Source organism: Bidens hawaiensis, unplaced genomic scaffold, assembly GCF_021521415.1.
Source record: "Bidens hawaiensis isolate Kalapana, Puna unplaced genomic scaffold, B.hawaiensis_p1.1 tig00035888_1, whole genome shotgun sequence".
Lineage (NCBI taxonomy): Eukaryota > Viridiplantae > Streptophyta > Magnoliopsida > Asterales > Asteraceae > Bidens > Bidens hawaiensis.
The window spans coordinates 1-72,089 of record NW_027496239.1 but is presented as its reverse complement, the minus strand read 5'-3'; the positions used below and the strand labels follow the sequence as shown (position 1 = coordinate 72,089).

Below are 72,089 nucleotides of genomic sequence, written 5' to 3'. Positions count from 1 at the left end.
TTATCTTTTTCATATGCTAACCATATTATATTCTATTACAGATGTATTTACAATTAAAGAACCATAATTTTGGTCCATCAACATCTTCCAATAAGAGGAGTAATTCAAATGGTTAGTCATTTTGATATTTTTTAGTTACCCTTTCAATGTTTTTCTAATAATGCATTTTTTCTGTAAGCGTGAAGTTTCAACGCCAAGAGAACCACTTACTAGCATTTTGAACGGTAACATTTTATTTTAAAAGCATTAATATAGTATATTGTGTTTAAATTTATTTTGTTATTAACTAAAATAAAGAGTGAACTGCGATTTTCGTCCCTGTGATTTGTTCAAATATGCGGTTTTAGTCAAATAGTTTCAAATTTGCGATTTTCGTCCCTATGGTTTCATTTCACTTGCAATTAAACCCAACCCCACTAACCTCGTTAAGTTTGGTTGTTAAACCCAATGTGTCCTTCACATGAGGAGCAGTTTTGTCCTTTTTTTCCCCAAATACACCCCAGCCCCTCACGTGAGGGGGCTTGCGAATTAGGGCTGGGTTTATTTGAGGTGAAAAGGTACAAAACTGTTCCTTACGAGAGGGGCGTGCTAACGAGTTTAACAACCAGACTTAACGGGGTTAGTGGGGTCAGGCTTAATTGCTAATGAAATGAAACCTTAGAGATGAAAATCGCAAATTTAAAACTATTAGACTGAAACCACATATTTGAATAAACCATAGGGATGAAAACCGCAGTTTACTCCTAAAATAAATTATATAAAATAAATACAAATTAGTTTGTTATTAACTAAAATTTAGGTACTTGTAACACGAAATTTTAAACGATTTTTAATATATTTATTGTGAACTACATTATATCTTTTTACCTTTTTGACAAGCAGACTTTTAATAATATTGAATTTTAATAATATTGAATGTATGTTTACACAATTTTTTTTGTATTTTTTTTTCTGAAATGATACGAAACATTATTTTCATCTATCCAATACTATTTTATTTTCCTAAAACCAATTAAAATACATGTTTTAATTAAGATGTATATTCGAATCAGTTTATGTTAATTAGAGCCACAAAGATATTTCTCCATAATTTTTTTACTTATATTCGGTTCACTTAATTTATGTTGTTTCCATACTTAGCAACAAAATTTACAAATTTAGATGAGGTCCATATAAAAAACCAAATTTTTGGCTTTTAAGTGGGATAATACAAATTACTTTTCTAATATTTAAGTTTGAATTAAAATTTTCATAATCACTTTATGCTAAATAAAATCAACAAGACCAAAAATACTTAGACTCATAGATTAGTATTAAGAATCGATGTGCCAATAATGTTACTAAGGAATAGTGATCAGAAGAACGGCTTGTGTAACGAACTAGATTGCGAGTAATTAATTTCGGTAGGCTTTCTATCAAAGTAAAAGTTATTTCAGGTACTAAGATTGGTTATTACACTATGTAACTCGTAGTGGTCTAACCCCTTCAAATAAGAAACTTCTATTTAAATTGAAGAGAATGTAGTTTGCAGTTGTAGTCTGTTTTGCAATGACAATTAACAAAAGTCAAGGCCAATCTTTAGCAAGAGTTGCATATTTATTAAAGAATCGGTGTTTACACATAGACAACTTTATGTAGCTTTATAAAGAGTGAAAAGTAAAGACCATGTTAAAATCATTATATTAGACAAGGAAGGCAAAGTTATAAATAAAACAAGAAATATGGTTTATAAGGAAGCCTTTAGTAGCTTATGAATTTTGCATTTTCAACTTTTGATTATGTTTCCAAAGATTGTAATATAAATGTTATTTGGGTTTATCTTTATATTTCACAACATTTGTTTTCATACAATATTACTTACAACTTAAAGTACGTTGTCCCCAATATAATATAAAAACTTATGTTGCCCTTTCAAATTACAAACGTTTGTTCGAAAATTTCAATATTTTCACTTGTGTCATGCACTAGTCAATAACCTAGTACTATATATTAAAGGATAGTGTCTAGCTACACGAAACTTTAGCCCTTCATATTTTTAGCCCTTTGTGTTTTAAGGAAATATATTTTGGCCCCTGGATCTTATATAAAAGAAGTATAGGAAAGTGACTTGCTACCAATGTTTTAAAACCGGTATTTAACTCCTACCGGATTCGACTAAAAGTGGTATAACCGGTTGAACCAAGAGATTCAACCGAGTTAATAGTTTACCATGTTATATTAACCCGAAAATAAACCCATGCGATTATTGAAGTTTAAATCCCAAGTCGGTTATATTCCATTAAAGCCCAAGTCAGTTATATTATTTCCTTGTTGAACAAGTTTGTAATTCTATAAATACCTATACTATACTAGTGATCCAGTCTCATCATCAACTCCCCCGAACACAAAAACACTACACACGATTTCGTTCAGGCTTCAGCAAAGCAAAGCAAAGCAGAGAAAGATGTCGTTGAGAAAGGTGGTGAATAAGTACTATCCACCCGATTTCGATTCCGCTGAAGTTCCTCGAAGGTCTAAGAAGAACAGCCAACAACAGATTAAAGTTCGAATGATGCTCCCTATGACAATTGAAGGGGTATGCACCCGCTTTAACATCGAGCGGGGCGGGTCAACCCACAAGATATAGACAAGAGGCTTGAAATCAGGAAACATCTGCGCATGGCGCATATCACATATGCGCAAGCGCAAGCGCAAGCGGGGCGGGTCAACCCACAAAGCCAAAACCTATGCGCAAGCGCATGAAACATCTGCGCGTGACGCATATCATATATGCACACAACACACACATTTAGTGTGAGAATAAAGAGAAGACCTTGCGCATCCCCGGGATAGGCGCATAAAGGCCGCGCGTAAGCGACACACAACAAATGAGACAAATCCAAATCAGGATAAGGACAACCATGATTGTACTCATCAGGCAACCTTCCAGAAGGTATCTTTTAAGGAATAAAGAATGTGCTGATGTTGACAGCTGCCAATGAAGGGTGGACAACTCAGCAAAGCCCATGTGCCACCACGTGATGGCACATGGGTCAGGTGAAATACCTTGGTCAGAGAATAATCAATGAAAAAGCACCAGGTGTCCTAAGTACACGTGGCGCGAAGCAATAGGAGGAGGCCAAAAAGGCCCTAATTGGGTCTGAGCCCAATCATTGGAAACCCTAATACTATAAATACCACACCACCTCAACAGTGGGAAGCAGGCAAGAAAATATATTCTAAGTCCTTTATCATTTTCGCATCCTGGTTATCCTCTCCTACAATATCTGATTCTCACACCGGAGGGTTACCCCAAAGAGGACCCCTCTGTCCCTTTCTGAGGGGTAAGCTCACGGTGCTGTTCGTTTTGTAGGTGGAAGAACTCGTATCTCAGAAAACCATCGGTGATATAGCATACTCGTACCCGAGGAACGTTGATCGTATACAAGTAAGTCGATACACGCTTCTTCATTGGCGCCATCACCTGTTACAACGGCAACAAAACCACTATTTCATCAATTTTCTCTCTGAAAATCTTCACCATGGTTTCCGGTGTTCGAAACAATGATCAAGTTCTGGAGGATAATGAGCCTGAGGATGTTAATGAGTGACATCAGGTTCTGAGGGCGCCGCGTGACACTGCGCGCACCACCAGTAACCATCCCTTCAACACAACACCTCATAGTCAAACTGAAACTCCCCCAGACGATCTCACGTTCCAAAATCTGACTGGTACAAAACAAAAAGGACCAATGGGCCCGGAAGTTGAAACCAATGACCCTAAAGAATGGCTCATAAACGAACAACGACGTTTAATGGACAAATACAATGAGTTGGTAAAACACAAAAAGTTAGCCGATTTAACACAAAGGCTCGCATTTGATAAACAAACCATTCAGGGAACAACAAAAAAGACGCGCGCGCTGGAAGACGGTCATTCTGTTCACACCGAACAAGCTGATATTAGTGATGAGGAAGAGGTGCACAGCATGAAGAAGACGCGAGATACTCATGCAGGAGGATCACAGCTTCGCGCACACATGCACATAGCACCTGGAGCCAAAGCTGATATGGATTTATACACACCATACAACCCACAAGCGAAAGGGCAAGTGGACGTAACCACACCATATAGGCCAGCCATCTTGGTAAAACATTCAAAATTCGCTGAGCGTATTGCGAAGGCTCCCATTCAACACAAAACCAAGATGCCAAGTGGTTTAGGCAAGTACGATGGTACAACATATCCAGATGATTTCTTACAAGGTTTTTATAACACTGGAAACTTAGAAAGCTGGACAATGCCAACATGGTGTCACATGTTTGCTCGCTGCCTCACGGGTGCAGCGCGTGTCTGGTTCGAAAGCTTGCCGACAGGACAAATCGATAGGTTCGAAGAGCTATTGGAAAAGTTCCAGGCTCACTTTGTACAGCAGCGCAGACACACGCGCGACCCCGATGACATCATGCACTGCGTACGCAGGAATGATGAAACCATTGAAGACTACATAACTCGTTTCAATCAGGAATCTCTTGCAATTGGAGGCATCACTGAACAACTCTTGCTCGTGGCCTTTATACAAGGTGCGCGCAGTGATCAACTCCGCAGAGCTCTCGTGAGCAGAGAAGGCATGCCAACCACTTGGGCTAAGCTTATGGAAGCATCGCGAGTCTTCGCGCGAAATGAAAAACAAATTGTCCAAGACAGAGCAAGAGATAAAGGGCATCAAACAGAAGCACCATGCAACAATGAAAAGAGGCGCAAACAAAACTCCGTATGGTCCAGGTTGCAACAAACCAATTATTCTCCTGCAGAAAAGCAAGCGCAACAAAGTTCACCCCAACCCCAAAAAGACATTCTTAATCGTGGAGAAGGTGACAAGAAGGAAGGCGGCAAAGATCCTAACAGACCTCTACCAAGAATATGGTTACTTTAAGCACAGAATTCAGGGACAAAGACGAAAGCTCTTAATCGGAATGTAAATGATAGGCAAAAGCTCTGAAAATGACAGTGGAGATGAAGAAAAAACCGTTCAAAAGGTTTGGTTTTATAGGCCCAGGGGAGAGAAAGAGAAACAAGTAATAATCAGATCTACGCTCACGCGCCCCCACTCGCAGGCATAGGCCAACATAAGCGCGACACGTGTTCCTGACACTGCATGAGGAGACGTGAAAGGCCACTATAGCACCTCGAGCACACGGAAGGTCTGACACATAACGTCTCCATCTTTGATGCATGTCAACACCAACCAACCACGTGCATTGACGATTCGTTTTAACCAAAGGGATAGAATTTCGCGCAACACGCGTACAAGAAAAGAAAAAGAAAAAACAAGCCCTATTGAAAAAGCAAACTATTAAGTCTAATATCTATCTTACCTCGCTCGCGCGAGACAAGACACACATTAGACTGGGGGGGCTTGAAGGGGTATGCACCCGCCTTAACATCGAGCGGGGCGGGTCAACCCACAAGATATAGACAAGAGGCTTGAAATCAGGAAACATCCGCACATGGCGCATATCACATATGCGCAAGCGCAAGCGCAAGCGGGGCGGGTCAACCCACAAAGCCAAAACCTATGCGCAAGAGCATGAAACATCTGCGCGTGACGCATATCACATATGCACACAACACACACATTTAGTGTGAGAATAAAGAGAAGACCTTGCGCATCCCCGGGATAGGCGCATAAAGGCCGCGCGTAAGCGACACACAACAAATGAGACAATAGTCTAATCCAAATCAGGATAAGGACAACCATGATTGTACTCATCAGGCAACCTTCCAGAAGGTATCTTTTAAGGAATAAAGAATGTGCTGATGTTGACAGCTGCCAATGAAGGGTGGACAACTCAGCAAAGCCCATGTGCCACCACGTGATGGCACATGGGTCAGGTGAAATACTTGGTCAGAGAATAATCAATGAAAAAGCACCAGGTGTCCTAAGTACACGTGGCGCGAAGCAATAGGAGGAGGCCAAAAAGGCCCTAATTGGGTCTGAGCCCAATCATTGGAAACCCTAATACTATAAATACCACACCACCTCAACAGTGGGAAGCAGACAAGAAAATATATTCTAAGTCCTTTACTCATTTTCGCATCCGGGTTATCCTCTCCTACAATATCTGATTCTCACACCGGAGGGTTACCCCAAAGAGGACCCCTCTGTCCCTTTCTGAGGGGTAAGCTCACGGTGCTGTTCGTTTTGTAGGTGGAAGAACTCGTATCTCGGAAAACCATCGGTGATATAGCATACTCGTACCCGAGGAACGTTGATCGTATACAAGTAAGTCGATACACGCTTCTTCAACAATCAGATGTGGCACTTGTGGCGCCTATATTTACAAAGGTACGAAATTCAATTCGCGCAAAGAAAACGTCACCGGTGAGAAGTATCTTGGAACTGTTCAAACTTTTAGATTTTATTTTAAGTGCACCAACGGTTGCGCTGAGATCGTTATCAAGACCGATCCTCAAAACTCTGATTACGTTGTTGAGGCTGGAGCTCGAAGAAATTTCGAGCCTCGAGAGGAGCCGCAAAGGAACAAAAAGCGTGCAAGGTACTGCTGGGAATAGAAGAAATAAAGAAACGTGATTTTATAAATATTGATGACTTGACTTGAATCGGTAGACAATGTTAATTTTTTTTTATAACTAGCTGTTGCATAAATATTATGTTTAGTTTAACTAGTATGATACAACAATCAAACATAAGTTATATAGGTTTTATATATTTGTTTAGTTTTCGTATCATTTATTAGCATGACTATAAATGTCATGATATTTTAATAGTACTTTTTATTAAAGGAATGCTCTTAGGCTAATCTGCTATGGTGAGCGGTATTGAAGCTCCTTCACAGCGTCACATCAGCGCCATGTGGGCACCGGGGGCTTCGAAACCCTTCTCCATAACGCCCCACTATGGTTAAAGCCCCCTTAGGCGCCCCATTATATACATAATTATATATGTATGTGTGTATGTGTGTGTATGAGAGAGAGAGAGAAGGCGTCAGTCGTCCAGAAGACGCCTCCCCCTCCGCGCCCGCCTCCTCCGCATCCCCGGCGGTGTTCCACCTCCATCGGCGCGCAAAGAAACACCTCCACGGCACCCATAGCGTGGATTCTTATAAGTCAAATCTGTATAGCATGTTTCTCCATAAATTGACATTCTCTTCTTTCCTTCTTGGTTATATACTTAGCATACAAAACAACTATCAGATATAAGCAGCAAAGCAAGAAAAAAGAAATTCCGAAAAGAACTTAAGAAACTAAGGGAAAAACCAATCAAAACAGTTTATTAAAGTTTGCGCATTATAGAGTAACTTAATTAAAGTTAAAGTGCAACAATGTAAGTTACTTAATTTTAGTTTTATAAAGGAAAAATACTATAAAATAGTAACCAAGTTTCAAGCTTGTTCTAATTAAGTCACTTATATTTTGTTTTATCCAAATCAGGTCACTCAAGTTTCAGTTTGTCTCAATTAGGTCACTTAAATTTCAATTTGTGTTATAAAACGAGAGGGACATCTATTATACTATCGTAAGCAATACATTTATTAATAAACAATAAAAAAGTGTTGGTTTTAATGACGTTAAAGTTATTTATAAATATATAATATGAAAGGAAAAAACATAGTATTAGAGAGCATTTATTGAAAGTTGAGTGACCTAATTAAGCTTAAATTGAAATTAGTTGAATGACCTAATTGGGACATATTGAAAGTTGAGTGACTTAATTGAGACAAAATTGAAAGTTTAGTGACCTAATTGAGACAAAATAAAATATGAGTGACCTAATTGAAACAAACTTGAAACTTGGTTACTATTCTACAAAATTGTCCCTTTAATAAAAAGAAAACATCATAACCGATGGAGCAAGGGTTTAGCCCCGTCCTATTTGTAATAGGGCAACCTTGCCAGTTGCCACCACACCAGTTTTGTTTCTCGTTTGAGCATCCTTGTTGCGTTATATATATACTAGACTAGTTTGAGATCTGTGTATTACACGGGGAATTAATGAAAATTACAATATTTAAACGTTAAACAAAATAAAATCAATAACACAATTATCATATATTGTTAGTGCAATTACAATTTTCATTAACATTACAGGAATTACAAAGCAAAACATTACGCAATGAGTCTATAAATAAGAAAAAATTTCCTTGTACACTACATTTGTGGTTGTATTGGTCAGATTACCTTGTTTATCAAAAATCAGAATCTTGAGCCCAAACCTACTTATAACTCTTGACAAGACAACGTATAGCTGTCCATGTGAGAACACGGATTCTTTCTAGTACAAACCAACCCTAGATAATGATTGACCTTGACTTTTGTTTATGGTCATCGCAATGAGACTCCAATTCCAAATCCAAACATGCCGGCAATCGTAGTCACTATTCCCATCCTCAGTCAGGATCTTCATCCAAATATCCGTCCAAATCCATTTCTCATTGACAGTAGTCTCATAGCCTAATAGACAATCATATTAATAAACACATTAGACTACTTTTATTCACAACCCAACCCAGATCAACTTTTTAATAAAAAATTAATTTCTCTCTCTCTTCCACATACACAACTCAACCCAGCCCAACTTTTCACTTTTATTCACAACCTAACCCAACCTAACCCAAACAAATTATTTTAATACATATATCTTATTAGTTTTTAATTTATTCTATAAAATTTAGTAAAATTAATAAAAATATTTATTTTTTAAACAATATTATTTTAAGTATAAAAATCATTAAAAAAGATAATATCATAATTCTATTAAAAAAAACCTTGAATTTTTTAAAAATATTAAAAAAACAAAATTTTATATATAATAATATTAAAAAATACATAATTTTAAAAGTGCTCCGTTTCTAATAAAATTGATATCGAAATATTCATAAAAATAAACTAAACAAGACTATGTTTTTAGATTTTTGAAATAAGTCAAATAATATAAATTATTAAATAAAACTCAAATTATATAAAAAAAACAAATTGTTTAAAAGAAAAAAATAAAATAATATTTAATTAAAAAGTGGGTGGCTACGAAAGAGAGGAACTAGAATTATGGTTTGATGAAAAGAAAGAAAGAATTAAAAAATGGATCCGGTTAGTATTATTGGGGCGGGTTGAACAGAATGAGATACCTTTTTTTGAAAATGGGTTAAATTTGTGAGAGTGGCTAAGAAGATGACAAGTGGCATATAGTAGTACTTATTTATTAGAATAGTAAGATTTTATCCCCCCATATTACTGGGGTTGTTTTACATTATTCGTTTTTAGTATTTATATATGTATATTTGGATTTTAATTTTATTTATTGTAAAAAGATAATAATTAATACACTTGAGGTTTGATGATGAATTGGTTTCATAAATAAATGATATGTTATAATCCGGTTTAAAAGCTATATAGGTCTGGTGATACCCATTACCCATTTATTTTCTTTATTATATAATTGTTTCTTAATTATAAATAATATCTTTTTTTAAATAAAATATGATATTAATTTTAGTATATCCTATTTTATAGGATTTTCTATCAAATATTTGATGAGATTATTTTTTAATATGATGAGATGTTATAACCCGTTTAAGAGCTATCTGGGTTTGGTGAGACCTTTACCCGTGAATTCTGGTCAAATGCGTGAAAGCCTTCATTTACAAATAAAGCAATCTGATGGCTTGAGAGAATTGTTGTTTTACATTTTTTGTTTTTTAATACTTATTTTTTGGATTTTAATTTTCTTTATTTTAAGAAAAATTAATAATACACTTAGGATTTGATATGAAAGGATTTTATAAATAAATGATATGTTATAACCCGTTTAAAAGCTATCTGGATTTGGTGACCCATGATCCGCTTATGTTTTTTTACTATAAAATTGTTTATTAATTATAAATAATATCTTTTTTTTAAATTGGATATTAATTTTAGTATATTCCCATTTTATAGGATTTTCATATCAAATAACTGGTAAGATTAATTTTTAATTTAATGAGATGTTATAACCCGTTTAAGAGATATCTGATTTTGGTAAGACCCATACCCATGAATTTGGGTTAAATCAATGAGAAACCTCCATTTAAAAATCAAGCAATCTGGTGGCTTCCATAAAAGGAGGAAGCGACCACATCGCGACGCGTAGGATTTTAGGGGTTTCGTTTATATATATTATAGATAGGAAAGTGAATACGGTGCTGTTAGCCGTCTAACCTTACACGCAAAACACACCCAAAACTAAGTAGTTTTGTTTAAAAACAATTAAAATTTAATTTATTATTTGTTTCCATCCACATATCCTTCAATTTCACAGAGGCAACAACCTGCAGTTTATTAACTGATCAATTTGCACTTTCATGAAACATATTCTATTTCTCGTCTCCTGTATTGAGTTTAAGATTCAATGTTTCTCCTTCAATAAACAAGTGTTTGATCAAGGATTTATTTTCTGTTATCCTCCACCGATTCTATTGTTCATCTATCAAATCTCAATACCTCAAATAATCCATACCTCAAGTCTCAATTAAAAATAAAATCGGCATTCCAAATATTATAAAAAGCACCAGAATATATAGTAAAAAAATCTATATTGAGATACCAAGTGATAATATAGCAAATTTAAAGGAGAGAGAGACTTGAGTGTTTTCTTTTTTTGGTACTGCACAAAGGTCTAAATTTTAGAGTTTTGAATTTAGGTTTGATGCCTTGTAACATCATATCATTGTCTCCATCTCTACATGGAATAGATGGATGATGTCATCAGGTTTGATTGACTTCTAAATTAGTCATGGAATAAAATATCAAAACTACTTAGTTTTGGGTGAGTTTTGCGTGTAAGATAGACGGCTAACAGCATCGTATTTACTAGTCCCATATCTAACTATAGTAATAAAAGAAAATAATGAAGATGATGTGTCAGTCCCATATTAATTCTTGGCTAATTTTTCCCGCTCAAATTCTTAATATCTTTTTATAGACAGTTTAGGAACTTTCCATATAAATAAAGATTATAATTCTAAAATTGGAAAATTCCTAATAAAACAAATAATGTTTATTGCAATTTAGATGAGAAAATATAAAACTAAAAATGGAATTGAAATATTTAATCAATTTCAATTTTAATTTATGATAAATAATAATTTCATGCATAATAATAATAAATGTATCAATAATAATAATAATAATAATATACGATTTCTTAGATTACGTTTTCATTTAAAAAATAAATCACTTTCCTTAATATCTTTAATTTTTCTAAATATCTTTATTTTGTAACATAACAACAAAAAACATACATACATATATATTATCTAATTAAAAAAATTCTTTTTATATGTGAAAATCATATTTAAATCACAAAAAAAAACATGAATTTAATAGGTTTGTGACATTAATAGCTGATCAACCCAACATTTATTTAATATAACAAAATTCGAATTGCTTTTATGAACTCTTCTCTAATAAGCCTTTATATAAAAATATACAATTTTAATTGAGAATATTATTTTTGCAATTGATCAATGTGTTCTGTATTATATCAAGGGTATTACACCATTATTTTAAGTTTTTATATCCAAGCCTTTTCTTTTGATTTATTATGCAATTTCATATCAAATATTCCAACAAAAATAAATGTTTCAGTGGACTCATAATCAACTTCTTTTGTTTTCAAACTTTTACAAACTTTAACGCCACAGTGACATTGGTCACAGGTGAGCTCTTTTATTTATAACTTTTTTACTAAATTGATAAAATGCATGCTTAACAATAAGCCCAATGCCAGAGAAAATGCATTTTGCGGTTGGATCATTGGTCTTTGGGGTGGCTTTTAACAAAAGGTTTACTTTTGAAAGATTAACTATATCTACAAAAAATACACTTTACATTCATGTTTATGACAATTTCTTGCAAGTAATCCTTTTTACCTTTCTTTCTTTTGTAAATTCTAAACTTCTTAGTACCTGTATAGTATATATATTTGAATATATATTTGTAATACATTTTTTACATGATTATGTTCTTATGTTTAATATTTAGCGATTTTTTTTATTTATTTCAAATAATTAATTGTATTAATTTGCACATTGACAAAACTCGTGTGTTACACAGGTTCTAAATCTAGTATATATATATACCAAAGACGAAAAAAAAGGTAAGTTAGCGGGGTTAGCTGCCCAACTCTACCAAATTTAGCCAAGTACTATTCATGGAGTTTTCACATTCTATAGTATATTAGCTTATATCACCGTGTGACGGTTGAAAAATTAGTTTTAAAATATATTAATAAATATAATCTATAAATCTTTAAAAATCAAATAAACATGTAACCAAATAACTTAAATATGACATAAAAGTAAAAATTATTTAACAACTTTTAGGTCTTCATCTTGTAACTCTTGATAATGCAACATATAATTAACCATTTGTAAAAAAACTGGTTTTAAATAGGTTTTTTATCTTTATTTATGTGCTTAATAATCACTTTGCTATATTGCAGCATAAATAAATATGAGGTCACCAATCTACCGCAACCAAGCTCGTGCCAAGTTTCAAGCTCAGACTTTCAAGGTAAAATCAAGCTTGAGCCTTACAACGTTTAAAGCCCACGACTCAATTACGCCCCTAGCCATCACATGATGTTTTGTTCCGGCCAGTGACTCGCATCCAACCATCACATGACGTTTTGTTTCGGCCAGTGACTCGCGTCCAGCCCCAACAACCATACTTCCAACACACTAGTTCAAAAGCAAAATGAATAAAAGCATGTATAGGCATGCTTACAAACATACTAAAAAGGTTCTTCTCCTGTAACTTTCAACCGAACCATTCCATATTACAAACTACCGAAAACTATTAAGTTTTAAAACTAAAAAAAAAAAAAAAACCGCAAGCCCACACCTTATTGTATCTCGTTAACGCATATATGTATACATCACTTAAAACCCGAAACGAAAACTTCTCTATATTTTCCACAGGGCAGGACTCAGAACCGCATATAATTGAGCTTAGGGGGCTTGGCGCCCAAAAACAGACCGAAATTTGCCAACAGAAACACAACAAGGACCGCAAGGGCAGCCAGAGCCAAATGTCCCGCTTGTTGCCACCGCCTCCTGTTTCGGTTTAACACTTGTGGAGGGACTGGGACCGGCTTCGGTTTCAACTGCCTAGAGAAGACATGAGCTGCCAGTTTTTTCCCTTTTTTCTTGTTAGCAGCAGTTTCAATCTCTTTAGCAGTAGCCTCGTTTTCGAAGCCCACTGCTTCTTCTCCATTTGAGCTCCCGTCTGTCTTCTTTTCCTTCTTTCTTAATCGCTTCTCTCTCTCCTGCACAAACTCACATAGTTGTTATTATAGTGTCACGTGATCTATAATCAAATGCGCATATTAAGTCAGTTCATTTAGTTGAGAGTGATCTGGGCTGTGTTCTATCTTTATACAACGAAACCCAACAAACTTTTTTTTTGGGGGGGGGGGGGGGAATAGCACAAAAGAAAACGGATCGAAAATTGTGGAGTTTTGTGACTCGTTTAGGCTGGCCCTATATTCGATTCTAAAAACATTAGCGTAAATGTACGGTTTATTTTTACAATTTAGCTACTAAAGTCCTTAAAGTGCACCTTTTCTAAATATATGTAGTCTTATAATTATAAGTTTCAAGGAGTATGTGCATCAAGTCACTACTAATTTTCATACCGGCACACGCCCCTAACACAAGTAAATAGATCATGATCTGACCAATGAGGCAGCTAATCAAATAGATGGATCACGACCATCATCAACCGATTTAGTTTTCTATTTTCCTACACCACTCGCACCCCCCCCCCCCCCGCCCAAAGATGAAAAACAAAAAAAAAACAACTCTTTTGTTTATTTTGTCTGTTTATTTATGGAAATTCCGTTTACAAGTAACAAGGTGTAATTTAATAAAAGACTGTTTCCAAAATACTCGACGAAATCTTGTTTTCAGAGATTTGTATTTTGTCGTCATATAATCACTCAAACAAACTCTGAAGACATTAATCCTTTAATGACACGGTAGATATTATTACACCTGACCTAAAAGTCATAAATGAGTGCATGACCAACTACTAAAATGCAATTTAGGTAAATCGAGTAAAATTGTAAATAAACAAAATCCCAATAGAAAGAAAACAAAAATAGTTAAAGCGTACCTTCTCTTTTTGCTCAGCTTCCTTGCGGGCACGCAGCTCAGCCCGAAGTTGGGCCTTTTCAGCATTTCGTTTCTTCCTCTCGAGTGCCTCAACTGCCTTGGCCTTTTCCTCCAGGCGGCATTGCTCTTTCAGTTTGGCAATCTCTTCTTTTTTCAACTCCTCTGCCTTTCGGGCCAACTCGATCTCCTCTTTTGTCGGGATATTCTCCGTCACCTCAGCTTCCTCTTTTGCCACATCAGCACTTCCCAAGTTCGTCGGTTTTGTGGCACTTTTGTTTTTCAATTCCTGCTTCTTTGGGCCCAATTTGGTCTCAACAGGCTTGCGGGTTTCATTATTATATGCATTCTCATTATTATATGTGTTCTTATTTTCGGTAGGTAAAACTGAAACATCCTTTTCTTGCTCAACAGGTAAGACAACCGCCACGTGTTTAACTTCAGGTGGAAGAGAAACCGGGCTCATATTAACATGTTCAATCGCATTACTGGGAAGCACGGGTGCCACCTCATCAGAAACAAGTGGGGCCCCATCCAATGCCTTTTGTTTCCTGCTAGCTATACAATTGCACCTCCTGATGTATTCCTGCCTGAACTCATCATTGTTGTTCCATTGTTCCATAAATGTCTCCACCTACAACAATTCACGTGTTAATCCAAATATTAAATATATGCTTACGTATGACAAAACAAAAGAATTTATTAAATAACCTGATTTGCGCATAAACGATGAAGCGCGTCTTGGTCTCCTTGTGACAAATAAGTCCTTGCTGTTGTTAAGTCTTCCTTGAACTGGCGGCAATTTGTGTTCTGCACGTGTAAATGGGCATAATTTAATATCATAATTATGCGCATTTAATAAGAATTTCAAAATGTATTGCACTCAAGGGTGATCACACGTGCTCATAATCATCATACAAGAAAGTCTATTATGGTTCATTAAATGTATAACGAGTAATCGTATTGTCGGTTGTGTGTGCATGTGAGCAGCATTCATACTTTTGTCACTTCTGATTGCAAGTTTTAAAAAATAAAAACATATAACAAACAAACAAACAGACAGACAGACAGACAGACAAACAAACAAATATACCCAGTAAAAAAACTAAAAAATGTATCATAATCATCATTTAAGAAAATCCACATTTGTGAACGGGAATAAGAATCGATTTCTAAATTCACCCCTTTTGACAACAGGTATTTATGGCATGAGGTACTCGTTTTAACGGTTTTTACAGGTCCATGCTACATAACTGACTTGCAACATCATCTAAGGTATAAGTGTAATCAAAATTTCTAAGGATATGCTCATTTCTAGATGAAAATTCAAGGAAAATCAATTAATAACTTCATGTCATTATAAATGTGAACCTATATAATAGTAATATACTTCATAAGGAACTATTAATCTTAAACAAGTAATATAACCAATGGCAAAAGAGATATTTCCTATAATAATATTAATTTTGCTTTTATGGTTCACAAATTTGAAATAGTAGGGTCAATACAAAGATAAAGTCCTCATTTCCATCGTTTAGATGATGAACCAAATTATTGCAATCACATACATGTATATCTTTATACTCTGTTTTCCTTTTATAGTGTCTAATTTTGGTGATCCTAACTGTTTATTTGTAAATTAAACAGTAATTAATAAAGATTATTCATAAATGCATATCATCTATGGATCGTTTATATGGTCAAAAATTAAATACATGTTAGCATAAGATAACATGCATTACTTTTATAATGTACGCCTATTTGATCATGTTTACTTATTTACCATATTAGAATGTCAAAGAATGTCAACTTATAGTAGCTATATTAATAAAACTCCAAAAAAATAAAACATTACAGAACTTTAAGGCACAGATAATGTGATTATTCAAAATGTAAAAACCAGGTACAGATAACCGCCATGAATGTCCCCACATGGCTACAAAGTCAAAACATGTTCTTGTTGACTACCGATTTATGTAGTATGAAAAGTCACAACAAACCTTGTCATACGATAGTTTCCTCAAACTATTCAAATGAGCATACGCTCTTTGGCGAAGTTCATCCGCAGCTTTGAACCGACATTGCAATTCCCTTTCCTCTCTACTTAACTCCTCATATTTTTTCACAATTTTTTGTAGAACCGCTACAACTTTTGAAACCTCGCCTTTTAAGTCCTCCAGTTCCTTTCTTAAAACCTGTGTATAATAATATTCATATCAATTGAAAATCTAACCCAAACAAAAGTGCGTATATAAATACTGATTATTGAACCTTCAAGCGCTTCTCGTTATAATCTTTCGTGTCAATAGCATGTCGAATTTCCTCTGGTGTTCCCATATTTGAGGCTAGTTGTTCTCTAAGAGACTTCAGCTGTCTGATCTCACGAATGAACTCTTTTTCATCTTTTAATTGAATTGTTTCATGTTGTATCATATACTCCACACCGTATATCTGCTTTAAGAACATACATTCAAAACTCTACTATATAAAAGGTAGCAATTTTTATGATCAAAAGAAGTGAATCATACCCTTGAATCAATATCTTCCACAGACATTGCATTCTTCCATCTGTTGATGACAGCCTGGACAGCTTCTATTTCCTGTCTCTTTGCTTTAACTACCCGTCTTGCTGCAATCTCCTTCTGTTTTGCAGCCTCGAATTCCTGGTTATAAACTTTTAGCCTTTCCTGTAGAAGAAAACATCAAGAAAATAGCATTCATCATACTTATGAATTACGATTTATAACAAAATGTGTAATAAATTACTTCAAGATATCTTTTCTCACCCTTTTTTCATGGCCCACAATTCGGATTGAATCGCGAAGGCGTGTCTTCTCCACAACTAGCGCGTGCGCACTTCTAATCTGCTCCCTTAAGTTTTCATCCTCAAACCTAGGAATCTTTACCAAGAAGTTATATTCTAAAACCTCAATTTCTTCATTTTGTGCATCAATTGCATCATTTACTACTTCACCCTCTATAGAAGAGCTGGGAATCTTATCACTTTGAATGTCATTCATGTTTTCCACTTCTTTGTTCTGTATACTAGGTTTTGACTCGTGACGTCCAATTGAGCCAAACTCAATCACAACTCCATGGTTAATAATTGTATCATAGAAAGTTAATGTGGAGTGATCTCCAACTGAAGCATCCTTAACTTCAGTTCCTTTTTCTTCATTATCAAATACGACAACATTTTCGACCAGTGTTCCACAATCTTTAACTTCAGTTTCGTTCTCATCATTATCATCAGAGGCATCAACATTTTCAATCCCAGATCCACAATCTGTACCTTCAGTGGATTTGATCTCCGTATCCGCATGAGACACAATTTCAACCTTCTGCTCAGCCACTGTCAAGACATCAGGATTAGAAAGTGGGTGATCTCCAACTGAAGCATCCTTAACTTCAATTCCTTTTTCTTCATTATCAAATACGACAACATTTTCAAACAGTGTTTCACAATCCTTAACTTCAGTTTCATTCTCATCATTATCATCAGAGGCATCAACATTTTCAATCCCAGATCCACAATCTGTACCTTCAGTGGATTTGATCTCCGTATCCACATGAGATACAATTTCAACCTTCTGCTCAGCCACTGTCAAGACATCAGGATTAGAAAGTGCATCATCGTCATTCTCAACTAGCAACTCGCTGGTAGTTTCAACATTTTCAGCACTTGCCTCCAGTTGCAAGCCTTCTTGAGGCTTATCAATGCAATTACTGACTCCATACTCTGAAGATGTATTCTCATGAATGACAGCCTCAACGTTGGTTTCTGCTTTCAATGATACATCAGTCACATTGGCAGATTCTGCAGTGTTATCCCCCAAGTTCAACTCATCTTGAACATTGTCTATAACCACTGTTTGAGATTTCTGAATCTCGTCTTCTACTTTGACCTGCTCCTTCACCTCCAAGATCCTATCAAACTTATCAACTTGCCCATTGGCCAGAGCATCCACTTCCTCAGTCAACACAAGTCCAGAATCTTGACTCTCTTCTAATTCTAGGCCTGATAAAATTTCTGTGCCTTCAGCTTTCTGGTTCTCAGTTTGGATCACGTTGCAGACATGATTTGGTTCAACTTCTACATTGACCTCTGAGGTAATAGCTAACAACTTCTGATGCTCTTCTAACTTTCCATCTAACTCCATGACAACTGCATCAGATTCTGGCTTGTCAACTGATACAGGACATTCTTGGTTGTCAACTAAACAGGCAATGGAATCTGATCCATCAACCGACACCATACAATCCTGTTCCTTGATTGGGCTTTCACAAGACTCTGGCTCATCAGCTGCAACTTGACTTCCCAAATCTTCAGATGTCTTACCAGAGTCAACAACAGTTGCTTGACATTCTGAATTGTCAACAAGTTTGATAATAGACTCTGGCCCATCATTAGCCATCACATCATAATCTGCAGCACTAACTGTCACATCAGACAGCTTCATAGCACCCTCTAACTCAGAAACTGTCACTTCAGAGCTTTCTATGGTCTTCTGAGTTGGCTCAGTAAGCCTGTCCACTTCTTCACTGCTCTTTAAATCTGCATCTTGTTGCCCTGAGATCTTGTCAAGATGACCATTTACATCCACATCAACGCCATCCGTCACCAGGACCACAGGAAGGTCAACAGCGGATCCATTCACAAGATTCACATCATCTTTAACAGCTTTCACCTCAGCAGCAGTCACTGTTGTAGACTCAAGAATGATACCATTACTCTCCAACACCAATGGATCGGCCGCTATCCCCTCGGTTTGCAAACCTAATTCTTCCTTCTTAAATTGGTCAACTTCATCAACATTAGCAGGCTCCAACTCAGAAACTGTCACTTGAGAGCTTTCTATGGTATCCCGAGTCAACTCAGTAAGCCCGTCCACTTTTTCGCAGTTCTTAACATCCGCGTCTTGTTCCCCTGAGATCATCTCAAGATGACCATTTTCATCCACATCAACACCATTACTCACCAGCACCACAGGCATTTCAACAGCAGATCCATTAACAATATTCGCATCGCCGTTAACACCTTTAACATCACTCTCCGACACCAACGGATCAACAACAACCCCCTCATTCTCTAAACCTAATTTTTCCTTCTTAAATTCGTCAACTTCAACAACATTAGCAAACTCTAGCTCACAAACCATCACTTCAGAGCTTGCTACGGTGTCCTGAGTTGACTCAGTAAGCCCGCCCACTTCTTCAGTACTCTCAACATCCGCATCATGTTCCCCCGATACCTTGTCAAGATGACCAGATACATCCGCCTCCACATTCACATCAACACCATTAGTCACCAGGACCACAGGAGACTCAACAGCAGATCCATTCTTGATATTCACATCACTCTCCGACACCAACGGAACAACAACCACCTCCCCATTCCCTAAACCTAATTCCTCCTCCATAAATCGGTCAACTTCCTCAGCACCAGCATTCACAAACGCACACACCGAATCACCGCCACCGACACCGCCATTACCACTACCGCCACCACCGACACCGCAATCATCCGTACCGACACCACCGCCACCACTCAACTCACTCGAATTCACCTCAATTTCAACCTTCCGAGCCACCTCACCACAAACAACCTCCACACCAGCTGAATCAATCGAAAACTCTACACAAAATTCAAATACACAATCAGACGATCAAACTCAAACTCAAACTTAAACATCAGACAATTCAATACCACAGCTACAATTCAAACACAATGCATAATAGATAACACTCTACACTATTCATATCCAGTTAAACACAACTTACCGGTAACGGATTCGGATTCGGTGCGATCCAGATGCGTAAAATCAAATCGAACATAAACCGAATCGGAAGTAAATGAAAAGGAGTAAATTAGGGTTTATGAGAATGCAGAATTATGATTATTATTGAGAAAATAGGGGGCGGGAGATGTTTCTCTCTCTCTCTAAAAATAATATGTCACACAGTAGAGTTTGCTGCTGCGGGAACGAAACAGCTGGCGGGGAAAGGGTCTTCTATCTCCAACTCCTATTTATTATTATTAAATTTTTTTCAAAGCTTAAGATATGCTTCTACTAAATTCATTCTATCGGGATAAATTCATATTTAAATTCGGAGAAAGTCCTCGCCTATGGTGATGCGGTTTGGGCTAAAACCAAAGCTTCGGTTCTTGGATTTTTGAAACCGTTCGATTTCAGTTTTTTGGTGTTTATTTTGGTTTCGATTTTTTCAGTTTTTGACTATTTTCCATTTGAACTTAAAAAATTTAGACTAGAAATAATAAGTTTATGTATAATTTTGTTTTTTTGTAAACTAATATACTATTATATATTTGACCAAAAAGTATTTAAGTTACACATTTATTAAACTCTTATAAATTACGTAAAATAAATATATATAAATTCTGTTCGGTTCGGTTTTTTCAGTTTTATTATATGCAATACCAAAACCGAACCGTTAGTTCGGGTTTTACAAATACATGAAACCAAATCGTCGGTTTTTTTGGGTTCGTTTTTTTCAGTTTTGATTTTCTTTTCTTTTTTTTCTTTTTTGTTTTTTGGGTTTTGGATTGGTTTTTTGGGTTTTTTGCACACCCTAAGGCAATGCCGGTGAACACTCGTTCGATCATCATTCGGTACCGCTGAAACAAAATGATGAAAACAGTATTCACACATAGGTCACATGAAGTGATGAAATACCAAGTCTCTTTCTAACTTATTGGCATTTATTTTTATTAAATAATTGAATTCAACTGTTTTTTAATTCAATATTAATTAATATTATTTATTTCTGTTCTTATTTTGAAAATCTTTCTATTAAAATGATAGTTAGTCATTGCTAGTCCCTCAGAAAGTGGGAATCTTGCTATTTCTATACACATTGCACTCTTAGTGAACACGCATCTAAAATTTATTATGGTTTATTAATAGCGACACATGTAATTGTGTTCACATTCACATTTAACTTTGGTTTCTTGTGAAGGTAATAGAAAATTGTTAAGAATTAGAATGAGTGTAGAGAAAGAAATTACGTTTATGTATTTTTATAGGTTATTTTACTTTTTTTGATAAAAGGTTATGAATCTGTTATTGATAGGAAGAAATGAATTCATTACCTACCTAACGTAACTTAATTCAATGCATAAAGAGTTGGTAAACATTTTTTGTTTTTCAATAAAGCAAATGGGATGTTCAATGTATCAGCATAGAAAGCGAAAATAACAAAATAACAGTCTAATAACGTGAGTTGACAACACTTAATTTTGTATTATTTAAGACAGGGAAAGTCAACGTGAAATAAACCTTGCAGCATGTGGGCTTTTGATATGAACACGATAGTCCTCATTGGACTCAATGACGATTTGGTTACAAACGACACGGATTTAGGTTGGGAAGTGTCACGTGCTCCAACAAACCGTGGCATATTTGCATTTAAGTGACTTCATATATTTTTGGAAAGCGACAACGTATATTTTGGATGACAACATGACACGTCCAAAATAAAGTGTAGCTGTAGCGTTTTGAAAGTTGTTATAAACTTTTGTCATTGATTAGATTTGAATGATGTTTCTTTCTTGTATCAATTCGCTTTGGTAATCTTAAAGTATAAACCATTAATATAAGTTTAATTCATGACTCGACCCAAACTCGCCTAATAAAAAGTTACTCAAATGGTGAGAAAAAAAAATTAAATAGCGTGTAACATCCAGCCTTTGTGAGTGAAGGATGCAATGTGTAAATTTGGAGTTTTGAAAATAAAGGACGCAAGAATCACAAACCTTGAATGAAACAAATATTCTTTATTCATTAGGAAGTACATTCCATAAAAGGATAAATGTAAATTGTGTAGTTTAGAAAGAAACGTATATTTCCAAAGTTATAAATTATTTTAAACTAATAATAATAGTATATTTATTAAGTATTAATAAGTCTTAATTTTAAATTAATAGGTAAGAAAAAAAACTTCCAATATTTTAATAGTTTTCTTATTTTTATGAGATAGAAGTTTATTTATAAATACCATAAAAGTAAAAAAAAATTAAACATACTATTAATTGTCTTACCATTTATTTTGTATTTATATATTTATATTATAACAATTTTTGAGTAAAAGATATAAACTGGCTAAAAAGGAAAATTATATTTAGAAATGTGTTATTGTAAATAATTTACTTATTTAGATAATCTAATAATTATCAACATAAAAAATTATTATTATTATTATTATTATTATTATTATTATTAAATACTGAAAAGTGAAAACAGCTGCAATCATCAATTAAAAAGGGATAAGGATGAGCATACTACAAGCAACATATTATAGTTGTTCAGGAAAAAACAAGCAACATATTAATTATTAATTATAAAATAATATAATTATTATTAACACTTTCTTTTTCAATGACGAATTTATTTCATTTGAGATATTTGAACACAAAACATTTCAACCGTTTAGTTATTAAACATGTAAGAAAATATTAACATGTATAATTGAATGTGTTTTAAATTGTTTTATTTACCTTTTTTATGGCATATTAAATTCATCATTAAAATTATGAAAATATTACTTCAATAGATATAAATTAACTAAGATTATAATTTTAGAATAAGTAATCATTAATTAAATCAACATAACAGTTATTAATAAAAATAATTAATCTAACTTGTTACTACCAGTAAACTAATTTCATTTATTTAGCAAATATATGTCTTAAAAGTTAACTTTCATTATTTTTTAAATAATAACTATTAAATTTACTATAGATTTATCAATCGCTTATCAACCATAAATAATCAACCTACTATGCATTAATTATTAAAAAAAACACATATACCATTATTATTATTTTGGATAGGCATCAACATCATCATACTATAGCAGCATGTAAATTTAGTCGATATCTAAGAGATGACATGTGACTTGATATAGGGTGCAAAATGCAAATAAACCTAGAACATTTGCTGTCATCTTGACATATGATGACAAGGATCAGCTAAGTAGTGTTCTATTAATCAATAGTCGCTAATCGGACCATGTAGTAAGGACTAATGATTTATCGAAATTAATTGACGTCTAGTAGGAATTTTTACAACCATGTTTATAAGTAAATGACGGAAGAAGATCCTTAATACATATTTTTATTATTTTTTAATAGGTGTTTTTCAAACAACTTTGAACATGAGATTGAAATTTAAAAAATAAAATAAAAAATTTAATTCACGTTTTAATGAATTCAGTTTAGTCATGTTTCTTTTGTACGACTTTCAATATCACATGATAAATTTTCAATAACAGATGGCTTTTAGTTTTCAAAATATACTTTACTAAGAATATAACTTAATTTTATAAAACTTAAATGAAAATATAGACAAAATTTTAAGCAAAATTATGTATTCAGATTTTTAAAAATCTTGATTACATTGAAAATTGAAAAAATATGTATATATTTGAATTCGCCATCTGAAACGATTTCAACATGTTATGCAAAGTATTTGAAGAAGAAAGAGCGATTTTTCAAAAGAAACCAAACAATTTCATAAACTTTATATAATATTTAGAAACTAAAATCTGTATATCTGACCACAAATAGCAAAAGTAAACTCTAAATTTAAAGACAAAAGTAATCAACTTTGTAAATTACAAGAGGGAGAATGAATTGATATATACCTGAAGTTGCTAGCACCTGCAAAAACAAAAATAATTCATTAGATGTAGAAATAATTACAAAATTAAATAAAAATATATAAAATGAAAAAAAGAAAGAAAGAAAGAAAATGAAAAATCAAGCAAAGAGGAACAGCAAAAATCATATTAAAATCATCTATTTTTCATTTTATTAAAATTTTTTTAACTTTTGATACAAAAAAAATCGTTAAAATCGAAATTGAAACCGACACAAAATCGACAATAATTTCTATAAATTCGAAGATATGAACACACCTTTAGGCCACAAGATCGAACTGTCCGAGAGCAAAGTTGGATCGAAACCCAAGCTGTGTTGATGAAATGATTCAAAGTTGGTTTTTAAAATGCCAAGAGAAATGCAATAAAGAAAGATGACATATGCTATTGGTGGTAAAGGTCATAAAATTCATGAGAGTTTGTTGAGAGTAATGTAGGTTGCATTGAATTAACATAATCTCATTACACAATTTATTCATATGATGTAATAATATGCTGACTTGTTAAATTTGATTGATAGACGGGCAAGAGTAGGATTCTTAAAAAAAGCCAAGGAAGCTTACTTGAAAAAAACTTAGTAAAATGCTCATTTAAATTAGCTCGGTTTGTAAACGAGTCAAGCCCGAGCCAAGTGTATTTACCAAATAAATGTTATTGATAAGTCATGTTTAACTTTAAAAAAGAATACACACAAAATACCAAACTACCATTTTTCACTAAAATATTGATACATTAATATTTTGTTAATTACAAGTTTGTCATTATTATTATAATCCCTTGTTTGCACATGATCTATGGTCCATATCTTTTTTTCTCGAGCTTCTCATTGTAACTTAATTTTCACATGATCGATCCTCCCCCTGTATGTATCGTTTTAATCGGTTTAACTTGATTTGATTAATCATGTAGTGGCTTAAAGTTTAATTTAACGTATTTTATATTTGGTTGAACTTGATTTGAATTTATTATGTATTATGTTGAACATATTTTGCATACGTTTTTTAAACTATAAAATGGTAACTTAAACTATTGACGTTTTTAAAACTGAGTTATGCTCAAGCTCAAGTTTTTCAATTTGCTTTCAAAACCAAGTTGAACTAGCTCGGTTTAATTCGAGTCTAGTAGGGGTGATACTCGGTTGGTGGTGGACTCAACAAATAAAAAAATGCAGCAGATTTATCATGTTTTGTTTTTCAAGCATATGAGAATTATTGCTATTTTTCGGGACTGGGTCGTCAAAATTTCGAAAATAACAATGTCATGGTTCAAATCATGCTAGAAACTAAAATTTTGAAGTCCTATAAATTATGTTAGTTTTTAAATTAAATTTGTCAAAGTCGGGTACATTTAGTGTTCGAGTTTTGTAATGTGTAGAATATGTTTAGCCATTCTAAAAAAAAGTACTTATTTGTTATGGTTTTCTACTTAACATCAAATTAGATTTTATTTATTTCTACTGATGAAACATAGATATTACATCAATATAGCAGGTAGGCGGGCAACAAGCTGCGCCGCCACCCCTTTCTGAATTGCAAACCCTAACCTGCTAAAGACATACCCCTGCCCCTTTGGAGTCGACACATTGCTATGCACAACCTGTTGGACCCTGGTTAGAAAACGGATAGCTTCCGGTGCCAAGGAGCCAAATGTATCAAAAGCCAGAGGGACAAAAACATGTTGGTTCTCTTCGCAGGCTTTAGCATGTTTCTCCACCTTCTTCGTTTCAGCCCTTTTTATTGCTACCCCAGCTACAAACCCATTTTCTACTTAAATTTTAATTTTATGAGGAGGTTTGATTTTTATTTATTATAATCATCGTTATTACTATTAGAAATCCTTAAGTTATATTAGATATCAAAAATATAAATTATCGATATAATATTTATAAAGTTTACTCGTTATAATCTATTATAGTATATATAGAAGGCTTTCCCCAAATAATTGACGGGATTTCTTCGCAACCGTGCCAAGAGACTCGACTAGGAAACGCCAATCAACCTAAAAGAAAAGAAATTACGTCAATAAGAGAGAAATTTATCTACTCATCCCGGCCAATTGCATACAATCTTTCGGGTTTTATTAACGAACGACAAGAAAAAAAGAGTAATAAACAATCAATGCTTTCATTTGTATTTGTCATGTCTCATGATCTTTTTAGGTTATTTTTAAGTGAGGAAAAAAAGCTATGAGTAAGCCACATGCCCTAACGTGAACAAAAGAAATTACATTAACAATAGAGGATCTTTATCCCACCTGCATATCTTTCTATTAACGAACAACAAGAAAGAAATAGTAATTAACAATAAGGACGCGTTCGTTTCACATAATGGAATAATGGAATGAAATTGAAATTGGAATTTGCATAGGATTTGTAATTTGAAGGAATTATATTTGGAAACTGAACATTCCAATAGGAATTGAAAATTGAAAGGAATTAAAATCCAATTCCATTCTTGATGTGTTCGTTTGACAATGAATTGGAAATCAATTTTTTTAACGAGAATAACGACGGAAACATTTTAGTTATTTTAGATTTTTTTATTTATATTTTGCATTATGATTATATATATATATATATATATTTGAATTTTTTAAGGGTTTTCTATTAAGATAAAAAACACCTCAAAAAAGTATTCAAAAAAAAAAAATAATAAATCATAACTCAAAATATAAATCGAAAACCAAAAAAGTAAAAAAAAAAAAAAAACTAAAATGTTTTAATCGTTGTCCTCGTTAAAAGAAAAAAAAATCTCAAGAGTAACCACTTACAAAAGGCAAGTAGCAGAAACAAATAAACTAAAAACAAGAACATAACAAACATACAACGCTTACAATGGAAAATTCACGAAATTGAACATGCACCACTTCACACAATCTAGATTTGTTCGTTTGCTTATGTGTTTCATCCATAAAAGAAGGCAGATTTGACGTCTGTTATCTAAAATAACTATCATGATTGCCAACAATGCCAGTTTCTTTATCGCTGCTTCAGTTGGTCTTAAGAATTCGGTTATGATGACGAAGTTTGGCATGAAAGACCATGTTTGGTATAGAAGACCAACTTTGGTATGCATCGCCAAATTTGATGCTGAAGATTAAATTAACTCTATTCTGGGGCTTTTCCCAATGGACACCACCCATGTCGTTGTCCCTAGACCCTTGTTTGGTTTAGGAGCTTTGCCTTTAAAAACTTTAGAGATTATAAAACAACAATCATACCTAGTAAATCCCACATATAGCAATATTAGTAGGGTCTGAAGAGGGTGGGATGTAGGCAGGCCTTACCTCTATCCCTAGGGAATAGAGAGGCTGCTTCCAAGAGACCCCCGGCTCCAAAACAACTAACATAAAAGTAGAATAGTAAATAAAGTATAAAATAGACTATTGAAAAGTGTAATATTTAGTACTAACGAGAAAAAAATGATAAGTAAAATAATCATAATGAATAATAGTATTTGGTAGTAAAAATAAACAATACTGGTAACAGAAAACAAATTATACCAAGTTGGTAAGGTTATGGCTCTAAGACATATTTCTAAACCAAAAACTATATCATCTCCTTAGAAGTCCTTAACCTTAATCCTACGTCTCCAAGAAGTCCTATCATCAATCATATCCTCTGAGAGATGCAGGTTTATCAAATCGTGCCTAATCGTCTCCTCCCAAGTTAATTTGGGTCTACCTCTACCCCTCTTGCCTTCTATAATAATGTTCTCTACGGATCTAATAGAATATGTCGTTTGTCTTCTCTTCACGTGTCCAAACCACCTCAATCTCCCATCCCTTATCTTATCTGATATATTATCTACCTCTAATCTTTCTCGGAAAACGTCATTTCTTATTCGGTCAGATCTTGTATTCCCACACATCCACCTCAACATTATCATCTCTGTTACCTCTAGCTTACGAGCGTGTGCCTTCTTAATGGCCCAACAATCTGTTCCATACAACATTGCCGGTCGAATGGCAACCCTATAAAATTTCCCCTTTAATTTAGTTGGGAACCTCCTGTCACACAAAACTCCTGTAGCTGCTCTCCATCTACACCAACCTACCTGGACGCGATTGTTCACGTCACTATCTATGCCCCCGTCACTCTGGACAAACGACCATAAATACTTGAACTTTGTTGTTTGCGGTACCGCTTGGCCTTCGATGGTGATTTGGATCTCCTCGTTGCCATTTACCCCACTAAAGTCACAGTGGAGATACTCGGTCTTTTAGCGACTAATTCTTAGGCCTTTCCTCTCTAAAGCCACTCGCCATTCCCCTAGCCTCCTATTTAGATCTTGTTTACTCTCGGCAACTAGCATAATATCGTCTGCGAAGATCATGCACCACGGGATTATCTCTTGAATTAACTTTGACAGCTCGTCTAGGACTACTGCAAAAAGAAAGGGGCTCAACGCTGAACCTTGATGGAGGCCTATCTCCACCGGGAAGGAGGCAGTATTCCCCATAGGCTAACGGACGATTGTTTCAGTCCTAGTATACATATCCCGAACTATGTCTACATATTTCCTGGGTACACCTCTACCCTCAAGGCTATCCCAAAGCAGTTGACGTGGCACACTATCATACGCCTTTTCTAGGTCAATGAACACCATATGCAGATCTCGTTTTTTCTCTCTATACTTTTCCATAAATCTTCTTATTATATGTATCGCCTCCGTAGTATATTGCCCCGACATGAATCCAAACTGGTTTACCGTAACCTGAGTTTCCCGTCTAATTCTAGCCTCAATAACTCTTTCCCATAGTTTCATAGTATGGCTTAGCAACTTAATTCCTCTATAGTTTCCACAACATTGAGCATCTCCTTTGTTCTTATAGATGGGGACTACAACACTACTTCTCCATTGATCTGGCATCTTACCAGTTTTGAAGATAATATTGAACAAATTAGTTAACCATAAGACTCCTTCCTCTCCCAAACATCTCCATGCTTCTATAGGTATGTTGTCTAGGCCAATCGCCTTTGCCCTTCCCATCTTCCTTAAAGCAGTTCTCACCTCCTCCTGTGTGATGCGTCGACAGTATATGGTAGCTAAATTAGAATAATACTTATTTGGATATGCACTCCATATCTCCAAACTTAAACCAATATATACTTTGAGGTCTCAATTACTCTTAAATAAATCAAGCCACATAAAATGACATTGATGACACCAAATCACCAACACCAAATGCCTTCCCTCCGATTTAAAAAGGCCCCACAAGATCATGAAATTGCCCGTCGTGAATATCCTCACATTGTCACTAGCCTTGTAACCGGTTGAAACAAAATGATGCAAAAAGATTACAAGTTTATTTGAAAAAAAAAATACAATGATAAAAGCTTCACCGGCGAGTTTAATCACGTGCAATTCCATCTCCAATTGAGACCACTCGACCAATCTCATCCACTTGAAAATTCGTGTAATCATTCCAATCCCAATATGTATTTTTTTAATATTTGTCGTTTTTATATTATTATGCTTTTCTCTTTTATTTTTATTTTTAATTTTTTTTGCGTGTTGTTTTAATCTAAGGCCATCTTCACTTTGTAACACTAACATATACATACAAATATATTCCATGACTAATAATATGTTAAGAATTATAAGGACCATTTATTCAGAACCATTTAACCCTTAAATTATGTATTATATAAACTAACTTGAATATGTATTCAATATGTTTGAAATTTATTTTTTTAAAGGACATTAATAAGATTTTGTCTAAATTCATAATGCATATACACTACATGCACATTTTTAAAAAACTATGTTCTTAAAAACAAGAAGGTAGAGATAAAATAAAAAAAAATGAGGGAAAATTAATTAAACCTTTTGTACTTCAATTTTAGCATATTTTTTTTACAAAACACCGCATAAATATGTTTCTCTCTCTCACATCTTAAACGTAACACTAGTTCTTAAATTGACTATATAAATGTGTTTTTATGTCTCATTTACCCTTAAATGAGTTGGATGACGGATTCAAGAATTGTTGCCAGTGATATCAAAAATAGATTATATAAAAAACAAGACTAGTCAAGAAAAATTATATTAAAAAAAATATATAATAACCTAGAAACGCTTTGATATTACTTATGGATAAAAATTACACTATACATCCATGATGTAGTTGTTTTCATATATGAGAAACACTCATTTATGTTTTCATTTGTGTCACCCAGCCATCTCTTATTCTATAATACAAATTAGACAAGCACTAGTTTTTAGATGAGACATAGTTGTTAATCTTTATAGAGGTGTTGTTAAAGAAGTAGCTACGTTGACTTTATTATTCGTCTAGTAGAACTTAACTGAAAACATAATATGTGGTTTGTGTTTTGGCTGGACGTTGTTTTTATGATTATTTGCTAACGAGAAAGGTGCCAAAATGAAACTCACAAATTCACGTCATATGTTTTAAGCAATTGATTGTCATCCAAGGTTATAAATACAAAGCAAATAAAAGAATTAAATAACAAGCCTGTCAGAAGATGAGTCGAGCCCGGGTAGCTAACAGATAAGCAAAGTGAGGAAATACAAATAGATCAAAGCTTAAGAGGATGTACAGCATAAGAAGAAAATGGCACAACATAAAGCTAACGGTACAACACACAATGTTTAAGAAAGTTGTCTTTTAATATATATATATATATATATATATATATATATATATATATATGATTTGAAAAATAACTCAATCGCACAAATGTGAATTAGAATAGGCCCCAAACGATTTGACCAATAAAGGATCCTTCACTATGTCACAGGTAAATTGAGGGGCGGATTTAGGTTGAGACTTGAGAGAAGCTATATCAATGTAAATATTTATTGTGTTATATTTGAATTTAATGCCAGAGTGATTTTATATATTTTGTAGAGAAAATCACCAAAACCATCATTAACCAGGTAGACTGTAGAGTTTCACAAAGAGTTTTAGAACGTACACATGTGTGAAATGTCTAGGTCGTAGAGGTTTATACTAATAGCTGGACCTACAGACAGACCACCTATTTCCTGACACATGGCACCTTTCTTTGTAAACAACTACGCAAACGACTGCTAGAGGAAACAGCTCAGCTCCAGGCGCTACCTCCACTTAGCGTCTAAGGCTCAGACGGTTTCCCTCACAAGACGTCTATGTAAACATTTTCTGTAAAATATGCCGTGTGCCAGCAAATTATTGACCCGTCTATGGGTCCCGCTATAAGAAGAAACTCATACATCCAGACGTTTGAGTCATGTGTTGCATTCTGACACTCTTATTTTTCGTGAAACCCTTACAACCCAGACTTTTCTCATTTTCTCATTTTATTATGGTTTTTTTCACTTGGTAAATTGTTACTTTAGTGACTATCGCTATTTTCTAACAAAGGACATCGTATATTTAAGTCCATGACGTTCAATTCCAAAAGAAACAAAACTAAATATTCTATTAGTGTAAGCTTATAATATGAGTTAAAATCGATACATTTTTTATTTGATTATTGTTGTGCATATTTCTTAATTGTAAAGTGTAAAATTTTATTAATTTTGATAATATGACCCAAAAGTTCGTCTATTAACCAAGTGGCTGCCGTCAAGTCAACTCGTGTCCAAGTCAACTTGTGTTTAGGGCCTTTACTTAGTACATAATGCATCATTCATTTCTTTCATTAGTGGTCCCATCATCAAATCACAAGTTAATCTCCTTAAAGCCTATACTACCCTAAAGACACTCACCAAAATAGCAAAACCCGGGCCGTGCACATATTAAAACCCGAAAACTGAAACCGAATCAACCAATAATTGATTGATTTTGGTTTATGCCATACTCATGGCTAAAATATAGCTATTTTATAATTATTAATATAAATTTAAAATATCTCATGCTCCTTTCTTTTTGAACGGGTTTGAGTCCATGGTAAATTATTAGGTCTTTCAAATTTCAATCACCAATACTTGAGTTTGAGTCTTGAGATGAAATTTCAACCGTACATTATTAGTCTAACGCTCCAGAGATTCTAATCCATAATCATTCCAGAAGGAAGGAAACCCCTAACAAAAAACCCGGGGTTTTTTTCTTCCCAAAAGAGTGTTTAGACTATGTGTAGTGGTTTTTACTAATTGCTTAGTTAAAATGTCACCTAGGCGTCATGTAGGTAAAAATAAATTAACTAAAACCCTTTTTAAATCAAACATAGTGGTTTTACTTAATTTCATTTATTACTTAATCATTTTTTACATGATATTTTATTATTCAGTAATCATAATCATTTAAATAATACAACCACATAATAAGATGCTAGAACAATATAATAAAATAAAAGTTACAAGCACGCGGAAATGAAAAATTGCTACATTAAATAAGGAAAAAAGAAGCGGATACTTGAAAAAAATTGGATACTTGAAATAAGAAAAAAAGATACTAGAATATTTAAAAATACGACTAATTGTTGGCACAATATTTGTCACGGATTTCTTTCTTCCTTTACTCGAATATAGGGCGATCTTCAGGCGGTAAATGAGATAAGTCTTCCTTTGCTTGAATATAGCACGATCTTTGAGTGAAGGTTGTGGTTGGGTCTTGGGCATTGAGTGAGATGAGAAGAAGTCGGGTCTTGTTTGCGGTTGGTATGTGTTGAGTAGGGAAGAAGAAGCCTAGTCTTGGTTGTGGGTAGAGGTCTTGGTTGTTGGGTTAGGGGTAGAGGTCAATACATGTTTTCATTCGTGCTTGACTGAAACTAGTACGGGTTGTTGGGATCATTTGTGATACATATGTTTAGGTAAAGTGGGTTTTTTAGGTCGAAAGCGCTCATCGCGGGGGATGTTTTGGTTGATTAGGTTGATGATTGCAAGAGAGACGCGGAGAATATAAAGTCGGATATTTTTTGGCATTAACAAAATGGTTAATTGTTGGTTTATATAGTATAAAATTGTATTATATATATATATATTTCAAAAATATATCTAATGGCTTCAAGTTTCATTCTGGAATTCAAATTTTATATTAAAGTTTGAATTTTATATTCTTTGATTTGGAATTCAATTTATCCACCATTTTAATATTGTGTAGTGGTGTTTGGCAAGAAATTAAAATCCACATCCTCATTTTAACATCCAATTCTCACTGCTACGTCTAGTCTTGGATAAAAACTATTTACTAAAATAGTATTCCTTAAAAATTATTTACCAAATTAGTGTTTCTGGCTAATATCACTAGACAACATATAACTTTAATAAAATAAATAGTTTTAATATTTTAAATGATTTTTATTAAATAAAGCTGTAACCTTTCACTACAAAAAGAAAATGCCATTTAGTGGCACACATTTTTAATAGCATTTAGCCTTTGTGTCACTAATTTAGGTTTTTAATGGCGCTTTGTGCGTGCCAACTTTGCTTATAACACATGCTTAGTGACACTTAGTTTTAGTGCCACTAATTTATGATTATAGTGGCACTTCGCGTATGCCACTAAAAATCTAGTGTCATTCGTTTTTAATGGCATTTAGCCTTTGTACCACTAATTTAGGTTTTTAATGGCACGTTGTGTGTGCCATCTTTGCTTATAACACCAGTAAAACGAATGTACTATATGCAACAATGTGGAACTGTTTTCAAGTTTAAGAGCTTGTACCTTAAAATTCAGGTTCAAAAGGAAAGCGGTCATCTTTCGTTCATGATACTTGTCAGGATAAGCACGTTTGATCTTGCGACGTGGTTGGTTCGGCTGGCGAGTTGGTCTTTTAGTTAAAGATAAATAAAATAAGATGTATGCATGCATTCAACTTAGTGGTATTCTTGAATAAAAATGTTAATACCTGGTGGCACCGTGGCAGACCTAGAATTCTTGTTCTTTTGATGCCAACTGGTTGTTGTTGAATGAAAAGCAGTTGGTTCTGTAATATAGTAAAACAAAAATATAAGGTTAATTTGACTAAACTTTATAGTGATAGAAATAGCAATGCCAAAACATATTGAACCATTAGGTTTGACCCAAAACTCTGATTTTATAAAAGCTCTTGTTACTTTTAACTAGTTTTTGTTGGCACAGATCCTTTATTGCAGCAAGTAACACACAACAACTGATCAAAACTGATGATAGACTCTTTCTTTGATTAATTAATACATACTGGACTAAAACAAAGAAGACGCTTGCTTCTATTCCTAACCCTAGCTGCTGACATAAACACACACACACACGTAACATGAAGGTGCTGATCAGCCCACGATTAAAAACTGAAAACATGACCCACTACTTAACTTACAATTAAACATAACAAATATGTGACTTAAATAAATAACTTACTAATAACTTGACCCTTTAAACTTGAATTCCTGCTGACCCGTATTTGACCCGTCAAGATTAACCCAACAGTTTTAGCTCTATAAAAGTAAGTTAATTTCCTTCGTGTACGTTCGTTAGTGTATTGATTTGAATATTTTGACCCTTTACATTAATCTAGTTTTTTTTAATCCAATACATTGTTCTTCCACTACAAAAAAAAAAATACCACTAGTGGCATACATTTTAAATGGCATTTAGCTTTTGTGCCACTAATTTAGGTTTTTAATGGCACTTTGTGTGTGCCATCTTTGCTTATAACACATGTTTAGTGACACTTAGTTTTAGTGCCACTAATTTATGATTTTAGTGGCACTTCGCATATGCCACTAAAAATCTAGTGTCATTCGTTTTTAATGGCATTTAGCCTTTGTGCCACTACTTTAGGTTTTTAATGGCACTTTGTGTGTGTCATCTTTGCTTATAACACATGTTTAGTGACATTTAGTTTTAGTGCCACTAATTTATGATTTTGATGGCACTTCGCATATGCCACTAAAAATCTAGTGTCATTCGTTTTTAATGGCATTTGGCCTTTGTGCCACTATTTTTGGTTTTTAATGGCACGTTGTGTGTGCCATCTTTGCTTATAACACATGTTTAATGACACTTAGTTTAGTGCCAATAATTTATGATTTTAGAGGCACTTCGCATATGCCACTAAAAATCTAGGGTCATTCGTTTTTAATGGCATCTAGCCTTTATGCCACTAATTTAGGTGTTTAATGGCACGTTGTGTGTGCCATCATTTCTTATAACACATGTTTAGTGACACTTAATTTTACTGCCACTAATTTATGATTTTAGTGGCACTTTGCATATGCCACTAAAAATCTAGTGCCGTTCGAATTTAATGACATTTAGCCTTTTGTGCCACTAATTTAGGATTTTAATGGCAATTTGTGTATGGCATTTTTGCCTACAACACATATTTAGTGACACTTAGTTTTGGAGCCATTAATTTATGAATTTAATGGCACTTTGCATATGCTAAAAATCTAGTGCCACTTGTTTTTAATGACACTTGTTTGAAAATATATCTCGAAACGAGCCGAGTTTGAGCTCGAGCTCTATGCAAGTTAAATGAGCCGAGCTCGAGCCTGAGTCTGGAGCTATATCAATCATAAGACTAGTTTTAAATGAAGAAAAAGGTAAGATTTTTGGCCCGTTACAGGATCTGGCCCGTTAACAAGAGTTCTTGGTGATGTTTTAGGTAGGTTTTTTGGAAATGTTTTTGTTGGGACGGAAGGGTCTTCATTGGACTGATCTTGAAGAATGGTGGGACCTGAAGAAGTGTCGGGCATGATAGGACGCTTGGAAGTGATACTAGTGATGCCCGATTTTGTCCTACCTATTTTAGATTACAATCCAATATCATATCAGTACGGGTCCGGGAGTCAATTGTGACGGGTTTACAGTACAATCCAAGAAATTTCTTTATTAGATAAACATGGTTTTTATTTTTTTTTCTATTTTTTTTTTTAATTTGCAGGTCTCGCAATCTTGAAGTTGGTAATCGGTTTGTCATATTATTATTATTAGTATTAATAAGGTTTAATGCATATAAAGACTTCTATCAAAATTAAAAATTAACATAACAAGTAGAGTAAAAAAAATTATAAATATATTTTTATACAATTAGGGATGAGATCGGTACAATACTGGTACTGAAAATATCAATATGAAATTTGAACTAAACTGGGTGTCGAATACCATAATGAATTTATTGGTTTGGTTTTTCTTTTCATGTTATCTCTTTAGCATTTAGTGATTTTAATAATTTGACCTTTTATATAAGCTCCATTATGACTAGAGTAAATATTAACTTTACTATCATATCTCGTTTTGTAACATTTCGGATCTTTTGTATACGTATTTGGTATTTGTTTAATCAATTCGGGAGCCTAATTTGGATCTTGATTATTAATAAAACCATGCATTAGTATTTGAATGTGTATTTTCATTTCATACCCTCTATGTTATTTAAACTTGTCATTTGTTGTTTAAAATCTCTAAAAAGGCTAAAAAGGACATTTTGGGAACCTTAGGGACCAAAATTGTACAAAATGAAAGTGTCTGGACCACCTCCATGCCATGTAAGGAGGATGGCCATACTTGGCCGCATGGCGTGGCCAAGTCTGCAAGTCAGATCGGTTTCGTTTTTTTTTGTCAAATTTCGTGTTTGAATGCTAAATCGCTTATTTTTCTAACCGAATCTTGTGTTTTTAGCTCCAATAAAACCCTTCTAAAGTTGGTACATGTTCATATACATTTTCCCCTTCCTCAAGAATGAATATTGGCTTTTATTTCGTGTGATTTGGTCATTAAACGATATATTATTGCTTAAGCGAGGCTTTTGACTAAAATTAGCATTATTTTACCTTTCCTATATAAACGTAGCTATAATAACCTACATCCCTCTTATCCAAACCCTAATTACTACTGTAGCTCATCCGTAGCTCTCACAACTCTCCAAATTCCTCCTTTTTTTAATTATTTTCTTCAATTTTGATCAAGTTAAAGGTTGACTTTGGTGTTCAAGACGACCACGAATTTCTCATCCTTCTCTTCATCTTCGGGGTAAGTTGTCTTCTTCAATATTGTAGATTTTTATCTATAGAAGTAAATCCCTCAATTAATTTTGTAGATTGAGGTAGTCTCGGTGATCAATTTGATCCCGGCTTGTTTAAGGGCATAGTAGTGAAATTCTTTGACTATTCAATTACTTAACCTTCTGGTCAAAACTAGCATTCGGGCCAAAAGACTTTTTTGTTCCTCACTAAATTTAGTGTACTGGTCAAAACCGGACTCCCGACTTAGAGTTCGGATTCCGAACAGTACCAGCTTGCTTAAGTCTTTAAAATCTCATAACTTGAGTTTTACAACTTCGTTTAACCTGATTCCAATTGTGTTGTTCTCGGTTTTAATTATAGTTTATTGTCTTTTAGTTTAGGTTTATTTGGATTAACTCAGTAAGCGTATTGAAAGTTCGGTTTCTTATTTTATTCGTATTATCTCTTAAACTCGCCTAATTAATAAGGTGAGAGATTATTCCCCTCATATTTTACTACTTTTAAATGTTTTAGGGAAATATGCGTATTTATTCATATTTTATATACAATATATACACAACTAGCAAACTTGAATATTGTGTGTTGATCGGTTAAATGCTAATTGCTTATTTGCTTACTTGTTTACTTTATTGCATTCAGAGAGGTCTATCATAATCACATTATAGTATGATCATACGACTGTCATAGTAGCGGGTAGCCAAAGCCTGATTCGCTAGGCAATGGTCAACTGGCACCAACTATTTACTCATGGGTTGATTGATTTATACTCACGTTATTTTGTTTGCTCATTTATTCATATATTATTATTATTATTATTATATCAAAAGCTGGTGATTGTCTCACCTAGCCTTATGTTGACAAAGCTATGTTATTTTGTACGCATATGCAGGTTATCAGTTGATTTGAAGCTAAGGTGAAGAAACATTTAGTGAGAGCTTAGTTAATTAAATAAAAGGCGTTTGTGTTTGGTTATTATTTTGGAATGATTTTTTAATTTGGATTGTTTTGTCATGATTTAAACTTTGTGTATTTGATTAAATTTTTAATAAATAAATTAGATATTGTCATATTAAAATTTTAAGATAGTGTCTTGTAAGCTCGCACCCCGGCATTCCGTCGTATGTTGGGGTGTGACACGTTATGTTTTAAGCATTTTAAGATAATGGCACTATTTAAGTTTTGGTTTGAGGATGCTACACATGGAATTTGATGTTTGAATCACCAAATTTGAAATCCATGGATAAAGAGAATATACATTAGCCAATAGCAAACTTGATCCGATTAGAGTTCTTCACGAGTTGAGCCAAGGCTCATGCTCAAAAAGCGATTTGACTTGACTCGGCTCGTTTTTTTTAATGTGTGGAATACTCGAGCTTCAACTCTACTTGTCGAAAGCTTAAGCAAACTCGTTGATTTTTTTTTACAATAGTTATATATAAAACTTTTATAAAAGACAAAAAAAAAAAAAGAAAAAAGAAAGATAACCTGACTCGAGATCGGTAGTTGGTCGAGTCTTGATGTTCGATTAGACTTTTTACTATTTTATTATTTAAGTTTACACCGGATGATTCTTATAGCTAACATGGAGTAATTTTAAACAATTAAAAATAAGAGAGTATAATAAGTTGGTAAAAGTTTTTTCTTTTTTTCTAAAAAAAAACACTATAATAAATTTATATTATGGGAACAACTTAAAAATAAACAAAAAATACAAAACTAATTATACTAATTCATATATAAAAAGAAAAAGAAGTTTAATTAAAATTATAAAAGACAATAAAAAACAAAAGCAAATGAAAACACTATTTTGGTAAATAGTTTTTAAGAAACATCATTTTAATAAATAGTTTTTTTACCAACACTAGTTTGGAAAAAAAAGGTTGTGTACTCCATAAAACCCCCTATCACAAAAAGCCATGATGGCTAAATATGTCATATCTTAAAAATAACTAGGTTATTACTCGGCGCGCTGCGCCTGGCTATTCTGTTGGCTGGACGTCGTTTCCGTAAGTTGTTAATTCGGTTGGTATCGGCTACGTTCTTTATGGTACCAAAACTAAACCCAAAAAATAATTCCTCAAAATAACGTATTTAAAACAAATTAAAAAAACAAAACATCAAACCACCTTACGTTTTTGTTGCTTGATTTAGTATGAAATTTATTTAAAAAAACAAAGAGAACAAAAAAAAACCAAAATGCAAAAAAAACTGGCCTCACTAAGGTTTGGACATGGGACATCCATGTTACAACAATACAACACCACCACTACAAAACCTTCCATATCTCTACTTTCGTTACATACAAATAAATAAATAGTAAAAGAAATTTCAAAATATTAAAAAAAAAAACTTAGTGGCTGACAGCTACTAATTGAACCAACACCAAAAATACTGTAAATAAAGGTTTCTCCTTATATATAGTATAATTATGTTAGCGAATATGCCCGATTAAAAGACAAGACCTCCGTGCCTTACGGTGGTCCATTTTAATGTCGCATGCTCTTATCTCAACTCCTTGTACGCATGATTGAAAAGCCAAACTTTTGACTTTTTATGTTTCTTTTTGTTCATATTATAACTTAATATTTTATTAATATTATATAAGAGCCAAGTAGCTTTACTTTAATCTCCCACTTGTGGTTGATTGGTAGGAATATTAGGATTTTTGAGTGAAGACTCAAATTTGATACCTATTTGAATTATTTTGGGTGGATATTAATAATGAAGGATTTGAGCTAGGCCTTGCGAGTTTGTAAGTTCGGATCCCGAGAACACCCGGGTTTTCGTCATACTGTGTGTTATGCCAGAGAGTTCTGCTCTTGTGACGGCACAACGACTGTCAAGTGGCAGCCAGCAGTATGGTTTCCCGAGAGAACGCCTAAGCCAAACTATGAATGCAGCGTAGTCCTGGTTAAGAAAACATAGTCTGACCAAAGAGGGATAATGATGATCTCCAAATTGGAGAGTGCGATAACCTAAATACAAAAAAGAAAGTCGTTGTTCTTAGAAAAAGTAGCTCTAGTTCAACTGGCATGGAAGAGGAAGTGAAGAGTTGGGCTAAAGATTGCAGGTCTCAAGTTTAAATCTGATCCTAACTAGGTTTTATCACAATGGGCCTTCGGGTCGCAGGGTTTCCCCGTAACAAGAGATGGTGGGCTTGAGCTACCCAGCACTATCTGCGATCACGGGCGTATGATGTTGCTTGGATTACCCCGGTAGCCGGGCATTATTCGTTGGTCGTTTAAAAAAATAACAATATTATATGAGAAAAAACAATTCAATTTGGTCCTAGTCTTCTAGATATATTTTGATATATGATTGTACGTTGGTCACTTAGTCTGGTCCGTCATAAATCTTGATTTTCAAATTAGTTTACTTCAGTTATGGTTTCGAAACTATAAAATAATATAACCTAAAGTTTGCGTAGACGCTTCGATAGACTATTTGATCGAGCTAGTTTGACTTATCAGTTTAATGCATGTAACAAACTAAACAAATCAAGTATAGACCGTAATATAGCTAATAATAATTTCCTACTCAAATACTATCAACACATGTTGAGAGCATTGACCGTGGATGATAAGATAACTACACATTAAAATGTTCTCGGGTGAGGTGATTTAAAGATTGATGACTTAGCTTGTGTTCTAAAGTCTCAGTTTAGACATCGAAAAACAAAGTTGGGAGCTCTCGATGGGAAAATCCGACAATATCTGTTTGTATGAAATGTTGGATATACCAAATGGTATTAGGATGGTAGGGAAAACATCATGAAGGATGAGGAGCCCCCCCAAGAGTGTTTGGAACACTTTAGACGAGTCTCATATCCATGATCTAGATGGTGGGGGCAAACCTCATCAATGAATGATGAGTCGATTAGGGAGAGTTTGTAACACCTTGGCTCAATCAGACACTGATTGTGTGCATGAGAATGTTGAGACTCGTATGGAATATTCACAACTCCATATGTCATCATCGCATTTTTGACGTGTTCATTGTAAATAAGTGGAGAAATCCACAATCAAGCATTGCCTAGATGAAGTAATCCAAGGACACGTGACCTCCTCCAAAGTTTTCATACATGTATCAAACAAACAAACGAGCTACCAATGGATAAAGCAAATAATACTGATTAGTACAAGAGACTGAATTTTACATAGACAACATGACTATTAATATATGCCAAATATATAATATTGATTAGTATAAAAGGTTGAATATTACAATTAGTCTTACTTGATATATGTTTTAGAGTATGATTTTTTATAAGCATGACTGTAACATCCTAAAATTTATAATGTTGAATAAAGAAAGTTATGTTAGTGATTTCGCGTTTTTAATTATTAATGTCGGGTAGGAGCGGATCAGGGACTTGGATTAATTGAGATGGGTTAAATGAGAATGGGATTTAAGGGATATAAATATCCCCTAAACCCAAAAATATCTTCATTTACATCTATTCCTTCACACTTCCAAAACACACACCCCCCATACACAAGCCGACCGGCGGCCGATATCCGAGGAGAGAGAGAGAGGCCGAGAGCCGTAGAGAGAGAGACCAAGATCCGAGAGAGAAGAGAGAGCGGTTGGTTGTGATTAAGCAAGGAAACAAGATCCAACAAGCTCAAAAATGTAAGATTCTTGAACTTTGAAGTTTAAAGATCCAAGCTTTTTAGTGTTAAGTGACCGGAAATGGTCGGGAAGCGTAGTGGGTGATATTGAACCATAGCGGGGGTGTTAAAATCGCTCGAAATGTTGGACAGAAACCAAACAGCAGGCTGTCTAGGCAACTTCGCCTTCATCTGGGCAACTTCGCCTTCATCTGGGCAACTTCGCCTTCAAGCGATGAACTTCGCCTGCAAGCTAAGTTCGCCTGATGAACTTCGCCTGCAAGCTAAGTTCGCCTGATGACAAGTTCGCCTGAGGTTTAAGTTCGCCTGATGACAAGTTCGCCTGAGGTTTAAGTTCGCCTGATGACAAGTTCGCCTGAGGTTTAACTTCGCCTAAAGCTAAGTTCGCCTGAGGTTTAACTTCGCCTGATGACAAGTTCGCCTGAGGTTTAACTTCGCCTAAAGCCAAGTTCGTTTAGAAAATAAATTAAAAATCTAATGAAAAAAATGTGTTAAGACAGTTAATGGAAATAAAATTTTTCCAAGCTGACCTGGCAGCTCGACCCCAGCCAGGGGCTCTGCCCTTGGACCCTGCTAGGGGCTGCCGCCCCTAGACCCCGCTGCCAGGGGCGCTGCCCCCGGACCCCCGTTCGTTGTGGGTAGTAATTAAGACTAGAAAGATGTTATAAGTAGTGATAGTTAAATTGATATGTATACTTGTTATACAGTCAGCCGTGCACAACTGAAGAAAGGGATTACGCTCAACGGAGAACGTAACCGTATTCAGGTGAGTTTCTAGCCCCATTTATGTGTTACGTTTTCGGGGCTGTGTGCATACTCAATATGTTTGTTAATACACTTATCCTAAGAGATAAGTGTATGCCTTATGTGGATAATGTGAAATGTATGAATGATTGCTTGATAGTACGTGAATGATCTTCGGATATTGCACGTACTGTCAGGTTGTAACGCTATGTATAAGGTAAGTATGTTATGTATGTTTATGTGTATGAACATGATAGAGATAATAGAAGAAAGAAATGATAATGTATGGTTACGAAAAGGGTACCGAGCCCTACTAATACTCGAGGTATGATGTATGGTTGTATGGTAACGAAGAGGGAATCGAACCCTTCTAATATTCGAAAACTAGGGACCAGACCCTTATAATATCTGTGATGATAGGGACCAGACCCTTATAATATCTGTGATGTTAGGGAATCGAACCCTTCTAATATTCGAAAACTAGGGACCAGACCCTTATAATATCTGTGATGATAGGGACCAGACCCTTATAATATCTGTGATGTTAGGGAATCGAACCCTTCTAATATTCGAAAACTAGGGACCAGACCCTTATAATATCTGTGAGGTTATAGGGCGAAAGGCTCTTTAAAAAGTATGATTATGTATGTAAGGAAAGCATGAAGGTAAAAATGAACGTAAGATTATGAATGTAAAGAAAGTATGAAAGTAAAAATGAAAGTAAAAGCACTTAGGTGTATATGAAAGAAAGTTAAGAGATTAAGTATGAAGCGTAAGAATGTATTGTATGATTATGTGATTAACTAGAACTCACTCAGCGTAGCTGACTTTTAGTATGCACGCAGGTGAGTAGGATGAGGCAGCTCGCTTGAGGAGACACATGGCACTGAACAAGAATCTGGCATCTGAAGACTTATGATGTTTTAATTTAATGCTTTAATGTTGAAAGACAAAGGATGTTTTGAGACAAGTTATGAATTATGAAAAGTTTTATGAAAGTTTTATATTCCGCGTAAATGTTTTAATTAACTCTGATATTTAGAACTGTGTTTATGAGTAAATCCAACACGAAAGTAGGGCTACCGGTAACGGGGCCTTACAATGACATATTTTTATCCAAAAATATTCATGACATCAATATGGAAAAGGCCAACATTACATGGTTATGGACATCAAACTTTGTTCACAAAACTTAATAACAATAAATTGGCATGTTATATGACTAGTTACAATAAAGGTTTATTTGACTACAAGCAAGCTTAATAGATTAGCAGAACCCATATGCAATAACTCCCCCTAAGTTTATAATATTCAAGAGTTCTCAAGAACACATGTGATTTATAAACATCAGTAGTAACAAATTATTTGTGATTTTAACCTTAGATTTACAACACACATGATTGTTTAGTAACACATAGCTTGACTTTGTATATTAGGTTTTCACTTTTATTTTTTATTTTCAAAATGTAGAAAAAATATTCTTATTTTATTTTCAAAGACCGTGAAGAAAATATGCATTAATTGTTAATAAAACCCTTAAGCATACCTAAAGATGTAGCAAATTAGAGTTAAGGAAACATTAATTTTCAAGAAAAAGATACATTATATATGGGTGAGTTATTATACAATACTGGCTTATTGTACATTACGTACGTGACATTTCAGAGCGTTAGATTACAGAACACACAGTGGCAGTTTCATAAATAACCCAAAACTAGTTCGTGATCAAATTCATCGATCACAAATCGATTCTAATCCAAATTTCTGAACTTCGCGCTCTATCTCATCCAATTTCTAAACCCTAATAAGAGCTTAAAGTATGAAATCTCAAAAGTTAAAAACCAAGATCAAAATTGAACGTCGTTGAACATCAAGAATATTCAAATTGATCAAAAGTTGATGATTTAATCAATCAAATTGATGTGCAGGAAGCTTTATAATCATCAATCGATTATGAAATTGCAGAAAAATGCACTCATTTAAGCTTTGATTAGGGTTCAAATATTCCATTTAAGCGTTCTAAATAAAACTGATAACACTATGTACATTTAAACGTTATGACCAAAATGAAAACACTTTAAACGTTTTGGACAAAACTATAAGGCACTCGGTACAAATGACCAAAATGAATTATACACTTAAAACGTTTCGAACAAAAATCTAAGAAATTTAGAACAAAACATTCAGAACAAAAAACTAAGAAGTTTATAACTTAATTTAAAACGTTCAGATTAAAAATCTAAGAAATTCAGAACAAAAAATTAAGAAGTTCGAAACAAAACTTAAAGCGTTAATAACAAAAATCTAAAAGTTCAAAACAAAAATCTAAAAAATTCAGAGCAAAAACTTTAAACTCTGATCACAAATCTTTAAATATTCACAAGATCACATGAAATTAAGCTTTCTATAACATGAAATTAGACACTGAAATCATTTTATATAATCTCGTAATCATCAAACAATCATCAATCGACATCGATTTGATCAACGTTTTTATCATATGAACAAATTTGAACGTATTTAGACTTTTATCAATTGAAATCAATTTTCAAATTTTCAATTCAATTGAAGTGGAGTCTGCAATGGAGTCAGTGACGATGGTTGAATGATCGTAAACGTTTAATTAGAATGGAAATGAATTGAAAGAATTTACAATTTTGCCACCACGTGTTTTCTGAAATCAATGATGTTGGTAGTCACGTACGTAATAGATGATAAGCAATTATTGTATTAAATCTTTTACACACACACACACATATATATATAATACAAAAGGAATTGACCAAATGGGTCAACCTGTCAAAATTAACCCATGATATGTTAGACGTATTTTTTAAATTACCAGTTTTGATGCGAATTTTATTTAACATATTATTTAACTCGATTAATTCTCTTATTTTAGCTATAGAGTATAATACCCCCTAGAAATTTTAACAAAAGTAACATTGTTTGGTTGAAGACTATTTCAATTCACTTCGATCAAGTTGAGAAGACATTAAGGGGGTGTTTGGTACAGAGAATGGAATTGTAGAGAAATAGAATAGAGAAATGGAATTGCAGAGAAAGGGAATTGGTCTGGAGAATGAGAATTGACTGTTCTGTTTGGTAGTACAGAGATTTCAGTAGAGAAATATAGCTGAGAATCATTTCTCTTGTTTGGTACATAGGAAATAAACAGAGAATTATATCAACTTTATCATTAGCACAAGTATTTTTTTCATAACAAATATTTATTAAAAAATAAAAAACATATAAAAAGATGCATAAATTCCAACCAAAATATGCATTGATCAAACCAATTCACATACAAAACATAGTTTTTAAGCAAAAAACATCAACCATAATTAAAACCAATTCACATACAAAACATACTTCAACCATACACAACTATCCCATTGAACCATCGGTATACAACTCGACCATCTCAATTTTCTCTTCTATTGTCAACGCAAGAAAAGAACGTCCTAGATCCACATCTTTACCAATCAAATGAGCTGCTTTGAACCGTTTTTTCGTAGTGATACCTGGTAAAGCTTTCAACTCATCACTAACCTTTTCATAGATTTCACGAGCCTCCATACCTTCTTTGCTAAGTTGTTCACCCACCATCTCCCCAAATCGAAGCAAAACTTCCTTGATATCTTTGCAAGACTCTCGATATATCTCATTTGCATCCGTGCTTCTACCTCTTTTGCGCTTGCTTGTTACACTTCCTGTTTGTCCTTCAGATCTATCAACATTTGGAACGGCTTCATCAACAAAATCAAAGTCTTCAATATCAACAGGTGAGTTTTTTTGCGTCTCTTGAACAATATCTTCTTCTCCAAGGTCAACTGCTCTACTACCAGTAGCTCTATCCTTACCGAATATGGTACACAATTTGTCATAGAAAGAAAATGACTTGTCACGAAAATTCACAGCACCTTTGTGAGACTACAAGACAATTACAAATAAATTAGACTAAAATTTTAAAATCTAAAAAATATATTTTTTAGAATATACCTTCACGTATTCATTCCAAACACTATCATCGGCAATAATACAACATTTTTGTTCATCCCAACCAAACCCACTTGTATGCACCATATCATATACAATGCTAAAGTGTGTCTTCCATGTCTTCATCCTAGACTTTATATGTGGTTCTGCTTTGAGGCCCGAGTTAGGAAGACTTACATCTAGCAATTGTTGAACACCATTTAAATAACCTGGTTTGAATTCATTGTCAGCACCAGCATACTTTCCGGATGCATGTATCTCTATTAATGCATCAATTAGCTTTGCATGTTCATCATTTGTCCAGGTATGCTTGCTCCGAGTAACTCCTCTCACTATATTTGAATCTGCCATGTCTACGTACAAATGCATAATTATACAATTAAAAATCATAATTCATGTAACTACAAATACAAATATAACAAGAAACATTAATAAGAAACAAATAAAGTGCATAAATAAACATTAATAAGAAACATCCTTGGTTCTACAAATAAAAAATACATAATTGTCAAACATAATTAAGAAACATTGTTGGCATGCTGCGCACGCATTGTAGTCCAACTATTAAACATTTCATTAGCAAGAAGGTCTCTATGATCGGTCCATTCTTGTGAGGGCTCGATCATAGAAATAACATTGTCATGGTCATTTGCAGGTTGTGTGTGATTTACTGGGATTTCGTTATCAAGAGGGTCTTCACTCATTGTTGTTCGTATGAAATTGTGCAATAAACAACAAGCAATGATGATACGTGGCATGGACTCTAGGGGATGATATGAGTTATCACGCAAAATAGCCCATCTATCTTTAATCATTCCGAAACATCTTTCTATAATATTCCTGGCCGATGAATGTCTCATATTAAAGAACTCCTTAGCATTAGTAGGAGGACGAGACCAATCGTTAAGATGATAACGTTGACCTCGATATGGAGTTAAAAATCCTTCACCATTTGTATAACCGGCATCACAAAGGTAGTATGTTCCTACAATTAACCATAAACTCTATGTTAATTATCATACTTAAATCTATGTATATTCTTTGAAAATTGTCTATCATATACCCGGAGTTATTTTAAGACCATTGGGTCTACTGATTGCATCACGCAAAACTCTACTATCAGCTGCAGAACCCTCCCATTCCGCTAAGACATACGTAAATAAAAGGTCTCTCGTACATACTCCGAGTACGTTAGTACAAATCTGCCCTTTTCTTGTCCTATAAGGTTTTCTATCAATAGCAGGGACTTTAACTTTAATGTATGTTCCATCTAATGCTCCTAAGCAACCCTGAGTTAAAAGAAAACATTACTTACTAATTTATGTTAGCAAAAAATATCTTTAATAAAAAATGTGTTTGACTAACCTTAAACCATTTCCATCTTTCATCAGTTTCATTATCTGGCACTGGCACGGGTGACTTGTAGAGTTCTTTGTGTAATCGACATATAGCATTTAAGACTAACTTGAAATACCGACTTACAGTTTCCCCGGACCGATGAAATCTGTTGACTAGTATCCTATTCTTTGCATTATGAGCAAGGGTATGTAAAAACATAGCAACTTGCTCATCGACTAGCATGTTTTTACTATTCTTTAGTCCCCCTCTAGTTTCTAGCATATCACAAAGTGTTGTAAATGCATGTATATTCATTCTTATGTTAACAACACTCGTAACATCACTTTCATAAACCATCCTCACCATGTTTTCACGCCTATTATGGTAACTCATTAAATATTTTGTACGTAAAGTCATTGACTCAATCGACCGACGCAAATGATAAGTACACAACATCCACCAACGAATCGTAACATAATGACATAAAATGCACCTATGGCAACTATTCTTTGTCTGGAAGGTGATCTTGCCATCTACACATAAAAATATAAGAAAATTCAAGAAAAGCAAATAACTCCAAAATATAATCCAAATATTAGCAACAAAGTGATCATGAAAGCAAGAAAAATGATTACATGCTACTTTATTCACTGACTTGCTGAATGTTGTTTAATTGCCAATGTTTACATCAATATATATGTTATTCTGGATGAAATTGAACATCCAAGTTTCCATGTGAGTTACAAGTCAATGTTATACAAGATCCCTAAGGTTTCCATGTGAGTTACAAGTCAATTTCTAGATAAAAATGGTGTAAAAAGTGATGATTTGTTGATATGTAGAAATCTGAGTTTTTTTGGTCAGATTTGAGTTTGTAAATATAGATTTATTTATCAACAAAACAATTGAAATAAATTATGAAAATATTTTCACAGAAACTTCAACATCTCTAGATGTTTATATATTTTTCTCAAATTTTTAAAGTATGCATAAGGTTTTCAACTAAAATGCTAATTATCAAAGGTATCTAAAACTTACTGTTCAGAGTTTGTAAATGTCAAAATTTCTCAAAAATTGACTACTCAGGATTTGCATACAAGGCCAATTGGGAAATATTCTAGACACTTAAAATGTTCATTAGAAAGAGGAATGAAGTCTAAAACTTCAAAAACAAGAGAGTTATGCTCTTTAGAAGTGGACCTAAAATCTGTCAGTCAAAAACAGATTTGACCTTCGGTTTTATTTTTCACGTTTGGTTAATCAAAACTTCTCTAAAAATTACGAAACCAGTGGGGTTTGAAACTAGACTCTTTGAACTTAATGTTAGACTCAAGAAACGATCAATTTGCATCTGTTATGATCAAAATATTGTTTGAACAAAACAGCATTACAGATTTCATCAGCAACAACATTCAAGCAACTCATGTAAACATTCAATTTATCGGTTCCAACATTCAACCTAGCATCTAAATATCATTCTAACATAAAATTCATGATTCAAACTCATCAATTTCATACCATATAATGTTCAATTCCCAACCTAGACATCAAAGATTTCATCAAGAGTCGAATTAAACATAAACCATTGAAATCTAACATATCTAAATCGATTACCAACAACATACAAACATCCCACAATAACAATCGACATCAGCAGCTGAGTTTGGATCGAGGTTTAGGTCTGGTCGAGCATAAGAAAGTCGAAAAAATGAAAGTTTCATACCTAGGATCGTTGGAATCGAAGCAAGGATCGCGAATACGAACTCGGTTCTTGGATTGGAGATGATTTGTAGGTGATTAGAGGCTGCAAGTCGATCGAACAGCAGGGAGAGGCGTGAGTTTGCTGCTGTAGATCGAACAGCAGGGAGAGGCGTGAGAGAGTGAGGCTGAGAAATGAAACCCTAGAAATCCAATTCTTCGCTTTTTTTAGAGAAACAAAATCAGAGAAATGGAAATGGTTTATTTCCATTTCTCACATCTTTCTTTCATAAACAAACAAGAGAATTCTTTCAAATTCCATTTCTCACCCCTCAATTCCCTCTACCAAACACCCCCTAAATTATGACAAACCAAATATTTGAATATCATATTAATCCAAATTGTGATTAACTAAAAGCATTTCTCAAAGGTGTTTCCACCATTCGAGTCACAGTCATTGACAGTTGAGACAATTCGCCTATAAGTTCACTATATTAAGCGGAATGGACCAACCAAGTTGATCCCCAAGGCATTCGAGGACACTGAATGCACTGAATGGGGCTTATAAGATGGCTACGTGATAAAAATGTTCAACCTTTTCAATCATATCATTAACAAGTTTGATAATATTATTAAATATTTTTAACTATTTATTTAATAAATTATGAAGCTTTTTATTTTGAAAGATATATGTAAAAGTTCATAAAAACCCATATAATATAATGAAAATTTGAGATGAACTATAAGAGTCAATTAATGGCCAAAAAAGGTAAAACGTGTAATAAAATGGCGTGTACTTAATTATCATAATATTGTTTATTTACACACGTCACGATACTTAAGTTAAATTAAAATTCATTAAAGAGAAAAGTTATAACAAGTTTCGTTGAGGAAAAAAAGCTATTTCATTGTTTGGAATTATATAAAACTACAAGAAATTATATATTTGACTATTGTTATTAATTTTAAATCGTTACCCGAGAGAGTTCAAATACGAATAGTTATGTAGAAAATTTTGGTTTAATTTTGACCCATGGAGGATCCAGATTATTTCTTAAGTGGGGCAAAAAGTGATTCATAAAAAATGATTCAAAACAAACTGGGTTAAAACAAGTCTGTTAAAAACAACAAGGATTTTTAATAAGTCATGAATTAAAAATATATTTTAATAGAATATGGATAAACAAAATAAGTTAATAAAGTACAGATTTTTCTTGAGGATCCCTCATTTGTGGCCTAGTGATAGGAAGACTTGGGTTCTCTAGTGGAGATCAAGTTCGATCCTCACTTGTGTCAATTTGGGTGGATATTGGCGATGAATGCTATGAGCCAGGCTCTGCGAGGTTGTCATTTCAGATCCCGAGCCCACCCGGGATTTCATCCCACTGTGTGTTACTTCAGATAGTTTTGCTCTTGTGGCGGCGGCACAACGACTATCAAGTGTTAGCCAACATAACTCTTTCCCGGAGGAACGGCTAACCCAAACTCTGAAGACAGTGTGGACCCGATAAAGACAACATAATCTTGCTAGAGCGCGGCAACCGGACTCTCTAAATTAAAGAATGCGATGGTCTAAACAAAAAAAAAAGTCGCTGTTATAAAGAAATAGATTTTCTTGATTACTCGATCAATTTAAGAGAAAGAAATAGTTTCATTTTCAATTAGGGTCTGATTCATCAAGTTGTTGGTTGGATTTTTATATTGACGGGCCTGATCCATTTTAAGGGTAACAAGCACATGCTTCACACTAATTGAACTTATTTGAGTGGGGTCCCCGGCCTCCACGTCTGCAATCCACATGCATCCGGCCCTAATTCTGATTCAAAAATGTTAAACCTAGGGCCGTCTTAATTTTTTTAGGAGGTTTAAAACGCATAATAAAATGTATCTTTTTCATAAGAAATTTCGATTTTATAATCGTAAATCACAAATCTTATCAACAAACAATCTTAATATCAAAATTACCTACATATAATTCATTACTTTAAAAATTTAGAGTACATTATAGAAGTAAAGACCTCAAAGGCTCGAAGCTGTGGTTTTATTTCGTTTCCTCATTGAACTACCCTGATTGAACCATATCATGTATACACAGCTCCTGTCAGAATAAATACAACCCCTTTTCCTATTTCTATTTCCATCTACGTAGATGGGATATTTTAAAAAATGAATAAAGTATACATATTTTCTTAAGGCATCTTGAATATAAATTATTAATGAAAACTACACTACAAGGTCACCTTTTTCAACCAAACATTTCATATGTTATCGCAACTTTTACAAGCTAAAGTTATTTCCTTTTATATCTTACTTTACCATATAAAGTTTCTCGAAATGGAAAAAACAATTATTTGGTATCCTGTTAGCAACAACTGTAGGAATTAATCTTGTAACCGGGTATTTCAACTAAATTTATTAATAAAAAATACACATTATTAACAAGTTAATAGATTTTTTTTTGGAAACACAAATTTCTTCGTTCTCTGAGGGGTTTGAACCCAAAATCTTTAGGTATTTAAGAGACTTTGTTTCTGGCACTGGCCACCAAACCGTAGAACTAAATGAGTAAATGAGTTAACAGATACCTATAATAACTACATTTTTTTTTATATTTAGAGCAGTAGTCTGATTTCATAACTCATATCATAAGTAAGGCATGTGATATTTGTTCACAAATCAACAACTTATGTGTTTGGGCCTTGTCTTTTGGGCTTCTGAAAGTAAGTATAATCATGAGCCCAAAGCCCATATGGTTTTCAGAAATAACCCGTTTTGGCAATAGTTTGTTACTCGGCTAAAAGTCTTGCTAATTATAACTAGGGATGAGGAAACGGGCACGGGTACCGATTCATTACTTATACCGATATCTAGTTTTGAGTTTTTGCCTTTTTGGTACCGATATCAGTACGGTAACGGTATTTTCCGAATTTTGTCTTCAATACCGGTATTGTATTGGTGTCAAAAATTTGAAAAAAAATCGGTATCGATCGGTATTCGCTCATCTCTAATTATAACATCATTATATCTGTTAAGATTTGATATAGGCATTCTCATATGCGTGGGAGGTATGTGCTAAAAAACATTTGATAAATTATACAAAAAGAAAAATAAAAAATATATATAAAACCACTTCTATTCACTTACCACTAGGGTTGTTAAAAGAAATCCATATTCAAAACATTCGAATCTAAATTATTCAAAAATTTATATATCAAATATTGGATATCTGAATTTTGGGATGGATACTGATTTTGAAAATTTTTGGATAATTCAGATATCCGAACTTCCCACCAAACGAACTGGTGAGTTAACATGCAAATGATACCTTTGACTTCCAAGTTCAAATAGTGAGTTTGAGGAAAGACGTAATCATAAATTACTTCCCAAGACTAGACGATAGATCCTTCTCGCCGGTAGAGTGGGAAGGTGAGTCCACGTCGAGTAGCAAAGCGGGAAGCATTCCCCGTTTAGAAGAAGAAAACATTGTAAAGAGGTTATAAATTGCTTTGCCAGTAAAACGATGCTCTAAACAAAATGACTAAAAGAATCATTTAGCCAAATGGCTTTTTTAACAACCATAGCTAAGATTAGCCAATAAAAGTCTGGTAGTCTAGCAGCATCAAGTTTAAGGAGTATAGCAAATGTGGATAGATCATAGCAAAGTGATGTACCCCTAATCTCAGTTGATGGTTGAGTTGCCTTTTAATAACCTATAAAACTAAATTTGTTTGATGATTGTCAAACAACTCCTTCAATAAGCGTTGCACAAACAAAAAGAAAACAAAGTCACACCAACACGTTCACAACCACCACCTATGATCGCCACCACCATATTTGTATTCAATTCACTCACATTTTTTTCTTGATAACAAACATCACAGAATAATGATTCATTTCGTTCCACTGTCCATTAAACAGTGCGTTATGGAGCGCTATACTCACCCAAAAAGCCCTCATAGTGTCGGGAACACAGCCCCCGGAGCGCTATGGGTATTTTTTTGGGGGGGGGGGGGGGGGCGGCTTCACACAAAGTGCTGGATAGGAGGATGAAAGTGATTATTGATTGGTGGGTTGGTTTAGTTGTATTATGTTTAATAAAAACTACCACCACCACCACCACCACCACCACCAATAATAATAATAACAATAATAATAATAATGAAATGTTCTTACAATTTTCCTTTTAAAAATATTAGAGTACATGAGTTGCTGGGTCAAATCGGTGTTGATGTGTTAAATATACTTAATGGCCTATAACTAGTCACATAGAAAGAGTTAAAAACACTATTAAGTATTAGAATGTGCGTTTTGGTAGCTTCACCGACGCCGCAAGTGGCCGGCGCTAGCCATGTCAGTGACGAACACCACAACAGGCCGGCGCGACGGGGCTTTTGTCACACCTCAACCTAAGGCGGAAATGTCGGGGTGTGATCCGATTGCTCACAGCTTGAAGATACTATCATAATATAAATGTGACAATATCTAATTAATTATTTTACTTCAATTATATACACAGTATCCAAACACAATAAACAATTTAAATATACAAATATAAACTCAAATAAAGGTTAACTTGATTATATCCTAAAGTCTCGTCTACGTGTCCAAACTTCAATCTTCAATACAAGCAACCTGCATATGCGTATAAAATGGAGTTTTGTCAACATAAAGTTGAGACCAGTTTTGACATAACATTATAAATAAGCATGACGTGATAAGTGCGGTAAATAAAATCAAGCCATAAACAAGTATGTAGACCGTTGCCAAGCGAATCGGGCATTGGTCATCAGCAGGAACACCCCCTATGCGATTGATTGAATAGTAATTCCAATATGCGATTGATTGAATGGTAACACAAGTAAGCAAGTAGCACGTATGTTTGATTAAATCTCTCACAACAACACGTATGCATTTGTTTGGATATATATATATATATATATAGTATGAAATACGGATACGTATGCATATGTCCCCAAAACGTTTAGAAAAGTTGTAAAATAGGGGAATGATAAACTCACCTTAGATTAACGTCAAACGAATATAAACACAAATAAGCGAGCTAACGAATAAGCGAGTCATCCACTACACGTCAAACGATATAAGAAATTCAGAATCTAGAATTTTGAGTATTGATAATATAAGTAAAAACGAACTTGTTGCCGCTGGAATCAATCCAAACGGAAGTTTAGAATTCAAGTTATGTTTGTTTTAAGATTTAAGCGAGCTGGTACTGACCAGAATCCGAACATCGAGTCGGAAGTCGGGTTTTGGTCAGGAGCCTTAAAAATTTCGTTACGAGAATAAAAGTCTTCTGGACGGAACGTTGAATCCGACAAGAAGTATGAGAAAACGTTAAGTCAAACTAGTTGACTATTTTGCCCTTTAATGAGTTTTAAACGAATTGACCAACCAACACCCTTCAACCACTGAAATTGATTGAAGGTTATTGACTAGGGAATGCATATGAATGATTCCTATGTTTACAACTTACCCGGAAAATGAAAGGATAAAGAAACGATGAGTCAAAGGTCGGTGCATAAGCAAAGTCAACCAAGTAAGCGTGTATCTTCAACAATAATGCAAAAACCAAAGCGTATTAAGAGAGACAGAAGGTAGGATGGCTACAGGAGCTTCTATAGGGTTCATGTAAAGTTTTGTGGTAGGAAGTTATGATGTGTTTATATAGAGATTACAAAAACGAACTATATTTGGAAGATTTACTCGTTTAAGTAACAAAATACGATTTTAATGAGAATATCGATGTAATATATCAAAGATTTCGTGATTTATCAGTAATTTAAGAATATGGACTTGTATTTTAGTTATAATCCTTTTCTTGGACCTTAATTTACTCGATTTTTAGCCGTTTTAAACGATTTTAAAGGTTTTTAAAGGCTATTTGGCATAATTGAAAGTTATGAAATTATAAAATAAGTTAAATACCAATAAATACAAGATTTAAATAGTTCGAAAGATCCGAATTACGTTCCCGAATCGGTTTAAACTTATACGAAAAATCTGAGATGTTACAGCTTCCTTGAGCAGGGTCAACCCTAGTCGCGACTGGTGAAGGGATGTTGTTTTTTTTTCAATTGGTGAAGATGAAGAAAGAACATGGTGACTTGTTTGTTGGAAGAAACATGATGAAGATGAAGATGAAGATGAAGGAGAAAAGTGACTAATGGAGAAGATGAGAAGATGATGAAGAAGGTGGGGGTGTTTGATAAAATTAGGGTATTTTAAAAGATGGGGGTATTTTATATTATTAAAAAACTAGTATTATATTAAGTTTTATATTAATTATACTAATATATATTAAAACTAATGTTATTATTATCTTTTTTTATTTATATAATTTTTATCTTTATTATAAATAATATCTTTTAATACATATTCTTATTTTAAATTAAAATCTTCATAAAATTTGTTGAAGTCACCGTTCGCCTGAACCACAACAAGCTCAGGCGGCTTCAGCGGTGGCTTTAGCGAGTGTCCAGTCAGCATCCAGTTAGTACTGCATGGCACAACATTATTGGATGAATTCGGAGCCCGGCTTCAATGACAACACGTAGTCTTAAGACTACTACACGGATGCTTGGACTTCTTTATATGGGTTCTTGTTGTTGGACCTTTTTGAACGAGCATTTTACACTAGCAAGCCCGTAACCGAGCTCATATTGGCTCAATAAATAGAAAGAGCAAATGCAAGTTGGCTCAAACTGATTTTACTTAGAAGAGATTTTTTTGTACAAGTTATAGGTGGAGGTGCAAAAAGAACCCAAATCCTGAACCGAGCCCTAAAAAAAAGCCCAATACCGGGTTTTTGAATACACAAGTTTTAACTACCTGAACCTGTACCCGACCATACCCGTACGGTATGGATAGGGTATGCATTTCAGTACCAAAACTCGTACTCGTAACCGGACCCGATTTGTACTCGTTAATACCCGAAAACTGGAACCGGTTTTTCCAATACTCGAAACTAGGTTTTTCAAATACCCAAAAATACCCCCAAAAAGTGCAGTGCCTTAAAAACCCAATCTATACCTGAAAAATCAAAAAAAAAAAATAAAATAATACCCATAACTAAGGTATTCAAATACCATGTTTTAGAATACTCGGTTATATACTAGACGCGAATCTGATGCATAGGGTATGACTTTTAAAGACTAACCTGACCTGAACCCGATTCCATACCTAGAACTAGGTATTAGAAAAATATGATTTGTACATCTCTGGTTACAAGTCACAACTTAATTAAACATCTTAGATTAGTGAGCATGACCCGGATTAATCGGAATTAATCAGAATTAAACGGGTTTAACTAGGAGTAATCTGTGCATATTTGGAATGTTTGCAACCATAATTACAAGTGTTTCGCATAAACTCTTTACTTGCATAATTTACATGTATTACTATAAAATCATAAGATCCTAAATTCCTAATGCAATTAATACTTCATCATTAAATAGTAACCTTAAAAGTTGAATGTTACAAATTTTAATTAAATAAACTAAAAATAAACCATTCGGCCCTCTTATATTAGAGAGGAAGGAGCACTCATGGGTACTACTCATGCACCGCCCAATCATACATTGTTATTTCATTACTACCCTTAAGTACCCACAAATCAAAAAATAGAAGGAAACACCTACTCATAACTACCCTAAAAAAATTTTTTTTAGAATTTAAAAATAAATAAAACAATGAAATGTAATCGATGCTACAATCAAGAGATGTACAATCGTTGCTACCTAACATCCCAGGAATGTGATGTCTTTCTTCATGTTGTTGGTACAAGTTCGCTACACCGTGGCTTGTCGGCCTATGCAAGAACTCATCGTCGTACATTTTAGTCACGGCGTTGCAGAAAAATTGTAGGCATTCTCGCGAAGTCCTTTCGGACATACATAAATACTCGTCACCCTCATCAGGAGTATTACCTGTCGGAAGTTGTTTCACAGCAGACGTGACTTTTTGTATTGCCGTAAAACTTTTTTTCATCCTCCCGTCATATCCCACTTTAAACCATGGATATTGTGCTTCCACATCACCAACAATTTTTAAGAACAACCGTTTCGACATACGAAACCGGTAACGGAAACATCGTCATTGTATTTTGGTTCCTCCACAAAATAATCATTCATAAGAACTTCGTTACTTTTTTCACGATCATGTCAGACGATTTTTTTAGAAATGAGCGACGAAGTTGCCGTGTCTTCCTCTTCGCCTTGCTTGATGAGATCTTTGAAAAAGCGTATGCTACTATCATTTGAAAAAATATCGTTATCAGAATCGTTCGACGGTATGAATATCCCGAGATCATCGTTTGAGAAATTTTCCATTGAGGGTTTGAGTGAATAGAAATGGTGAAGGTTGAGTGAATAAAAATGATGAAATGTTTGAGTGAATAAAAATGATGAATAGTTGGTGATATTTGTATGTAATAAATTGATTATTAATGGGTTTAATTTCTTCAAAAATCTTCCAACGGTCATATAAATATATGGCAAACATTTACCACAATTTGTAATTTGGTAAACTACCCACATAGTTAGGCATGGGTTTACCATGTGATAAACAACCCATGAACCTTACCGATACTAGTGCCCCTTCCCCTCTTATGAAATATATTAATTCCAATCAAAAGATTAAAACTACAAAATCAAGTTTCAAATTTTAAATCAAGAATGCAAACAAATATTTGAAAATATGCAAGTATATATTTGGAAACTAATTAAAATCTCATTTGGTTTAGATTTTATTATTGTTATGGAACTCGGATCGAAACATATAGCTATGTGTTTAATGGGTTAGGTTCAAATAAGAAGTTTGATTTTCCTAAAAATGCTAGGAAGGAGGGTATTTTTGTCTTAACACTTTTATATCAAAACCCACTTACTTTAATCTCAAAACCCACTTACATTAATTTCAAAAACCCACTTACATCTTCACTCATCTCCTACATCCACCACCACTTCACCGCCCACCGCCACCACACCCGTCACCCACCGCCACCTCCTCACCGGAAAAGTCCGAAAAAACACAATGGAAAATACTATGAAAAACACAATGGCCAAGATTACTTCTTATCCTTCCTACAAAAACTATAATTCGTATTATAACCCAACCCTGTGTTTAATTACTCATACATATATACATTCATTTTGTTATATTAAAATTGAAATATATTAGTTATAATTATTAGAAATATTTATGTGGCTTTTGACCATTTGACATTTATATGGACTAAATGTGTGTAGCCCCATAATAAAGGTATCTAATTTGATGGGAGTTAATACTTTAAGGGGTTAATATGTAAATATGGTGGTTAAAAGGATTGTTGAGTCGTTGCCCTAATTAACTGTCAGATACAACGTACCTTCATCCATTCATGCGATCTCTCTGACAAGAATTCTCTAACACCATAACTCAATCCATCTTAAGTGAAGGGCAATTAGACTCTTAATCTTGATCATCATCATGGCATCATCTTCATCAAACACTCAAAGGAATGAATCATCTCCATCAAGTAAGTATCACAACCCACTATTTGTGGTAGATTAATTTGGGACTTGTAGAATTGGTATCATATGTTGAAACTGATTCAACATGTGGCATCAGAGCCGTGTGTTAATTTTCAATTCAATTAATCAGTCACGAGAATTGTTTTCCAGAATTTAAAATTTGATTTTGGAATTATTTCATATCATCATCATCATCGTACTCAGTAGATCCCACCAATAGCAAAGCTATGGTAGGGTCTGAGGAGGGTAAGATGTAGACAGCCTTACCTCTACCCCATGGGGATAGAGAGGCTGCTTCCGGTGAGACCCCCCGGCTCGATAGTAGTTTTGCATCAAGCCTTGGACATATTACATAAGGCACATAGCACTCAATCATCGGGACGCCGGCTGATTGGTGCATGTACCCTTGTCTTTCGGCTATCAACGCCACCACATGATGCCTGATTAACCTTCCATCACTTTTAACGTTATTTTCACGAAATTAGTAAAATAACGTCAAAATTAGTGCAATTTTACTTTTGCCCACCTGAGGGTTCACAATTTATAGCCCTGCTTGCGGTGCGCACATATGATGTATATATGTGTGAACCCTCGGGTGGGCAAAAGTAAAATTGCACTAATTTTGACGTTATTTTACTAATCTCGTGAAAATAACGTTAAAAGTGACGGACGGTTAATCAGGCATCATGTAGTGGCGTTGATAGCCGAAAGACAAGGGTACATGCACCGATCAGCCGGTCCCGATGATTGAGTGCTATGTGCCTTATGTCCAAGGCTTGATGCAAAACTACTATCGAGCCGGGGGTCTCACCGGAAGCAGCCTCTCTATCCTTATGGGGTAGAGGTAAGGCTGTCTACATCTTACCCTCCTCAGACCCTACCATAGCTTTGCTATTGGTGGGATATACTGAGTACGATGATGATGATGATGATGATGATGATGATGATGAACGTTAAATAAGATTTATGTTTTCTGGAAATAAACAAATTGGTGTTTTGTTTTATCCGTAATATGAGATTCTCTGAATTTGACTATAATAAGTTAGAATTGAATTATAAAGATTAATTCTTCATGGTTATGAATGGCCCAGTTTAAAGAAAAGTCAATTTCGAGAATATAAGTTTCTGGAAACTCACAAATTATGTTCCTTTCAATTAAACTCATGGCTATTAAAATTTGTTGAATTAAAAGTGTTAATAGTTAGCCATCAATAAAATTGTTTTATTGATTGGTCATGAATAGGAAACTAAATATCATAACAAATAACTTTTCATGAAAACTGATGTAATGATGAATCAACAATTATGTGAAAATCTTCAATGAAATGTTGTCATGAATTTATTGTCATTTTTATAAATACATGTGTTGATTCCTCAAACAGAAGTTAATGAAATATCTCCTATCTTATGAGAAACAATTATGTTTACATCTTATCTATGGCTTTTGCTTTAATGGTTTAAGTAATCAAACCAACGGGAGATCAATCGAATCAATACAAGCATTAATATTAAGCACTAAATACACATTTCCCGAATTGTTATTCCATGAATCCAACGTGAATTGGTTTAACAATTTAGATAATGGAAATAAATATATTTGTTTCATCTCACCCAACGGTGTTTTGAAATAAATTTTTTTTAAGAAATTATATAATATAACATTTTAAGTTCAATTATTAACTGAACCAACGAGACGTTAATAGTTGAACACGATGTGTATTTTACCTATTATTTGGTGTTAGTAATAGGTCATTATTTTATTCTGATATGTTTATTTTGTATCTTAATTATGTTTCGTATAGTCATAACTGAGCATAATATTTATTCTTTTCATGCATCAGCATCTATTTTACGATCAGGTTCCGGTTATTTGCACGGAATAGAACCTTTGAACGGAAATAACTTTGGTACTTGGATAGAACAAGTTAAGTTGGCCTTGGGATTTATGGACCTTGATTACTCTTTAAGGCATGATGCTCCTCCTCCTCTTGCCGATAATTCGACGGCAGAACAAATGAAAATTCATGATTGGTAGGAGCGTTCTAACAGAATGTCTCTTATGGTAATAAAGAATTCAATCTCTCCTACCATTAGAGGAGCCATCCCTGATTCAGAAAATGCTAAGGAATACTTAGACTTGGTTGAGGATCAATTCAAAGGTACATCAAAAACTAATGCTGGTATCTTAATTCTTAGAATGTTAACTACCAAGTATAACGGGACTAGTGGTGTGCGTGAGCATGTCATGATGATGAATGACATGGCTAACCAATTGAAAACTCTAGACATGGAAATCAGTGAAGGTTTCTTAGTTCACTTCATTATGACATCTCTCCCTTCTTAGTTTGATCTTTTTAAGATAAACTATAATACTCAAAAGGAGAAATGGAAGATGAGCGAATTGATTGCCATGTGCGTTCAGGAAGATGAACGCTTAAAGCTAGAAAAGCATGATGTTGCTCACCTAACCACTTTTGACTCCAAGAAGAAAAAGAGCACATTCAAAGGCAAGGGTGAAATGAGAAATAAGTCAAAACCTAAAAAGTTCTCTAACCCCCTGGAGCAAGTACTAGCATAGCTAAAGGCACTCCTAAATGTCGTTTCTGTCACAAGAAAGGACATTATCAAAGGGATTGTCCAAAGTTTATGGAATGGCTAGCGAAAAAAGGTATTGCCCTAAATCTTACGATTCATGAATCATTTAATATTAATGTTCCCTGTAATACATGGTGGTTTGACTCTGGTTCCACTGTACACATTTCTAATTCTTTACAGGGATTCCGTACAATAAGGAAGCTGGGAAGAAACCAGCGGACGGTTAAAGTGGGAAATGGCTTGGTTTCTAAAGTGGAAGGCGTGAAGACTCTTTCTTTAGTTCTGGAAGGAGGCTTCATTTTAAATTTACCTGAAACTTTATATGTACCAACTATTGCTAGAAACTTATTCTGTTCCTAAACTAGATCGTGACGGATATGTATTTACATTAGGAAATGGTAAATGTATTATTAGTTTCAATTCCCGCAATGTTGGTTATGGTCTATTAGAAGATGGTGATCTCTATAAATTACGTTTAGATCATAATTTTTCGGAATCCCTATTGTCTTATAATATAGAAGAAAACTTCGTATGTAAAAAGAGGAAAAGAATTACAGAGACTTCATCTAAATTGTGACACCAAAGATTAGGCCATATTTCACGAGAAAGAATGTATCGACTCGTGAAAAATGAAGTACTACCAAAACTAGACTTTTCCGATTTTGAAGAAAAATGTGTTAAATGTATTAAAGGAAAAATGACCAAGAAAAATACGAAAGGTTCCACTAGAAGTACAGGATTACTTGCTTATATCCATACCGACATATGTGGTCCTTTTCTTATGGGTATTGGAGGGCATAAGTCGTTTATTACTTTTATTGATGACTATTCGCGTTATATGTACTTGTATTTAATCCATGAGAAATCTGAAAGTTTAGAAACTTTTAAAACCTTTAAGGCTGAAGTTGAGAATCAACTAGACCGGAAAATAAAGGTTGTAAGATCAGATAGGGGTGGGGAATACTACGGCCGACACACCGATGTTGGACAAAGCCCGGGGCCTTTTTATGAATTTTGTAAGAATCACGGTATAATAAATCACTATACCATGCCCGGGACTGCTCAACAAAATGGTGTAGCTGAAAGGCGTAATCGTACTCATATGGATATGGTACGAAACATGTTGGCTAATCATGATCTCCCCTTATTTCTTTGGACTGAAGCATTAAAAACAGCCGTCCACATACTTAATCGGGTTCCTTCTAAGTCTGTCCCCAAAACTCCATTTGAACTATGGACAGGAAGGAAACCTAATTTAATTTATTTTAAGGTGTGGGGATGCCCGGCTAAAGCTAAACTGTATAATCCTCATTCCAATAAGTTAGATATGAAAACTGTTAGCTGTTCTTTTATTGGATATCCCGAACGTTCAAAAGGATACTGATTTTATTGTCCTTCTCATTCTACCAGAATTGTTGAGACTAGACATGCTGAATTTATTGAGTTTACAAACTTGAGTGGGAGTAATGGTGGTAGGCAAATAAATCTTCAAGTAGAAACTGAAGAGGCACCATTCAATGACGTACTGGTGCCCATTAGTCAGCCACTTGAACCACCTAATGATTTGCCGGTTTCTCATAATAATAATGTTACTAACACTGAGAATCCATCTACATCAAATCCATTAACATCTCAAGAGGTAAATGAACAAGAGACTCAAGAACCGTCATTAAGAAGGTCTTCCCGGCCTAGGCGACCCATAGTTTATGATGATTTTGTGACTTACTTTCATGAGACTGACTTTGAGTTAGGTAAAATAGATGACCCAACTACTTTCAAAGAAGCCATGAATTGCGACCAATCAACTAAATGGTTGAGTGCCATGGAAGATGAGTTGAACTTAATGAAAATAAATAATGTTTGGGCACTTACTGAATTACCAAAAGGTGATAAGCCTGTAGGTTGTAAGTGGGTCTATAAAACTAAATTAGACCCTAATGGAAACATTGAACGTTATAAAGCACGTTTGGTTGCAAAAGGATATACTCAAAGAGAGGGAATTGACTATTAGGAGACTTTTTCTCCTGTGTCAAAAAAGGACTCTCTAAGAATAGTTATGGCTGGTAGCACATTTTGACTTAGAATTACATCAAATGGATGTTAAAAAAGCATTCTCAAATGGAGATTTGCATGAAGATGTGTTTAGGAAACAACCTGAAGGTTTTGAGCCTAAAGGAAAAGAACACTTGATATGCAAATTAAATAAGTCAATTTATGGGTTAAAACAAACGTCTCTACAATGGTACATCAAATTTAATGAAGTAATGAAAAGACATCATTTCATTAAAAACCAAGTAGATCAGTGTGTTTATATTAAGATGAGTGGGAGTAGATTCATCATACTTGTGTTGTATGTTGATGACATATTACTAGCAAGTAATAACTTAGACATGTTGCATGAATCCAAAAGATTATTATCTGCTAATTTTGACATGAAAGATCTCGGTGAAGCCTGTGATTGGCATAGAAATCCATCGAAATCGATGCATTGGGACATTAGGACTTTCTCAAAAGGCATACATTGAGCGGATATTTAAAAGATTTAATATGAAACATTGCACTCCCACTGTAGCGCCTGTAGTTAAGGGTGATAGTTTTGGGTCTTATCAGTGCCCTAAATCAGAGGCAGAACTCGAACAAATGAGACTCCTACCATATGCTTCTGTTGTAGGAAGCTTAATGTATGCTCAAGTATGTACTCATCCCGATATCGCATACATAACTGGCATGCTAGGCAGGTATCAAACAAATCCTGGCCTAGATCACTGGAAAGCTACTAAAAAGGTGTTGCGATATTTACAAGGGACAAAAGAGTATAAGTTAACTTATAGAAGGTCAGATGATCTTGAACTCATAGGCTATACCGACTCTGATTTTGCGAAGTGTAAGGATGACAAAAGGTCTACTTCGGGATACATTTTTATGCTATCAGGTGGGCCCATTTCATGAAAGAGTTATAAACAACAATTGATCACAACATCGACAATGATGGCAGAATATGTTGCATGTTATAATGCCACGTGCCAAGTGATGATTCTAAGAAATCTTATTAAGGGACTAAAAATTGTTACTTCCATACAGAGGCCTATAAGATGTATTGTGATAATATTGCAGCCGTGAGTTTTTCAAACAGTAATAGCTCAAGTGGTGCTGGACTATATCTCGACACAAAGTACTTGTTTGTGCGAGAGCGAGTGGAAGACCAAGAGTGTTTATTGTTGAATATATTAGCACACATGACATGTTAGCGGATCCACTTACTAAAGGTCTACCACCCAAAAATTCAATGATCATGTAATTAATATGGGCTTTAGGCAAGACCTTTTATGAATGTCATGTAAGCAATGTAAACACGTTTAGGATACTATCTTCTACTTCACTCAAATGTAAAGTTTGTCTATATCTCTTAATATATGTGCACTATAATGTTTATTTTAGACAAACGTATTCTTTACCACCTAATCTATAAATTTGAAGATGATATCATTATCATAATTAATAGGGGTCTTTGTATTAATAATAATGCAACTGACTGTATCGGTTTGTTTTGATGTTATCATAAGAAGGTTTAACGAAATTACCTAATTTTATTACTTGGCCAATTAGTATTAATTTACATGTGTATATAGTACACGCATATATAAATGTTTAGTAAAAAATGGTCCAGTAGCCAAGTGGGAGAATGTTAGAAATATTTATGTGGCTTTTGACCATTTGGACATTTATATGGACTAAATGTGTGTAGTCCCATAATAAAGGTATCTAATTTGATGGGAGTTAATACTTTAAGGGGTTAATATGTAAATATGGTGGTTAAAAGGATTGTTGAGTCGTTGCCCTAATTAACTGTCAGGATACAACGTATGTTCATCCATTCATGCGATCTCTCTTATAAGAATTCTCTAACACCATAACTCAATCCATCTTAAGTGAAGGGCAATTAGACTCTTAATCTTGATCATCATCATGTCATCATCTTTCATCAAACACTCAAAGGAATGAATCATCTCCATCAAGTAAGTATCACAACCCATTATTTGTGGTAGATTAATTTGGGACTTGTAGAATTGGTATCATATGTTGAAACTGATTCAACAATAATTAAATCATTAAAACTATAAACAGAACTTCAAAATTTAAAATTAATAAACTTTGAAATATGATAAATAAGTAAATATTTAGTTTCATTTAATAAAAAGATTTTCTTGTTATATATAAAATCTAGGTAACTTTGGCAACAAGTTCAAACTCTTATCATCCCCGAGTATATAAATAAGCACTTAGGCTACTTACTAATCATTAGTCATTGTAATCACAATTCACATATACATATTCGATCGTTAACATTCTGCAAACATGAAGTCGACAATGGAGAATCTTTCATTGTGCACCGTCGATCATACACGAGTCACAACACCGTCATCTACTTCGACAATGTTACATGAGTATCGGAACAATATGTTGTGTCTAGAAAGGTAGCATATTAATGATTTAAACCCAGTTTGTTTATAGAAGTTATAACTTATGTTTTCATATAGTATTATTAATATTAACATTGTTACTATGGTTATGAACTCAGGTTACGATTGCCTATAAAGAAACGTTGTTTTGCTACTGCTTTCGAACACAAGGAAGATTATTCTCACCAAGAAGTTAAAAGGTTTAATCAAGAAAGGTATGTGTATATATTTAATTTATATATATTAATATATTAATATTATTCCATTCCCAGTTGTTTTTAAATGCTATAACTTTAAGTTTTCATCATATAGTAACACGTTGCATGGTTACGAACTCAGGTTCTTGCCTATAAACAAACGTTGTTTTGTTACATTCAAAGATGATCAACAAGTTAAAAAGTTAACCGAAAATGCGATAATCAAGAAACCCGAAAGTGTCGTTGATGGAGAAGAAAAAGAAGAGGAAGATGCCCAAGAAGATGGTGCATGGACCGGTGTGAACAACGTTTCAACCGACCAGTTGAAGCGGTTCACCACGGGTGAGATGTTCGGTCCTCGACATGAAGTTGGTGATCCAGAAATCGTTGTACGAGAGTGACTTGAATACAACTCACAAACAGGTTAAACATGCCACTTAAGCAGCTTGTGACACGCCCACCACGATGCAGGTTATTGAGGATGGGAGTAAAGATGGTATGGAGGTTAGGGTGGTGAGGTTGAAAACTTGGCATATGAAGAATACCGACAACTATGTATTGAAGACGAACTGGAACGAGTTCGTGGCTCGTAATAAGATGGTTTTGAAGACTTATACGATGATTCAAGTTTGGTCATTTCGTAAAGATCGAGAGTTATGCTTTGCTATTGTGCCGGTGGAGAGACCCGAAGGTGCAAAAGTGATGTTTGATGGCTTAACGAGTTCATGTATTCATGTTGATGTTCTTTAGTTCTTCTCTTGGATTTCATGAATTGAATGGATGATATGTAATGTTACGCATGTCTTATTGTAAAAACATACATCAGAAAGACAAAGTAACGACACTATATTCAAGCAACATCTAAAAGAAAGCGGTTCAAATGATGTACGATGATCTTTTATGCTTACATTAAATGATTAACAATCAGTTTGCACACAATAGCATCTTAGAAGCAGCTTTAGACATCAGCATGTAAGCCCTTGTATACCAAATGTTCACCTGCTCCTGCTGATTGATGCATCCTTTTGTAAAAACATATTATTATAGTTATAAACAAGGTATTTGTAGTGGATGAATCCTAGTTAGACGTGGCAAAGTGGCATGTCGGGCAGGTTGCGTAACATGTCAAAACGGATAACGGGTCAAAACAGGTACTTTAAAGTAGAGTTCAAAACAGGTTGTGTCAGATCGAGCCGACCCACAAACACATTCCTTTTGTTTTATAAGTAAGAGCATTCCCATTCAATTCCCTACCGTATATCTATATGTATCATATAACTATACTAAAATCACTGAATTTTATCTCCCATGTTTAATTAAATAATACTTTTTATACCTTTATCGTTATCTTTTCTCTCTCCTTTACTCACAACCATTTTTAGAAAACATTAAAATATTATACAGTATGAACAGTGAAACCCCAAATTTAATTTTCCCATATAACATTTTCTCTCTTATCTACTCACCACTCATAACCATACCACATAAATAAAGGGAATAGGCACTCTAAATAATGTTTAAAATGTGATTGCAAATTCACTATATTGTTTACAAAATAATCTTTCTTTAGAAAGCCATTTTGATTTAGAAGGTTATTTTATTATACCCGTCTGATCTGTTAAGAGAAAAAAAACATAACCAATTCGACACATTTATAAATACGGAGGTGCATGGTTCAGTATGGGTTAGTTTTGGGCTCGAACCGAAGCAAAAACCAAATTACCTGTTTTTGGGTTTTGAAAACAGTTCGGTTCCGGTTTTTTTGTTTTGCGGGTTCTGTTCGATTTTGGTTTTTTCGGTTGTGCCATTTGCGCTAAACACTTTGGGTCGAAAAAAATTGGTCCAAAGTAACGAACTTGGGCCTAAATCTTTTCATTAATTAATAACTAATTGGTTATCATTCATTTGGGCTAAAATACCCGGGTTGCATTATTTATTTATAGGTTATAAATAACATACAATTCCAATATAAAAAATTGAAAGTACATAAATTCGGTTCGGTTTTTTTGGTTATAACTACATGCAAAACTGAAACCAAGCCCAAACCAAAAGTTTGATTTTATGAAAATATAAAACCAAACAGGTTGTTTTTTTTAAGTACAGTGTTTTCAGGTTCATGCACAGCACTATTTATAAGTAAACGGAGTCATGAATAACCCACCTCTAACCATAGAGACGAAGAGCTACCTTACCAAATTATCCGAGACCCCGAACGTATTGGTCAAGAGTTGTGTTGAATAACGTCGCTTCTGCAAAAGCAAACACATAACATTTAGAATAATATTGTAAATTTTGATCCGATCAATCCAACCCAAATAATCTTTGCATAACTATTCGTTCATCTACTACTGCTTGTAAAGATGCTCTGGTATACAAAAACCAGAAACTGGTACTTTTAATCTATAATCATGAAACATATGCCAAATGACTCAATTTATCAAGTTAAATTTTAAACTTACACCAAGAAGTTAAAACACGTGCTCTCTATTTTTAACTTGATCATGGTCATTATACAAGATTATGATTTTAAACGGCGTGTCGTGTAATTATATAATTTGTTTGTTAACCTGATTGGAGTTCCTGGAGTGTAGAGTGGATTCTTGACAACATACTCAACATACAAATTGTAAATGTATTTCAAAGAGTCTCTGAGATCACTAGCTTTGGGATGCGTCACAAGAATAATCTGCACAACAAATATGAAGCATGAAAGAAAGGTTTAGGTTTATTTACATACATTAGAAAGAAATCAATCAAATCAGAAAGGGTTGGTTTAGAGACCTTAATTCCAGAGGGACTTTCCATGAAAGTCAACTTGTAAGTATTAGTGCGAAAACTGTGAAAGGAGCAGCCTTGTCCGGGTAGCTGAGGGACCCCAAGATTCCCTTTCTCAGTACTGCCCAATAATAGGGTATAGATCAGATGAGGGTAATTGAATAAAGGTAAAGGTAGGTTTACCTGGATGGATCCATTTTGGCGGTGAGGGATTTGAGAGAGAAGAGGAGACCGAACATAAGCTTATGGTCCTGAGTGGAATTGAGTGTGCGGAGAGGGCGATTCCACTCCCGGTAAAGCAGGCAGACGCCGTTGCGGTTGAAGATGTACATCATATGCGCGTTGTTCCCCGATGCCCTCGGTACCCCGCCGGTGACGGACTCATCTCTGACCCTCCAAAGAACTGCATTTTCCGATCAAATCTACACACACACCCACACCCTTTTTATTTTATTTCATTTCATTTCATTTAGGGGAACCCATGAGACTGGAATTAAAGAATCTAATGTAAGCTGTAAGCACAACCTGGTTTTCAGGCCTGTCGAAAAACACAAATGCATCTTTACAAATCAACCAGTTGGTTAACAAACAGAACCGATACATATAATAATCACCAGTGATAAAAACAGCCTTCAATAAATGTTTAAATGGAACAAATTGGTAACCATTTTAATCTTTATAAAACCTATGCTACTGGTCCGATACTGGCCCGATAATCAGCAGATATCAAATAACAAGTTAGAATAAATTCAGAGATCAGTTAAAAGAATAAAATAAAACAGTTTTAACTACCAGAAATTGACTTGGGATGAGAGGATTGACTTGGGATGAGAGGATTAGGCATGATTTGATAGACCTAAACCTCTCCGAGGACATGGTTGAGGATAGGAATTCGTGGAGAAGTAGAATTAAAGTTAAGGATTTTTAGAGAGAATTGAATACCTTAGGGCTTAGACTTAACTTATTTAGGTCACATACCATAATGGTATTTCCCTTACATATTTTATTATTATTATTATTAGCTTTTATATTGCGGTTAAACTGTGACCTTATTATTAATATTATTATAATTAGTAGTAGTTTTTTATATAACTGTTAAACTTTGATTTCCTTTTTTTTGCTTCATACACATGTTCTTAGAGCCGAGGGTCTCTCTGGAAGCCACCTCTTTATTCCTTTGGATAGAGGTACGGTGTGCCTACATCCCACCCTCCCCAGACCCTACCTATAGCTCTGCTGTCGGTGGGATTTTACTGGGTATGATTGATTGATTGATTGATTGATTGATAACTACCAGAAATCAAATGACCATAAAACCCCCAATTATTATTATTATCTATACTACTATAAAATACATATAGGAAGGGACACTTTGGTAATTAACCAAAAACTCTTAAAAATAAGAGTTTTACTACTAATGATGCATAGTGTACAACTCTAAAATGCACCTCCTTCAAAAGCAGCATATCCCGCGTATGTCTCTGCAGTAAGGTGATTCAAAATTCAAATAACCAAAATATCTTAAATGACCTGAATCCAGATTCAAACCTCACGAAACTTTTCTCCCCCCCCCCTCCCTTCTCTCTCTCCTAAATCAAGACGCATGCTCGATTTGAAGATGCGTAGGTGGTTCTAAGGTGATTTAAACGTTCAAAGATTCCAAGTTTGATTTCATCTTCTTGATTTACTACACCATTTCTGAAAAGCTATTTTACAAGTACGATTTCCACCATCGTTGATTCCAGATCCACCATCAGTTTGATTTATTTTGGTTATACTAGGTTTTTTTGGGTTTTGGGTGGTTTTCCGACTAATTAGGTTTCCGGCGGCCACAAACGTTGAAGATGGTTAAAGATCGAAAATTGGAGTGATATGGATAAGGTGCTAATATTTTTTGCTGTCCACGATGGTTTTCTCTTGGGCTGCTCGCCAACTAAAACTTGTTAGTTTGCACCAATTCCTTTACTCATTTGTTTGTATTTTTATATCTGTGTTGCTTCATAAATGGATCTTTGATATTTAATTTCTTGTTTTTTGTTCCAGTCCGTACTGGGAGCTTGCTTCAAGGTGGAATTACTTCTGATTGTAAGTTTAGTTTCATATTAACTTCAACAAAATTGATTATCCTTATTTTTGTTGGGTTCGTAGGCCTTGTTGGCCCGGTTTATTATATGAAGTCAAAAGAGGAGACGGGTGTGGGGCGGTCGGGCCCAAGCCCGGCCCGGTTTAGATTTCTTGCATAATAATTTACTAACCCTAGTTCAGTTTCTATATAAACAACATTATGTACTTGTAATATTTGGTCACTCAATAAAGAAATACCTAGTTGCCACCCGTGGACGTAGGTCAGTTTAGACCGAACCACGTTAAATCCTCGTGTTCGTTTATTGCTTTCGTGTCGTGTTCAGTTTCGTGTGTGCGTTTAATCCTAACAAGTGGTATCTAGAGCTTAGGTTCGGATCACACGAAGAACACGGTGAACCAGTTCCGCGTGTCGCCGCCGCACCAGTGATCGGGGCTAGGGTTCCGCCGCGTTACCGCTAACTGCTGCTAGGGTTTCGCTGCCACCAGTTGCCACAGGTCAGATTCAGGTTGTCGATCTAGGTTTTCGGTGTTGGCAGCTAGCCGACGTATCCAGCGATCGACCGGAAGGTTGAAAAGAAAAAGACAAAAGGAAACAGTAGGTATTTTTTTTTTGGTTGCTGTGTTTCATTGTCAGGCAGAAAGTAATATATTTGATTACTTTGCTTGTGTTCACACCAATAAAAGAAGGCAGAAGTTTTGCGAGTCGAGATCCTACTTTGCAAAGTACGACTCAATAACAGCGAATCAAGATCCTATTTACGTTGAAGAACAGTTTCAAGTCAGAAGAAATTTAAAGAAACTTAGAACCAGTGCCAACCGCGTTTGTCAGGTTTATCGTTTCAGTTTAAAGTTTCGGTTTCTGATTTACAGTTCGTTATTCGCTGCGGGTTAAATAGGTTGATTGTTTAACAGAGTTCAGTAGAACAGCGTTAAGTTCAGGCTCGTGCCATTGCTGTGTCTGTCTCTGTTTTTTATCCAGTTTTTCGTTTTAGTCATTGTTATGGCAGAAGACGGAAGGTTTCGATACAGAAGTTTGACGGACAGAAGTTCGGTTGGTGGAAGATGCAGATTGAGGCACTACTTTGTCAGAAAGACTTGGATGTAGTGCTTGAGGATGAAAAACCAGAAAAGCTGTCAGAAGCAGATTGGAAGAAGTTAGACAAGAAAGCTAGGGCTTGTATTACTTTGTCGTTGTCGGAAGATGTGGCGTTTAACATCATGAAAGAAACCACAGCACGTGGTATGATGGAGGCGCTATCCAACATGTATGAGAAGCCTTCGGCAGCGAATAAAGTCTATCTTATCCGAGAGCTAC

The 72,089-nt window shown here is 34.4% G+C and overlaps 1 pseudogene; it reads right to left on the bottom strand.

Moving 5' to 3' along the window:
• Positions 1-68,432: 68,432 nt before the first annotated feature.
• LOC143587806 (uncharacterized) lies at positions 68,433-69,098 on the bottom strand (annotated as a pseudogene).
• Positions 69,099-72,089: the final 2,991 nt, after the last annotated feature.